Below are 61,768 nucleotides of genomic sequence, written 5' to 3' on the forward strand. Positions count from 1 at the left end.
TCTCCCTTGGCTGACTGAGCCCCGGACAAGCAAAGATCCTGGAGGGACAGAACTAAAAGTGGCTCTGACCCAGTCCCACTTTAACACCCCACCTGACCTCCGTGTAACCTGGTCCTTTCCAGACCTCAGTTTGCCCTCCTGCCAAACAGAGCGAGTCTACCCGCGTAGGCAGAGTCTCTCTTACTTTGTTGGGGAGCAACGCCCAGAGCCGAAAGCTTTGGGTCACGGGTCCTCCTCTGGCCTGGATGGGAGCCTCGAGGCAATGGTCACAGAACCAGCAACACAACTGAACAGACACACCCCACAAACTGAGTTTCTGTGCAGGAATCCGGGGGACCTGACCCCACACACCTACCACTGACGTGACCTCACACAAATGGCTCCTCTCTCCATGACTCAGCTGTCCTCGTGGTAAAGTTTAGGAGGTGAAAAGCACCAGCGATAATCAGGTGCTGGGGAGAATTGGGGTTTCATGAACATTCCTGAGGGGACCAAGGAGAGATCAAGAGGGAGCTGAACAGGTACTGCTCTGGGTCCCCCAAACAGAGGGTCCTCCAAACAGAGCTTTCGTCTGTTATACATGTTGGACTTCAGGTAAAATCTCCAGGCTTTTTTAAGGTCCTACTGATGAAAACACACATACAATTTAAAAGCCACAGGTCAAGAAGGTCTGCTCCCTCTTTCTGACCTCCTTGAATATGTGATTCCCATTGGACCCCAATAGGCTCAACTAAGAGCTCAACCTGATTCCATCCAGTTTCAGTAAAATGATGAGCTTACAGAGTCTGACCACTGATCAGCAACCAAGTATCTGTTGAAAACCTACTCTTGGGGGCGCCTGGGTGGCTCAATGGGTTAAAGGCTCTACCTTCGGCTCAGGTCATGATCTCAGAGTCCTGAGATGGAGTCCCGCATCGGACTTTGTGCTCAGCAGGGAGCCTGCTTCCTCTTCTCTCTCTGCCTGCCTCTCTGCCTACTTGTGATCTCTCTCTCTCTCTTTCTCTCTGTCAAATAAATAAATAAATCTTTGAAAAAAAAGAAAACAAACACCTATTCTGCTTTCCCACCTATGAGAACACCAGACCCAGAAATCTAAGGGATGGTCACATTCACAGGGCATTTGATAAATCAGCATCTGCTTTCTAAATGGGAGAGACATGGCCACTGGTCACAAGTCTGGGGGACAATTCTTCTACTACCATCTTCCTTTACATCTTCCCTCTGGCCAGATGTGGGACCAGGGTCCCAGGCCCTCCTGCACTGCCCTGCCCCTTTCAGGGGATCCAAAGAGGAAACTTCTCAGTTTCCTTTCCATCACAGCTGGCCCCAACCACCCTTCCTTCCTCTGAAGAGCACAGCTGGCGCCAGGGTGGGAGGCTCACAGCAGAGATTTCCAGGCACCTTGGCAGTGATGTGCCAGTGTGAGATTAGGCTTCCATCTGTGTGTCCTCCCAGAGAGGGAGGAAGCCCGGCTCCTGAAGAGGTAGGGCCACAGATAAGCACCTTTGGGAATGGGCATCCTGCCCACCAAATCCTGAAGGGAGCCTTCCAGAGTAGTCCCTTCTTTCCCTAACTGGTAAACTCCTAGTCATGCTTCAAAACCCTTCTGCAGTATCACTCCTTCTTTGTAGGCTTTCTGAGCCTCCCTCTCCCTCAGCTCATGTGCAGCCTCATCCACTTCTTTCTCGGGAAACTCTGAAACTAAATGGCAGTCATTTTTCCTGGAAGAGGGCACATGTCTGGAAATCAAAGGTTAGCACTTCAAATCCCAGCTGTCTTTTCACCAGCTGTGAGGACTTGAACAGGTCACTTTTCCTCTCTGTGCCCCAGTTGCCTCATTTATAAAGTAGAGAACATAGAACTTATCCTCTAGGGTTGTTCTGAGGAATTGAAAGAGCCGAAAATTGTGTCCAACACATAGAGGCACAAAGAAGCGAGCTTCATTCTTGCGCTCATAGAGTGTGAGCTTCTCGAGGGCAGAAACCAGGTTTTCTTTCACTCTCACATTCATTCATGCACCCATTCATTCACTGATTCATTCGGTCATCATCACTGAGCTCCTGGAGAGAGGCAAGCCCCCGAGCCAGTGGCTGGGCGCTACTACTGCAGGTCACAAAAGGGACTCTCTCCAGTGCCCATGCATCTCACAGAGGGGCTTCCTTGCCCTTCAATCTGCAGTACCCACCTTGGCTGACACTCCCTTCACCCTTCCCATGTGCCTGAGTCAAAGGCAGGTCTGCCAAGTTCAGGCTGGAAGTTGCCTGTCCTCAGGGTCATCAGCAGACCCTCTTCTGCAGTGGGTGTCTTCTGCAGGCAGAGCCTTGTCGAACAGTCTGGGAGAGAAGAAATAAAGAGACGCCATCCTCCCACTCTCTGGGAGCTCCTGGTCTGACGGGGAAGACACTCATCTCATCCCTTGGGAGTTTTCAGCCTGATGGAAGAGACAGACATGGTTCTCAACCTTGGAAACTCCCAGTTTGACGGGAGAGTCATCATTTCCTGATTTGGGGGACTTCCAGTCTGAGAACAGATAGCAGAGTCACATTTTCCCTGATACTGGTGGCTCTTAGTTTGCTGGGGGAGACACATTTATCTCGGATTGTGGAACTCCCAGTCTGATGGAGGAGACACATGGCTCTTGATCTTGGACCAGTCTGTCACTGATGGAGGGGGGTGGTTTCCTGTCCCAGGAGGGCACCTCCTCTGATGGGAGAGGCAGTCTGTGCCCATAGATAGCTTGAGAGTCAGATAAAACAACATACATGGTAAAAAGAGATCAATGTACAGTCCCTTTGAAAAGCTAGCTGTGCAGAGTGTCTCTATCTGTTTGTGGACTCAGAAGTGATATTCCTGTCTCTGCAGACACACCATCCTAATCCACAGGGCTGGACACAAATGACACAGAATCATCACCTCACAAGCATCGAGCCAAGCCCCCTCACCGAAGAATCCAAGCCAGAGCTGGCCTGAGGCCCCGGTCGCTGGCATCTTGTGCCAGCCTTGCCAGGGGAGGCTTTCTCACGATCAGGGACATCTGGGCTGGCCCGGCTCCCAGAGGCCACCGACATAAAAAGCGAGGGGCTCAGCGGAAACACCATCTGTACATCATAAAGGCGCTTGGTGGTTCCCAGGGGCTGCCTCCAGCTGTGCCTGGGCTGCCGGGGGAAAGCAAGGAAGGCACCAAGTGACCAGAGGGAGCAGGGGGAAGGTCGTCCAAGAGCAGAGAGCCAAGCTAGAGTTCCTCCACCTAGCCCCCTATGCCCTTTGGAAGTTCACGTCGCCTGGTTTTTCTCCCTGCCACTGCCCTGGACCACAGGTCATGGCCATCCCTGAAGATGACCTATGACCGAGCAGTAGGCAGTGGTGACTGTGCACTCGGATGCTCGAGTGAAATGTCTGGATTCAAATCCTAGATCCACACCGTGGGTGAATCGATGGACCTCACAGAGCCTCCTTTCATGCCTGCACATCGGAGATGACTATAATCACAGCCTTATCCTGAGCTCACCATCAAACTAAAAGAAGTATGCCCCTGTTCCACTTCAATAAAATTTTATTATAAAAGAGGTAATAGGTATCACATTACCTATTAGGTATCACATTACCTATATCAGGCCGCTTTGCCTGATTTTTAAAGAAATACTCGATCACTATGGGCTCTTCTTATTACCTTCCCTCCCAGGCGTTGTCCTGAGGCTTCCAGAGCACGCACCTGTAAAGGCATGGAGCTGTGGAGGAGATTTCATTGGCTGCTCTCCCCAAGGCCCCGCCCCCCACCCACCACAGCCGCAGCTAATTGGACAGGACGTAGGACACGGTCAAGGGAAGCTTATCTATTGGCAGATGAGCAGAGCCTGTCAGGTTCTCGGCGGAGAATTTGAACGGGGGTGGGGGTGGGGGGGGGGTTAAGCTGTCAGGTCGAGTGGATTGATGATCCCATTTGGCCACAAAGAGCGGAGGAAAGAGGCAGAGAGGAGGAGAAAAAGATGGATGACTGAAAACAGTAGAGATGAGAGACACAAAGTTCCTGCAAGACAGAAAGAGATGAGAGACAGGGAGGAGGGCTCCAATGCCAGGTTTTGGGTTCCCACGTGATTTCCTGGTAGGCGAGGCTGTCCGGCCTCTCCTGACTTCGGGGCCCATGAGATGACTCTGGCCAAGAAGCACAAACACGCAAACACATACACACACACACACACACATCACATCCCACCCCACCAACAGGCATGCACTCCTTTCGACTTTCTCTTCACAGTTCCCCGCCCACGCCTGAATGACTTCCAGAATGTTGACTCCCAAAGGAGACTAATGGTGCCGTGTGGCTGGAGGAGAAAAAAATCCAGTTGGACGGAGAGATCTTATGGGGCATTTCATGAAGTGTCTGAACTGTGGCGTGTGATCCTTAAAGCAAAACGTCATTAAAATCGCATCCCCTGTCATCTCTCAGCTCTGTTCTCCTCCCTGTCGCCTCATTCTTGGAGGGATTGCCCCTCAGAGCTGGCAAGACGGTTGCTGGCAGCTCCAAGAGCTGCGTCCTTCCTTAACCACAGCCAGCAGGAGGAGTCCTTGTGTCTTGGTTTGGGCTCCCCCCGAAGCAAAGGCTGAGACAAAGACTTGAGGATGAGTGGTTTACGGGGACACGATCACAGGAAACGCTGGTAGGGAATGGGGGAAGGGAACCAGGGAGAGGAATGAAGCCAGTAAATGGTGTGTTATGGAGCCAGTTATCTCTGTGGGCGGCCGGAGCCTGATCTCACGGGGAAGCTGTGAGAAACAGGGTCAGGCATGCACCCCAAAGGGAAGCTGGGCATTTATCTACCAGCCTCCATCAGCACTGGTTGAGGGCTGCTCCAGGAGGGGGTCTAGGATTCCTTCATCTTGCATCCTAAGCTCTTCGCTTGCCTCACCTTGGTCCCAGCCCTGGTTCCTTAATGTCACTGAATCCCTGACCCTCTGGCTGCTTCACACATGAACACAGAGGTCTCCAGCAGCATGAGAGAGCCCTCAGGCAGAGTCCCAGGGACTGGCAGTGGGAATCTCAGCCAGTGTTCATGGAAATGACAGATGCAAAAAGAATATGATGGGGGCACAGACAGGGACCATTCACACCAGCAAAAATCTCATGGTGTCCCCAAGGTTCTGACTGGATCATGTTTGTCCCTGGACCTATCATTGAGGCCAGAGTCAAGTCCTATGCTAACTGAATTAGTCTGGAGAGGGGAGATGGTGGGGAGGCCACATAAGGGGATAGTGAGGCGGTGTTTCCTCTGTACCTCATCTAAATGAATGAGGGCAAACTGCAGTAGCTCTCAGAAATGAGGTGAATGGACACTGGGCACCAAGAAAAACAAAACACACCAATGCCCACTCCTCATGCCCACGCTGCCAAATGAATTGGAAGGTGAGAGGGTTGCCTTATCCAATGTCCTTCCAGCCAAACCTTTTAGCTGGCTACTCGCCCTGATCGGAGTATAAAGTGTTAATGGAGCACTGACTGGCAGACATTGTGCCAGGCTCAAAGGAGGCACACATGAAAAGGTGTCATTTCCGATCTCTGAGAGTTCATGGGCAAGGGTAGCTGTGGGGGAGGCAATGACATTGATTACTGTTTCAACTGTGATTCCATCAGATCTGTTCATGAGATGTCACTGATTGCAACACACAAATATGTTATGAACCACTAAGAAGAACTAAAAGCCACCAATTAAATTATGTTGTGCCACAGATTGTAATTCATCCCAATTTCAGAACTGTGAAATGTTAAAAAAAAAAAAAAGCCCACCTTAGAATTGATGCATTTTGATTATATTTTTATAGTTCAGTTTGTAAAGGGTTTTTCTTAGACATTATCTCACTGTTCACTACATACCTGTTGAAGGTAATACCACTGCTGTTTTCCATTCCATGAAACTGTACTCTGAGAGGTCAAGTGACTTGCCCAAGGTGACTAAGCTACTAACTGGTCTAAGTGGAAGCCAACCCCAAGTCCTTCTGGTGGCAGGGCCATGACACTATCAAGCCTATTGGCAAACTTCTTTGACTCTTAAGTCTTCTTTTTACAAAATGTGGGACACCCCCCATCTCTCCCTCCCTCCCCCTACCTCAAAGCTGAGGGAACCTAACCAGCACCTTCCCTCTGCTCCCACCAACCCACATGCCCAAGCTTGAGATATTTCCAGCCCCAGGAACTCTCTTCCCTTCCAGGCAAAGTAGTCTTCCTTTGTGACCATGGTCACATGGTACAATTTCCCACTCACTGCCGGCTCCCTTCAAGGGTCTTGTCATGGTGAGCGCTTGTCAAACCTGGGTCCCTGCCAAAGATTTTATTTCTAAGGAGCGAGGCCCCGGCCCCTTAGAACATCTTAAACTAGAACTAGGCAAGCTGTGTGACCTTGGATAAGCCACTTGACTTCTTCAATAAAAGCCTGAATGGCCATGGGCTGAGAACCAGGTTTGGCTTTAGGAGCAAGCCATCAGTGCAGTGACACGAGTGTTCCCACTTGGCCTGATGCTCTGCTATGACCATCTTGAAATTCTTAGTAATTTTAGACAAAGGATACCACGTGTTCTTCTTCTCTGGACCCCATAGGTTATATAGCTTGTCTTGCTGCTCTTCAAAGCAGCTGAGCCAGGAGCCTGCCTGTCACCCCCCTTCCTGAGACCCTTGAGGAACGAGTCCAAGTCACCGCTGTATGCCCTGGGAATAGGCCATGCTCAGTTCCCAGGGCAGAGGCAGTGCTGTGTGCATGTGTGTATGTGAGGTGCACTCTGAGCTGCAGGTAACAGAAATCCCGTTCAAAGTAGCCCTACTCAAAGGCGGAGTTTATTTCCCCACTGGACTGAAAAGTGTAAGACGCTAGTGATCCAGGGACCCCAGTACTGTCACCGGAATACTTGCTCTAGGCCCTGCTTTTTCCACGTTATCTTTATTCTCAGGCCCCAGGAACTCTAGGCTGACACACTACCAGCTTCATGATCCCAGCAGAAACCCTTTCCCAGGGTGCCTGGGTGGAACGGTGGGTTAAGCCTCTGCCTTCAGCTCAGGTCATGATCTCAGGGTCCTAGGATCGAGCCCCACATTGGGTCCTCTGCTTGTCAGGGAGCACCTGCTATCTCCTCTCTCTCTCTGCCTGCCTATCTACCTACTTATGACCTCTCTCTGTCAAATAAATAAATGAAATCTTTAAAAAAAAAAAAAAAAAAAAAGATGGGGCGCCTGGGTGGCTCAGTGGTTTGGGCTGCTGCCTTCCGCTCGGGTCATGATCTCAGGGTCCTGGGATCGAGCCCCGCATCGGCTCTCTGCTCCGCAGGAAGCCTGCTTCCCTCTCTCTCTCTCTCTGCCTGCCTCTCTGTCTACTTGTGATCTCTGTCTGTCAAATAAATAAATAAAATCTTTTTAAAAAAAAATAAAGAATAAAGAAAAGAAAAGAAAAAAAGAAACCCTTTCCCACCCAAGTCAAGCTTCCACCACGAGCCCACCCCTGCACCAATCACTAAGTCAGGGGCTGTGAGATTCTCATTGGCCAGGCCCCAGTCACATGCCTATCCCTGAGCCAATCACAGGCCCGGGCAGCTGTGACCCTTCCATTGGCCGGTTTAGGTCACGTGCCCACTCCCTAACCAGTCACTGGTCCTGGCAGATCTGATACCCTCATTGGCAGGCTTGGGAGGAAGCTCTCCAGAGGGAGGTCAGGATGCTGTTCTCTGAAAAAGAGGGAAGTTGGGGCCCTTGAGGCTTGAACAACTGCTGAACACTGACTCTTCTCTCTGCCTCTGTCCTGACTTGTCTCTTAGCTCTCTGGCAACCTGAGAACCCTGTTGACCAGGAAGGGCAGCCTTGGGAACCTAGCAAAAGGGAAGGTCTGGGAAATATCCACGGACCCGGCAAGCAAAAGGCCAAAACCTGGATGGTGGTTGGGATGGAAGCCTCAGAGGCAGGGGCTGAAGCCGGGTGGTCATTCTGCATAATTACCACCAGAGGGCAGCCTTGCCTAGAGATGATGGTAAACAGGAGGTGGTCAGAAGGCTGCAGGTAGATGACTCCAGCCCCAGCCTGAGCATAGCAGATACCTACTGCTATCCTCACTGCTTCTTCAGCCCCATCTGTCCTCAGCACCTACCAAAGCATCAACTCACCGAATTAGCAGCAATGATGTTGGTACAATCTTTACCCCATTTTAGAGATGAGGAAACCAAAGCTTTGGAGAAGTAATGGGTCCAAAGCCATAGGACTAGAAAGGGTCAAGCTATGCAACTATTCTACTAAACTCTGAGCCTCCTGAGGTTAGGGACTGTGTCTTTTTCTTGTCTGAAGCCCCCACAGACCTCACACAATCACTATTCTGCTTAATGAATATCTCTCGAAGTGAGAGCAGGGGCTCAGCGGCTGTCCAAATGTGCTGCATCTTGGAAGATGATTCTTGAAGCCTTTCCTGGCTCTGTTGTGGTAGAAACTTGGGGGCCACAACACAGCAGCAGGAGAGAGTTTTAGATTTGTAGTAGCTTGACAACTCTGAAGTCTTGTCCTGTAGGTCACTATGCCTCTTCCAGGACTGGCTGGTTGTTTAGTTAGGAGAGAGAGAAAGAGTACATGTACTGTGGATTCATTCAGCAACCCTCATTGGGCCCCTATTGTGGGCTAAACACCATGCTAAGCTTTGAGGGTGCCGGAGGTGAGAGTGACACCACCCTCTATGCCTACTCCCCTCCTGGCAAAAGAAATCAGTCTTGGCCAGAAAGAACACAGAAGTAAGTCTTGCCTACCGTAAGTGAGAACATCACCCATCTAATAAAAAACGTGTATGTATGTGCTAAGGGCCAAGGGCAGAGGATTTGGCAGTAAACAAAAGAGAAAAATAGACGCAGCTCTTGCCTTCATGAAGCTCTCAGTCTAATGAGGAGACTGATGATAAACATGTCATTGCAAATGTGACATTTAAAGGAAAAGGGAAAGGTATAAAATGCTGTGGAAGAAACGAGAAGGAGATTCATTTAAGCAAGGTTTGGGGAGTTAACCTTTCTGGGGTGGTAAAAGGTGAGAAGGAGCCCACCATACGAAGAGTTTGAGAAGAGCATTCCAGAATAAGGGAACAAGCAGCCTTTATGGAGGTCCTGCATGGTAGAAGAGTAGTTTTCTGCTCTTCAAATGACTCAAATTGGGAAAATTATTTCTGGAGTGTAATGAGTCAAAGGGAGTCATGGTGCAGGATGAATCAGAGAGGAGGGCCTGAGTCAGGACCAAAGCTCAGGTTTTATCTGAGTGTCAAGGGAGACCACCGGAAGGCGAAGGGTAGTGAACAGGACAATGGAGCAGTCTAAGCTCATCTACATTCGTAAAGGTCCCTCTGGCTATAGTGGGGAGAGTGGATTGAGAGTGGCGCTGAAGGAAGCTGGAAGACATGTCGGTTCTCATTAAGTCAATGTCAAGGGCACACAGATGAGTGGCTATTTCCTCCTAATGGGGCATCTAGAAAGGCTTTGAGGAGGGGACTTTACCCCAAGGGAAAGCTGAACAGGCAGAGATGAAGAAGGCTGCACCCCCCCCCCCAATCCAAGGTTTTCCCTCCTAAATAAAGGGGAAACTTTTGTTTTTCCTTTTTCTGCCTCAGGAACCAGAAAGAGATGGCCATTCATCAATCAGTACCTTCCAAATTACCTACATGGAGGGTTAAACAATGACAACATAATATCAGCAGTTCCAAGTGTGAATAACTCCATGACATTGTAAAATTTGACATAAATAGATCCGGCTGAGCCTCACAAATTTTCTCCTGGGGCTAACAATGTCAGCAGTTCCAAGTCTGATCCCTACCGGCCTCTGAAAGGCAAGATCACAGCAGAGAAAGAAGCAGAAAGAGCTTCCCCCATGGCATTTACCCCAGCAAATGGGCACATTTGCCTCTCGGATGAGCAGGGTGAGAGTCAACCAGGCCAACCAGAATGTGATTAGTCAGAGTCTCTCTACTAGCTCTTTGTTGGTGGCCAGTCTCACAAGGGGCAAGAGTTCACATTTTGCCAATCCTGTTGTGTTTGTTAAATACTGTGTGTTTTCATTCAACCAGGTATTGCCTGCCGGCCAAGTTCACACAGCAATGTGCCTCTAGGCTCCATCCATCTCAGAACAGTTCCTAGTCCTCCCTGCTGTACACATCCTTCTCTCGTCAGCCCTTATAACTGAAAATCCCCTCAAGACAGGTAGAAAGCAGAGTTTAGAAACTGTTTTTGCTTCTGTTGAACTGCTTTCCCTCCCCAGCATTTATTCTCCAATTCTGTGGTAACAGCATCTTAACATTTCTTAGAGACCTCAGCTAAGGCCACGTGATTTAGGTGACACCAGGCTCCTACTCAGAATCCAGGGCTAGATAAGAATTAGCTTGTCATTGAATTCTACCACTATCATAGCCAACCCCACATCTCACCCTTTCGTGGTGATTGATTCAGAATGGGCACTAGATCTAAATTAGCTTGATCAAATAACCCCATGACTTTCTGTTAGACCACTGGGGAAAGAAAAAGTCTCTTTTCTCTGAAATGGATCTATGAGGATGTGAGCCTGGAGCTGCTGGGGACCATTAGAGCCTGTCTGAAAATAGGACAAGTGCAGAGGAACCAGAGCCAAAAGACAGAGAAAGCCTGAGTCTTGTGACATCATTTGGGTTCCTGGATGTAGCATTACCTGAAGCTCAGCCTTATCAGAGGTGGTTTTCAGGTACTTCCAGACAAAAGTATTCTGACTATACAAGGGTGAGAATCAGACATCCTGAATTCTAGTGCTGTGCTCTTACCCTGTATTGTATTCTAGATGACTTTATCCAACCACACACCCAAACTTGATGAATATGTATGACTTTATATGGTTTACTAAGAGATAGATATTTTAAAACATCTGATCACAAAAGTATTTTATCTAACTGAATCACAGAGCCATGGAAGGGCCCTAGAGATCATATCATTGAGTGGTTTTCAAAGATCTTTAACAACTTCGCATCTCAAAAGAAGTCATAAGCAGAACTACTGTATAAAAGAAACAAAAACAGCATCTTGTTAGTGAAAAATGTATTTTATCTTTTCAGTTAAAAGTTCAACATTTACTTTTTAGGATCAATGAAGTCCCAATTTTTGATGTATTTGTTTCCAAGGTATAAAAATTGGTTATGTAGGAAATCAATAAAGAAAATCAATGAAAACAAAAGTTAGTTCTTTGAAAAGATCAATAAAAGCAATAAACCTCTAGCTAGGCTAAGGAAAAAAGAGCAAGGACATAAATTACTAATGACATGAATGAAAAAGAGGACATCACTACAGATCCTATGGACATTAAAAGGATAATAAAGGAATACTGTGAACCACTCTAACCCTACAAATTTGATACCTAGATTAAATAGACAAATTCCTTGAAAGACACAATTTGCCAAACTCACACAAGAAGAAATAGATGATATGAATAATCCCTTATCTATTAAAGAAAATAAATAAACTAATATCCTTCCAAAAGAGAAAGTATCAGTCCCAGATGGGTTCACTGGTGAAACCTATCAAACATTTAAGAAAAAAAAATTGTAGGGGCACCTGGGTGGCTCAGTGGGTTAAAGCCTCTGCCTTCGGCTCAGGTCATGATCTCAGAGTCCTGGGATCGAGCCCCACATCGGGCTCTCTGCTCAGCGGGGAGCTTGCTTCCTCCTCTCCCTCTCTCTCTGCCTGCCTCTCTGCCTACTTGTGATCTTTGTCTGTCAAATAAATAAAATCTTTAAAAAAAGAAAAAAAATTGTATGAATTCTCTATACTCTATCAGAGAGAGAAGTAAAGGAACTACTTCCTAACTCGTTCTATGAGGCCAGCATTACTCTAATACCAAAACCAAAGACATTACAAGAGAAGAAAACTATAGACCAATATCTCTCATGAACAAAGATTTTTTTAAAATCCTCAACAAAAATATTACCAAAGCAAATACAATAATGTATAAAAGAATTATACTTTACAATTTGGTGGAATTTATTCAAGGTTACAAGGCTAGTTTAACAACCAAAAAATCACAGGGCTCCTGGGTGGTCAGTCAGTTTAAGTGGCTGCCTTCAGCTCAAGTCATGATCTCAGGGCCCTGGTATCGAGCCCCTCATTGGGCTCCCTGTTCTGCGAGAAAACTTCTCTCTCTCCCTCTGCCTGCCACTTCCCATGCTTATTCTCTCTCTCTCTCTCTCTCTCTCAATATCAAATAAATAAACAAATAAGTAAGTAATCTTAATTTAAAAAATCAAAAATCACTTAATGTAGTTCATTGCCTTAGTGGGCTAAAGAGCAAAAATAATATTCAGTAGAAGCAGAAAAGCATTTGACAAAATTCAAAATTCATTCATGATTTAAAAAAAAAAACCAAAAAAGCCCTTTGGGGAAAGTAAGAATAGGGGAATACTTCTTCATCTTGATAAAGAATACACCAAAAAACCTACAACTAGCTAATAGCATCCTTAGTGGTGAGAACCTCAAAGCAGTCCCTCTAAGACCAGGTACAAGGCAAGGATGTTCCTTCTCATCACTCCTTTTTAACATCATGCTGGCAGTTCTAGGCAGCACAGTAAGAACAGAAAAGAAAATACAAACTGGGGGGCACCTGGGTGGCTCAGTTGTTAAGTGTCTGCCTTCAGCTCAGGTTATGATCCCAGGGTCCTGGGATCAAGCCCCAAGTTGGACTCCCTGCTCAGCAGGAAGCCTGTTTCTCCCTCTCCCTCTCCCTCCGCCTGCTCCTACCCCTGCTCGTAGCTCACTCTTTCTGTGTCAAACAAATAAGTAAAATACTTTTCTAAAAAAAGAAAATGCAGATTGAGAAAGAAAAAAATGTCTTTGTTCACAGATTACATGATCATCTGTGTAGAAAATCTGAAAGAATCAACCACAACCAAAAAAAAAAAAAAAAACCCTGAAATAATAAGTGCAAGGTTGCAGGATACAAAGTTAATAAACGAAAGCCAAATATTTTCCTATAAACTATCAATGAACCAGTGGAATTTGAAATTAAAAACAATACCATTTATATTAACATCCAAAAATTGAAATGTTTAGGTATAAATTTAGCAAAGTATGTGTAAGATCTACATGAGAAAAACTACAAAACTCTGATGAAGGGAATTAAAGAACTAAATAAGCGGAGTTGTTCCACAGTCACTGATAGGAAGATAGGAAGACTCAATATTGTCATGATGTCATTTCTTCTGAATTTGATCTACAGATTCAATGCAATCTAAATCAAAATTCCAGAAAGTTATTTTGTGGATATAGACAAACTGATTCTAAAGCTTATATGGAGAGGAAAAAGACCCAGAATAGCCAACACAATACTGAAGGAGAACAAATTTGGAGGACTGACACTATTCTACTCCAAAACTTACAATAAAGCTAGAGTAATTAAGACAGTGTGGTATACGAAAACAGACACATAGATCAGTGGAACAGAATAGAGAGCCCAGAAATAGAACCTCAACTCTACAGTCAACTAATCTTCGACAAAGCAGGAAAGAATGTCCAATGGAAAAAAGACCGTCTCTTCAACAAATGGTGTTGGGAAAATTGGACAGCCACATGCAGAAAAATGAAACTGGACTATTTCCTTATACCACACATGAAAATAAACTCAAAATGGATGGAGGACCTCAGTGTGAGAAAGGAATCCATCAAAATCCTTGGGGAGAACACAAGCAGCAACATCTTCAACCTCAGTCACAGCAACTTCCTAGAAACATCACCAAAGGCAAGGGAAGCAAGGACAAAAATGAACTATTAGGACTTCATCAAGATCAAAAGCTTTTGCACAGCAAAGGAAACAGTTAACAAAACCAAAAGACCACTGACAGAATGGGAGAAGTTATTTGCAAATGACATATCAGATAAAGGGCTAGTATCCAAAATCTATAAAGAACTTGGCAAACTCAACACCCAAAGAACAAATAATCCAATCAAGAAATGGGCAGAAGACATGAACAGGCATCTGGCAAAGAAGACATCCAGATGGCCAAAAGACACATGAAAAAGTATTCCACATCACTCAGCATCAGGGAAATACAAATCAAACCACAATGAGATACCACCTCACACCAATAAGAATGGCTAAAATTAACAAGTCAGGAAATGACAGATGCTGGTGAGGATGTGGAGAAAGAGGAACCCTTCTACACTGTTGGTGGGAATGCAAGCTGGTGCAACCACTCTGGAAAACAGCATGGAGGTGCCTCAAAAAGTTGAAAATAAAGCTACCCTATGACCCATCAATTGCACTACTGGGTATTTACCCTGAAGATAAAAATGTAGTGATCTGAAGGGGCACCTGAACCCAAATGTTTATAGCAGCAATGTACACAATAGCCAAACTATGGAAAGAACCTATATGTTCATCAACAGATGAATGGATAAAGAAGATGTGATATGACGTCAAAAGAAATGAAACCTTGCCATTTGCAATGATGTGGATGGAACTAGAGGGCGTTATACTCAGCAAAATAAGTCAATCAGAGAAAGACAATTATCATATGATCTCCCTGATATGAGGAAGTTGAGATGCAATGGTGGGGGGTTTAGGGGGTAGGAAAAGAATAAATGAAACAAGATGAGATCAGGAGGGAGATAAACCATAAGAGACTCTTAATCTCACAAAACAAACTGAGGGTTGCTGGGGGGAGGGGGGAAGGGAGAGGGTGGTGGGGTTATGGACATTGGGGAAGGTATGTGCTATGGTGAGTGCTGTGTAAACCTGATGATTCACAGACCTGTACCCCTGGGGCTAATAATACATTATATGTTAATAATAATTTTTTTAAAAGGCAGTGTGGTATAAGCAAAAAAAAAAAAAAAAAAAAGTAGACAAATAGATCAATGGAGTAGAATACACAGCCCAGAAATAGACCCACATAAATATAGTTAACAGATCTTTGATAAAGGAATAAAAGCAACATAATGGGGAAAATTTAGTCTTTTCAATTTATGGCGCTGGAACAACAGAACATCTACATGTTAAAAAAAAAAAATCAGAACACAGACCTTAAGCCCTTCTCAAAAATTAACTTAGAGACCTAATTGTAAAATAAAAAAGTATAAAACTCCTGGAAGATAACATGGGAGAAAATCTATGACCTTGGGTATGGCACTGACTTTTCAGATACAATACAAAAGGCAAACAAATTCATGAGAGAAATAATCGATAAGCTGGACCTCATTAAGATTAAAATCTTCAGATCTGGGAATCATAGTAAAGAGAATGAGAAGATGGGAGGAAATATTTGCTAAAGACATATCTGATAAAGGACAGCTATTCAAAATACACCATAAAAAACTCTTAAAATTCAACTATAAGAAAACAATCTGAAATAAACTCTTTTAAAAAAATTTAAATTTTTTAAATTAAAACAAAAGAAGGAAAACAAACAATCTAATTTAAAAATGGGTCAAAGACCTTAGCAGACACTTCACCAAAGAAGACATATGGATGGCAAGTAAATATATGAAAAGATGTCCCATATCATATGCCATCAGGGAAATGCAAACTAAAACAACTGTCAGCTATCACTTCACGCTTATTAGAATGGCCAAACTCCAGAACACTGACACCACCAACAGCTGGTGAGGATACGGAGCAACAGGAACTCTCATTCACAGCTGGTAGGAATGCAAAATAGTTTGGCTACTTTGGAAGACAGTTTGGCAGCTTGTTACAAAATAAACATACTCTTGCCATCCAATCTAGCATTTGTGCTTCTTGGTATTTATCCAAAGGCGTTGAAAGCTTATGTCCACACCCAAACTTGCACACGGATGTTTATAGCAACTTTATCCATGTTTATGCAACCTTGGAAGCAACCAAGATGATCTTCAGTAGGGAAATGGATAAATCTACTGTGATGATCTAAACAATGGAATAGTATCCAACGCTAAAAAGAAATGAGCTACCAGGCCCCGAAAAGATGTGAAAGAATCTTAAATGCATGTTGCTAAGTGAAAGAAGCCCATCTGAAAAGGCTACATCCCATCCAACCATATGACATCTTGGAGAAGGCAAAACTATGGAGACACTAAAAAGACCAGGGGTTGCCAGGGGTTGTAGGGAGGGGGTTGGTTAGGGAGAGCTGAGTAGATGGAGCACAGAAGAATCTTCAGGGCAGTAAAAATACTCTGTATGATAATGTAATAATGGGTACATGTTATTATACTTGTCTAAACCCAGAGAATATACAGGACCCACAGGGAACCCTAATGTCAACTACGAACTGGGTAATTATGATGTGTCACACTCCAGTTGGGGATATCAATAATGGAGAAGGCTGTGTCTATGTCAGGGCAGGGGGTGTAGGGGAAATCTCTGTACCTTCCCCTCATTTTCTGTGAACCTAAAGCTTCCTTTAAAAATTATCTTTTAGGGGCGCCTGAGTGGCTCAGTGGGTTAAAGCCTCTGCCTACGGCTCAGGTCATGATCCCAGGGTCCTATGATCAAGCCCTGCATCGGGCTCTCTGCTCAGCAGGGAACCTGCTGCCTCCTCTCTCTGCCTGCCTCTCTGCCTACTTGTGATCTCTGTCAAATAAATAAATAAAATCTTTTAAAAAATAAAAATAAAAATTATCTTTTAAAAAATGGTTATCTACAATACATATAATATATAATTGCAAATGGGAGGTTTCATTACTGTTTTTTTTAAGAGTTAAAATTTTTTCTTAATAATTGGGATAAGTGAAAAAGTCCCTCGAATCTTCAGATCTTTTCACCCTATTGAGCTGCCTTTATTTTTTAAACATTTTATTTATTTATTTATTTAGAGATTGTGTGACCAGAGGGTGGGCAGAGGGAGAGGAAGGAAAGAGATCCCAAGCAGACTTCCTGCTGAGAGCTGAGCCCGACGTGGGGCTCTATCTCACAACACTGAGATCACCACTTGAGCCAAAAATAAGAGTCAGAGGCTCAACCAACTGAGCCACGCAGGTGTCCCTATTGAGCTTTTTTTTTTTTTTTTTTAAGATTTTATTTATTTATTTGACAGACAGAGATCACAAGCAGGCAGAGGCAGGCAGAGAGAGAGAGGAGGAAGCAGGCTCCCTGCGGAGCAGAGAGCCCGACGCGGGGCTCGATCCCAGGACCCTGGGATCATGACCTGAGCCGAAGGCAGAGGCTTTAACCCACTGAGCCACCCAGGCGCCCCCCTATTGAGCTTTTGAGTCAAAACACCAACACAAGTGTATAATTTGTTTGTCAAAGCTCTCCTTTGGGGTCTAATGGTTCTAAACTAAAGGCTTCCTATTTCTTGTCCAAAAAAAAATAAAGGCTAGGTATAAACCAATGTTCTACAACAGTGCTTTAAGAACTTTAGTGCATATATATGAATTGCCACGGATCGTGTTATAAATGCAGGTTCTGATTCCGTGGTTCTGAGGTGGAGCCCGAGATTCTGCATTTCTCCCACGCTCCCGGGTACCAACAATGCAGCTGATCCATGGACCATTGCGTAGCAAGGTTCTAGAATACACAGTAACAGAGCATCGTGAATGTGCCTCCGAGACAAGGAGATAAGAATCACTACCAAACACTAATCTGAAAAACAGGCTGGAAAATATCTGGAGGAACAGAGTCCAAAATGATACAATAGATGGCGGGATTATAAGCTATTTAAAATTTCTTCCTTATGCCTACCTGTATTGTCAACTTTATCTTTAACATGTTAATACATGTTAAAGAAATAAAATAAATTTAAGAAATAAATAAGCCTCAAGTTAAATCGCTGAATGAAGAAAAACCTAAAATATATGCACACATTTAAAATGAAACATCAGACACTGATGGAACATCAGAAGTAGCTCCCCAGAACCAACTGAGGCTCAAGGAAGCAGCCTCATCCGCTTTCCATGGCTGCGAATAGCGAGCAGAAGGGACGTGCCCAGGTCCCATGGCTGGTTTTTACAGCTCTAGGAACTTAGAGATCTGGGTGGCACCAAGCAAGCCCACAGCCACAGCACATAGTGGCTCTCTGTTCCCAGAGCAGGGTTTCCGGGACTGATGGTGGACCATGTCCCAAGCCTGCACAACCATGTCTGAGCTTGCTGACGGTCTCCCCCAGCATCCCCACCTCAGCGTTCTTACCTTCGTGATTTGACTTGTTTGATCCACCCTTTCCAGCCCTGAATGGCCCCCTGCAGTCTGGTGCCACTTCCCTCCCCACCACCCATGTCCTCAGCCAGAGCATCCTCCTGGCACGCCCCCCTCTCCTGGGCTTTCTCCTGCTCGGGGTTGCTCCTCTATCTCCTTTCCTGCTTCCTCATCCTTGATATCCACTGACCTTGATATTACAAGTCCTCAAAGCTCTATCGTCTCTGGTCCCTCTGTTGTCTCCTCCTGGGTGGTCTGATTCACTCCTGTGGTTCCCAAAGACATCCTTAGACCAAAGTCTATTTTCAGACAGACCTAACCTTCCGTCTGAGCCCCAGACACAGGCACCCAACTTCCTGCTCAGCATCTCCTCCTGGGTCACTCACAGGCATCTTCAGACTCTTCCTCCTAAGTAACCCCCAAATGATCCCAATGCACCAGCCCCTTGCCTGCCCATAATCCAAGCCGCCACCACCCCGCCCCACCACCACCCCCATGAAGTCCAATGTCAACTCCTAACTGCTCTCCCTGCCCTGTCTCCTAAACCCACAATTCCTTCTCTACTCAGAAGCCAAAGCCCTCTGGACAAAATGCAAACCTGGTCATGTGCCCACATCCCCCGCCTTCCACGGCACCCCAACATAAAATCAAACGTCCCCACCATGCCTCCTGAGTTTCTGCCCAGCCCAGCCTTATGTCTGGACGCTGCCCCCAGTGCCCCCTCGTTTCTCTTGTTCCAGAACTGGGCTTCTCCCTTCTTTGAACGCACCCAATGCACCCAACGTTTTCGTGCCTTTGCATAGGCTGGTCCCCGACCCCTTCCGCCTGGCTAGTGGATGCTGCTGACGCCCCCCTCCACTCACCTGTCCCCAGGACATGCCATCTCCAGCAGCTGTCAGTGTTGGTTGCTGAGGGCCCACAGCTGCCATCTTCTTCAGAGGATTGCCCTGCACAGACGACAGTGGCTCTGTGGGGATCAGGAAAACCACTGCGCTGACCTCTCCGCCTGACCCCAGCTACCAAAGCCTGGCCCCTCTCCCCCAGGGAACTGTTCCATGGAGGACTTCCCACTCCACATCCTTCTCCCCACACCAGCTCCTTGTGACTGGGCTAGGCGGAGACCCCGACCTCCCTCTGCTTCTGCCCTGCCCTACCCTGCTCCTTGCCCTTCCTTCCAGCTCTTTACAGTTGCCCCAAACAGACTCCCTTCAACAGATTGCCCCAGCAGCTTCTAGGGCACCCAACCCAAGATACCTCCCTGTAGGACTTCCTCGGGCAGGGGGGCTCTGAACCCCGAGACTGTGTCAGTCTATTCATCACAGCATAACCTATCACCACCCTGTTGTCTTCCCTCCTGACACTCAGAACAACAGCGGTTAAATCCAGCTGACTCTCGAACCACTCTGGAATTAGGGGTGCTGACCCCCCAATGCTTTTGGGTCCCCCCAAAACGTAACACCTAATGGCCTGCCATGGACAGGAAGCCTTAGCAGTAACATAAACATAAATTGCTGAATTAGCACGGATTCCTAAGTGCCTTTACATATGTGTCTTACAACCAAGTAAATCAGAAAAAAAATGTTATGGAGAAAATCATAGGGAAGAGAAAATACTTCTACAGTACTACGCTGTCTGGGAAAAAATCACACACAGTGGGTCTGTGGATGCAAACCCAAGCTGCTCGAGGCTCAACCACGTGTGTGTGTGTGCGATTGCCCGTTAAGTGTATGACTGTGAACATCACGCGGACGAGATCAGGTCGGTTTTGCTCTCACTACGTTTCAACACTCGGCACAAGAATGGGCACTCAAGAAAACAGGAAGAAGGGAAGGCGGGTGGGGGCTGGGGAGAAGGTGCTTGTGTTGCCTCTTCCCTAATTGATCACGGTCTCCGAGTTTTTTTTTTTTCCATCCTGGCAGAGTCGGAGTCCAAATAGCTTTCCCGGTTATCAGCAGTGGGCACCATGGCGTGGACCTCAGGCAGCTCCGAGACCACAAGGGGAGAGGAGGCACAGGCCCCCCACATGCACAGCTGCCATCTGCGGCCTTCCTTTTGTTCCCTCAGAGGCAGACAGCTGGGGCAGCAACACCTGTGACCAGGAGCAACCCTGCAACCCAGCTGCACTGCCGACAGCCTGTCGCAGGGAATCACCTCAGGCCACTGCATCCCCAAAGAGCTGCCCAGTGAACCAGCCTTGACCCCCTGGGGGCCCTCCACACCCACTAACAAGCTGATGCCAGGTCGGCCGCCTGCCCATATCACCCATCTAGGCCACCTGCTGCAGCTGCTGGGGCCTGGGCTGGGGAGATGCCTCCTCTCTCCCTCCCCGCCCATGGAGGGCAGGGTGCCCCCTGGAATATCCAAGAGAACCAGCTCTTTTCCTCACTTCCTTTCTGGTCTTCCCTACTCCAAAAGGCCTTCATTGTGCCAGAAGTCTTTTCACTGTCCTTGACCCTTATGCCAACCACACAGGTGCCCAGGGTTGGTTCTGCCCATTTCCCAGAGAATTCCACACACTCTGAGGAACAGAGCAGAGCCGTGGGGGGGGGGGGGTGTTGGAGGCCCCCAATATTCAAGGCTTTCAGCCTGATGGGATCATGGGCTCAGTTCCCAGTAAACCGACACTTTCACCCATAGGGCCTGTGAAGAGTGTCCTTTGGGTTGGCCAAGGGAGGCCACACTCTACTCCAGCTGTGTCCCAGGGCTCCCTCTCCATAGGGGCACCAAGTTCTAAAGACCAGGCTGTGGTGGGAGACTGGCACATCTTAGAGTAAGGGGGCTGCTGAGGGCCTGGCCTGCCATGGTCTCCCACCTGCTGGGCAACAAGTCCTCTGCAGATAGGCCTGGGCCTGAGAGAGCTGAATAGAGGCCATTTGCTGGGAATGCCCCCCCACCCCCTGCCAAGTGGCCAGCCTTCCTCACTGCCTCTCTCCTTTTCCTCCTCAGACTCCCTGGGAGGCCACCTGTCACCTCCTGTCCTCAGCCAAAAGACCCTCAGAGAAGAAAGTGGGAGGGAATCATCATCATCATAAAACAGTATAATTCTTCATTCATTCATTCATCTGACAAATACTTCTTGAGGGCCTGTGCTGAGCCTGGCTCTGTGGTAGGTACACGGGACACAACTGTGAGTGATGCGGGCCCCACTCCTGTCCTCAGGGAGCTGGGAGTCCCAAGGGGGAGACAGTTGACTAACATACTCACAGACATGTGACCAATATGTAACATGATGTTGGGGCCCACACGTGCCATGAACAGAGCCAGAGCCACACAGGGTGAGGGGTCAGGAGGCACTGCCGTGGGTCACTGGTCCAGATGCTTCTCTGAAGCAGCCCCCTGGGCAATCACGATGCTGTGAGGGCAGGATCCAGGCCAGGAGCTGAGGGGAGAGTGCTCTAGGCACAGAGAAGAGCAGAGGCTGAGGTCCTGGGGCAGAAGCAAGCTTGTGAGGCAGAAGCAAGTGAGGAGGACAGTGTGGCCAGCCTCAGTGATGGGGGAAGGATGTGGGGCTGGAGAGACAGTGGCGGCCAGATCGGTCCTGGAAACCAAGGTAAGGATTTAGCTTTGACTCTGAGTGAAATGAGAAGCGATGAAACACTTTTGAGCAGGGACATGACAAGGGAAGTGGCAGAGGCCCCCAGGTGCAGGAAGGGGTTGGGTGGGACTAAGCAAGGTATAGAGCCACCCTTGTCTTCTCCTGAGACTGTTCTCTTCCTTTCCAGCCAATAAGGATGCATGAGAGAGACAAGACCGCATCACCTTATGGGGAACAGCTAGCTCCTGCCACAAGAGGCATACCCTCACGGCCAAGGTCAGAAGCCCACCCCCCTCCCCACCCCTGCCTAGGAGTCACAAAACCTGCAGCTCCACCACAGCAGCCCTCTTCCACCCCGTGCAGCGGTCACCTGCCATTGCCCGGGTTCTCTTCATCCACTTAGCCTCCCGGCATTCCAGAGATCTGTAAACAGCAAATAGCAACTATTTCCATGTTTTGCCTTATCTTCTGATCCTCTGGGCGCACAAACATCCATTCCTACCTGTTTAGATGAGCATACAAATCCTCTTGGGGAATTTATTTCCATCTGACACTATTCCCAACGGGCAGGAAGAAACTTCGGAGGTTTCTGGCCCTCTTTTCGAAGAGCCATGTGACCTACTGATTAGAATGTAGCATTGGGAGGGAGGCAGACATGGATTCAGATCCCAGGCAGGCGAGCTGCGTGACCTTGGATAAGCCACTTGACTTCTTCAGTCCCCAGTGTCCTCACCTATGGGCCAAAGACAGGAGTGTTCCTCTCACCGGGCCAGGAAAAGGATAAAAAGAGGCAGTCTGTGCAAAACTCCAGGCAAGTACCCTGCACAGGCATTGGTTCCTTTGCTGTTTCTTTAGTCCTTATGGAGATAGGCAGCAGGCTTGGAAAGTTCCCTGTTTGGGATAATACTTGTATAAGCTACCTATCGCTGTGTAACAAATTCCCCTAAAACTTAACGGTTTAAGTGAACACACATTTGATTATCTCATAGTTTCTGTGGGTCAGGAGTGTTGACCATAGCTTACCTGGGTCTTCTGCTTCAGGGTCCCTTGAATGCTGCCATCAAGGGAGAGGCAGGGTTGAGGTCTCATCTGAACACTCCACTGAGGAAGGATTCACTTTGAAGCTCAGGGTGTTGTTGGCACAGTCAATGGCTCAGGGGCTGCTGGGCTGACAGCCTCCATCCTTGCGGGTTGCTGGATGGAGGCTACTCTCAGTTTCTTGCATGTGAGCCTCTCCAGAGGCTTCCTCAAAGCACAGAAGCCAAGAAGGCAATGTAACTGGCTGGCAAGACAGAAGTTACTGTCTTAAGTAACTGAATCACAGAAGGGACATCTCATCACCTTTGCCATGGGCTCATCTCATCACCTTTCCCATGGGCTAGAAGCAAGTCTCTAGGCCCTTCCACACTCAGCTGGAGACCATAAATACCCGAAGCAGGAGTCTCCAGGGGTCACTTTAGATTCTGCCCTACATCGAAAGTTTCCATTCAGCTCTCATTTTCTGGTGACTTTTATGGACCAGGACTGTCCTGGAATCAGGAATTTTTTAAAAAAGTGGATAAGTCAGGGTTTCTATCTCTCAGGAACTTCTGTGAGGTGTTTTCTGTTTCAAGCTCTTACTCATTTTTTCACTGCTAGGAACAATTTGGGACCTGAGTATGATCTCTGCTGAGGGGAATGAGTTCACTAGACCCTTTTCCTTCATCCCAGGCTGGTCAGAGAAAAGAAAGACACACACACGTGTATGCATGCACACACACACACACACACACACACAGTGAGCTAGCTCTGAGGGGCATTTGCAGAGAGTAGTAGTCATTATGCTGGGTGTTATGTCATTATGCTAGGAATGAAGGGAGTGAGACCAGCCCCCTCTCTGGGGAAACACACCAGGGGATAGGAAGTAAAGAGGTAAACTCAAATTACAGCAGAGGCAGGACTCTGGGGTGGGGGTGGGGGACTGGTATCACAATTCCCCTTAAAGAAAAAGATAATACCCAATGACTGAGAAGCTGAACCATTGCCCTATACTTAGTGGGCAATGGTGGCTTGATCTCAGAGCAACTGAAGTTTTCTTCCTCAGCACAACCTCTCTTCCCCTACTCTGACTCCACCTCGCCGATGCCCAAGAGGCCTGTTACAGAAAGGTAACAGACACAAACTTCTAGCCCTCATGAAAAAGCACCTCCCTTTATTCAAGGAACCTTATCTTCCCTGGCTAACCTTGAGGGTCTGATGGGGCCTGGCTGTCACAAACTCTAACTCCTCTTTGCCCTGGGGGCAGACTTGGTACCCAAGTTGAATCAATCTCCCATTCCCCAGCCCATGAAATATGTGACCCAACCCAAGGCAATCAGAGCCCTTCTCTGGCATTTCTTCCTTGGGGAAACTGACAGAGAATAGACTATTGACCCAGTTAATCTGGAAACAGCTACTGGTAACCATGTTTTCATCCATGGGGGGTGGGGGAGAAATGGAGCCTAATGTACACAGAGACAAAACAAAGAGAGACAAAGAGATACCAGATAGCATCAGATCCCTGGTTCCCATCTTCAAGCTTTACTTGAAAATCTTCTTACTTGGAATCTTTTTAGTTTTCCTGAAATAATTCAAACTGACCTGAACTACAAATCTCCCATTTTACCATTGGAATTCAAACTAAAGCTACAAATCTTTCTAGGAGATATGATCCAGAGGTCCAAATTCTTACTAAAGTGTAAATGACTAAGATCCTTTATTGAGAGAAGGCTGTGATTATGGGTTTAGTTTAAAAATACACAGGGCATTATAAGGTTAAAAGTAGAGACAGTCAAGACATCTTGCCCATATTCATATGAAAAAGAGCTTGTGTTTCAAATTCAGAAGACCTGAATGTGAGTCTAGGCTCTACCACCACTGGCAACCTACCTCATTTCTCTGGGCATCCATTTCTCATCTTCAAAATGGGAATAAGCATGTTTCTGTGCTTCCTATGTTATGAAATTGTCATGTGGAAAAATATCAACATTATATTGCTCCTTTGCAGCCAACATCCCTGCATGTGTTATAATAAGTACATCTTAATACTATATTTGGCTAGATACAATATATTTGGCCAATGAGCAGAAATGTGAATAACAGCTCTCCAGCAGGGCTCAGTACCTGAGGGTAAGAGTGAGTGAGAAAGGCTTAGAACAACATCAAGGAGTAGATGCACATCTAAGAGCAATGCTCTTGGTGTGGAATCTTAGTTGGTATAGCTCTAATAGATACATTTTCATCATTTTTTTCAAGTTATTTTCTAACTTGTATTTCAATCTTTTTCATTTAGAAAAAAAATTAACATTGGGGCCCTGGGCACTCAGTCAGTTAAGAACTTATTCTTGATTTCAGCTCAGATCATGATCTCAGGGTCCTGAGTGGGAGTCCCATGTTGGGCTCCGCACTGAGCATGGAGCCTGTTTAAGATTCTCTGTCTTCCTCTCTCTTCACCGCCCCCCCCTGCTCCTGCTCTCTCTAAATAAATAGATAAATAAATAAAAGCTTTTAGGAGCGCCTGGGTGGCTCAGTAGGTTAAAGCCTCTGCCTTCAGCTCAGGTTATGATCCCAGGGTCCTGGGATCAAGCTCCGCATTGAGCTCTCTGCTCAGCGGGGAGCCTGCTTCCCTTCCTCTCTCTCTGCCTGCCTCTCTGCCTACTTGTGATCTCTATCTGTAAAATAAATAAATAAAATCTTTTAAAAAGTTAAATAAATAAAAGCTTTTAATAAGTTAACATGTACATGAAAAAATTTTCAAACAATAAGGAGAAACATAAAACTAAAACTAAAACAGTCCACTTTCACTCTACCAGAACCTTTTCATCCAGACGTCAATGTTTATTTCCATATATGAGTTTTACCAAAAAACACTCGGTTTCACATTTTTTATGTTGTTTTAGTTAGTTTAGTTACAGTTTTAGTCACAGACCCAGCACATAAGGGTTTTTGTTTTATTTTGTTCTTAAGATTAGAATCCTTCTAGTTACCCATGTGCTGGATTTGTGGGATCCGGCATCTAGTACAAGGTTCAATAAATATTGTCAAAGGGAAGACAAAAATAAGAGGGACAGGGGTAGAAGTGTGGAGTCAGGGAAGAGGGAAGGATGATAGAAAAAGAAGAGTGGTAGGAAGAGGGAGGGAAGGGAGAAAGAGAGGGAAAGAGAGAGAAGGGAGGAAAGAGGCAGGGAGGAAAGAGAAAGGAACAGAGAGGACGGGAGGGAGAGATGGAAAGACTGGCGGACAGACAGAAACAGAGTTAGAGAGAGGATGGGAGAGACAGAGACAGAGAGACAATGAGACAGAGACAGAGAGAGGAAGGGAAGGAGAGACGGAGACGGACAATTAGATCGACAGAGACATTAAAAAGGAGAGAAGGAGGGAGGGAAGAAAGAGAGGAAGGGAGGAAGAGAAGGTAGAAGAGGGAAAGAGAAAGGTGAGGAAGAGAGAGGAGAGGAGAGAGGCAGGAGATTCTGAGCAGTGAACCCCGCCCCCAGCCCGGTCTCCGCCCCCCAATTCGGACTCCGCCCCCGACCCGTGGGTTGCAGAGCCACCTCCAGCCGCAAGGGGCCGCCACGGGCAGCCGGCCGCACCCAGCGCGCGCGGCGGGCCCTCTCTCCCGCCTCCGCGCGGGCCGCTCGCAGCCCCGCCGCCGCTCTCGGGCTACGGCCGGGTCTCGCGCGCCGTCTTCTCGTGAGGGGCCTCGCGCCGCCCGGCGCACGCCGTCCCCCTGCCTCGCGGCGCGGGGTCTCGCGGGCCCCGCTCCCGCCCTCCGCTTGCCTGGCCCGGACCGGAAGCGGCGCCGCACGGCCTGGGCCTGGCGCGGGGGGCGGGCACCGGGGCCCGGTCGGATATGGGCAAGAAGCACAAGAAGCACAAGTCGGACAAACACCTCTATGAGGGTGAGGAGTGGGCTGCGGTGCGGGAGCGGAGGGCCCGCGGCGGCCCCGGGCTTGGGAGCGGTGGGGGAGGGAGGAGGGTCCTCGCTCCTTCGAGACCACTCTCGAGCTCCGGAGGCGGGCCGGGGGGCCGCACCTCCCACGGGCAGGCCGGGACCCGCGAAGGGGGCGCGGCCCGCCGGAGGCCGCGCAGACCCCAGGCGGGGGGCCGCATTCGAACCCCAGACCCCTGGTCCCCGGCGGGGCTCTTGCCGGGAGGTGTGAGACGGCGCCCAGAGGCCCGCAGCGTTCGGGACACCCTCGGGGCAAGTGTCCGTCAGTCAACAGGTGCTTCGCGGGGCGCCCACTGCGTGCCCACAGCCGCCGCGGCCGTGGCGCCCCTTCTCCCTCCGCCCACGCTGCCTCTGCATTGAGGACGCTGCCCCGCGCGTCCGGCGGTAATCCAGGCTCTCTCCTTTTGTTTAAGAGTATGTAGAGAAGCCCTTGAAGCTGGTCCTCAAAGTGGGAGGGAACGAGGTCACCGAGCTCTCCACGGGCAGCTCGGGGCACGACTCAAGCCTCTTCGAAGACAAAAATGATCATGATAAACACAAGGACAGAAAGCGGAAAAAGCGAAAGAAAGGAGAGAAGCAGCTTCCAGGGGAAGAAAAGGGGAGAAAACGGAGACGAGTAAAGGTAAATGTTGCGTGGCTTCCGTGTTGCTGGGGGTACCCCTTTTCAAGAGTTCCCGCCGCCCGCTGGCTGCCTTACTTACTTCTCTTTGTGTCTAACGAGACGCTAAAACGCCTGTAAAATCTGCCTTGTTTGGAGGCGGAGCAGGGCAGCACAGAAACACGAATCCCCTGTGAGTTTCAGCAACTCTCCATTTAATTATACTTAGTTACTCTCACAGCCGGTCAGCGAGCAGCTGAGTCCTGAACTTCAGGAGCAGTGTCAGAGAATTTTCTCCACCCAGGGAAGGTAAAAGTCATGCTCAGAAAAGCCTCAGTGTTGGAGCTTTGTCAAAGATCATCAAGTCAGGGGCCCCTGGGTGGCTCAGTGGGTTAAAGCCTCTGCTTTGGGCTCAGGTCATGATCCCGGAGTCCTGGGATCGAGCCCTGGAGCCCTACATGGATGGATCTCCGGCTCTCTGCTCAGCGGGACCCTGCTTCCCTTCCTCTCTGGCTGCCTGCCTCTCTGCCTACTTGTGATAGGTTTGTCAAATAAATAAAATCTTTTTTAAAAAAAATTCAGTTCAGAAGTGAACGGGATCTTTTGGGGTTCAGATTTTGTTCTGAAGTAAATTCTATAATGCCAGATATATAATGAGCAGTTTTGATCTTAAAGCTTGAGTCTGTTGAAGAGAAAATTCGATTAGAGACCTATAAGGGATATGACACACCAGTGATTAAAAATAAGCATTTTCTTAACCATTTGCAGTTAATAGGAAAAAGGAGGGGGGAGTAGGTGCTGTTGGTTCATAAGTGGGGCAAAATAATAATAATTAACTTTCATGGATGATCATACACATATCTGGAATTGTCCTAGACTTCTGCACTTCCCAGATTTAACCTGTCCCTGAGTGACTTACTAAATCCATTACTAGGTCTTGAGAATAGATTTCCATAAATTAGCTTTGTAATTTTTCTTGTTTATATGTACCAGCAATGTTCTATTCCATGTGATTAAACACATGGGAAGTCACTAAATCTTAGAGACTCTTTAGAATTTCGTAAATCTATTATTTTTTGGCCTCAATTTTTAGTTGCCTTGGCTAGGCTGTGTCAGTGTATAGAACTATCTAATGTTTTCTTCCATATGCTATATGCATATGATTTAAGAAATTCAAGCAATATAGAAATGAATAAAAGGAGGGCAATAAATTTTCCTTACCTTAGTCCCTCACATAGTCTCTCTCTCTTTTTTTTTAATTATTTTTTGTTATTTGTAAAGTTGTTCTTGAACATATTTTTAAAAAATTAAGAATACTTCAAGGCTTTTAACACAAAAGCAGTCTCCTACCCCAGCCTAGAGTTTTACTTCCCAAACTTTTCAGAGTTTTTTGGGATATCTGTCTTCTTTTTTAAATGTAGGTTTATGGTATTTCCTGATTTATCGGTTTACATCTTTTACAGATCTGTTATAGAAAATGAGAATTTAAATTAGCGTTCTAATACCACTTCCTGTCCCCAGTTTCTCTTCCTCTGTTCTCCCAGTGTAGGTACACCACAGTTGTTGGTTAAATCAGTATTCACTGTTTAATTATTGTTCACTTATGGCACGTAAAATAAATACAGATCTGGTCTTGGTCCCTCGTTAATTACTTCATTGGTTTGGTTATCATGTACCAATTCTTCCCAAACTTTTTGTTTAAGATTTTATTTATTTGTTTGACAGAGAGAGAGGGATCACAAGTAGGCAGAGAGGCAGGCAGAGAGGGCAGGGGGAGCAGGCTCCCTGCTGAGTAGAGAGCCCAGTGCGCCTGGATCCCAGGACCCTGAGATCATGACCTGAGCCAAAGGCAGAGGCTTAACCCACTAAGCCACACAGGCACCCCTCTTCCCAAACTCTTGACAGATTTATAACACCCATCTGATTTCTGTTTTTCACATGGCCAAACAATTGCCCTCCTCTTGAAACATCCATCTTGTAGCCCTCTGTGACCTGCTCTAGTCTGGATTATTTGTTCTCTAGGCCTTCTGGGACCTTCCTTTGCCTCTTTCCTGGATCCCATGTTATATTTACTCCCTTTTTCTGGTGGAATCTTAATTCTATGAACTTCTAAGAAAGCATTCATAGGAGGTAGGTTTTTCTAAGACCTTATGTGATTGAACATCTTTACCCTAATATAGTCTGCTCCTATAGCTTGATAGTTCCGCTCAGCGTGGAATTCCAGAGTAAAAGTTCTGTCTCCTAGAATTTTGAAAGCATCTTCTTCTCTCCTTGTCCTTGTTTTGTTTTGTTTTTTAAGATTTTATTTATTTATTTGACAGAGATCACAAGTAGGCAGAGAGAGAGGGGGAAGCAGGGCTCAATCCCAGCACCCTAGGTTCATGATCTGAGCCGAAGGGAGAGGCTGTAACCCACTGAGCTACTCACGTTCCCCTCATTATCCTTGTTTAATAGCACCCTGTTCTTGTTTTTCCCTGAGGATACTAATTGATGGATTTGTTGCCTTTTTTTTTTCCTGTTTTCTTTTGCTCCCTGCTTTGTCTCTTATTTCCCCTCAAGTTCTTCAGTTTATTTTCTTGGTCTCCTCTTTTTACATTAACCTCATCTCTTATCTGTTACCTGTTGAGCCTTCCTGGTCTGTCTCTATCTCCATGTGCCACACAACAGCCTGATGAAATACTCTGTGTCTAGACAGTTTGTCAGCTGGAGAGTCACTAAACAGAGACCCGATCATTTTGGTGGATCCCCCAGGTGTCTGTTCTCCAGAGAAAAATCCCTCCTGAAACAAGGTTATTACCTGACTGCTGGTATTTCAGGGGCCAACCAGGGAAGGAGACTGAAGGTCCTCCCAGCCGCTGCTTGTTTTCAGTCCAGCATCTCTCCCCACTCCTGACTGGCATCCGGTCTGGAGACTTTCTGGTTCCTGGTGGCTCCAGGTTTGAGCTTTTCCAGGTTGCTGGGATTTGAACTCTTCTCCTAGGTGGCCACTTCTGCACGGAGGTGGTAGCTTGCTATCTGTGATCTGCTCACTCCTCCACTTGCCTCTCATCTCCCAGGTGTGTGGGCGACTTTGATCCCCTGTAGTCTCTTCTCTACTTTGTTCATCTCATTGAACTGGGAGGTGAGGTCATCCCTTTTAACCACTTCCAATTTTAGTCCTGGCACCATAACGCCAGCTGATATGCTTGTGTTCTTTCTTTCTTTTATCACTTACCTCATTCTTTTTATTAACTACATAGTATTTGGTTATATTGATGTACCTTATTTTATTTTATATTATGTCTAAATGCTATAAATAAAGCTGCAGTGAGTCTCATGGACACAAATCTCTATATAATTTTATAAGGATATCTTCAGGTTAAGTTCCTGGAATTCTCTCCATCTGTTCTAGCCACTCTGGTCTTTCTTGACTGTAGCTCTAAATGTCATTAGCCTTCATTATATTTTGATTCTGTTGTAAATTAAAATGCTTTTGCATCCATAGTCTTACTTGGACTGAACACCCTGCAGAATAGGACAGGTAGATTAGTTTCCATTTTATAAAAGGTAAAATGGAAACTCAAAGAAGTGCAGTGAATTTATGCTAGGTTCCATTTCCCCAGGATTCAGGGCCAGGGACCAGGGGACATTATCTGAGATGTCATTGGTTCTGTAGAAGCTGTTTGGGTCATCTGTTTTTTTGCAGGCTAGACTGGGGATGGGGAGATGTGTTCTTTTGATAGTGTTGTCTAGGTAGGGAGGCTTCAGAAGGACACTTCTCTCTGAGCTATGTTCTGGATCTCCAGGGAGTTCTAGGAACAGCAGTTGTCTCCGGTCTCTTCGTGGAGAGAATCAGCTGTATGACACCCATGGGCCTCGGAGTGGCTAGGGGATGTGTGGTTCTGAGGGAGGAGTGATGTTTCTGTCAGTACCACGCAGCAGGAGGAAGAATGCAGGGAAAAGATAAAGCATGCCCTTTCCCTTTTCTGAAAGGCATATGTAACTTCTGCTTATATTTCATCACACACAACTTACTTAACCACATGGCCATCCTAGCTGCTAGGGAGGCTGGGAAGTGTCTTCTAGTTGGGGAAGGGGATGGAGGATCTGTTACTTTTGGAAGATTTGGGGAGGCACACACACATAAAACGTAAAGCGCTATAATTTTTCAGAAGTGTTTGAGTTAAGCGATACTCTTCTCTTGAGTATGGAAGGCCCTGGTTTTATTAGTTTAAAATGCCCAGATACATTAGTATCTGTATTTCTCTATGTAGAGTGGTAACATTTAATACCAACCAGAGCATTACGAGTACTATATGTGTGTGGGTGTGTATACTTTCGTTTTAATCAGGTCATCATTTAAACACCACCCCTATGAAAGTGTGTTATGTCCTTTTTTTCCCCTGAGCGTTTGAATGCTGAGTGATTGCAAAGGAATTTGTGTGCTGGCATAATTCTTACTATCTATAACATGACCCTTTCCTAAAGGTCCAGCTTTACATTTTCAAGTTATTTATTTCCACATCATATAACAAAATAACAGCTGATGAAAAATGCTCACATCATTTGGCCTAGTAATATAGGCACAAGAGGGCAGTGAAGTAAAACTGAGGGGCAGTAAGTAAAATTCTGTGTTGGCCATTACACTGATAGTGTCGTGATTTTTAAAAACTACAAAAGTGTTTACAAAACCATTTTAAGTGAAATAACAACCATTCACACATAACACACATACCTGATTACTAAAAAAAACTGTATGAATACTGTACACAGAACACATACATATTACAGGCTGGGCCCTGCGTTTACTGTGTAATATATGTTATCTCCCCTTACTCTTGACCATAATCTATGAAGCTGGCATTACCATCTCTTCTTTTAAAATGGTGGTAAAATACATTTAGAATAGGCTTTACCATCTTAACTATCTTTAAGCGTTCTGTTCAGTACTGTTGAGTATACTTACATTGTTACACATCCAATTTCCAGAACTTTTTTATACCTATTCAACAACTCTCCATATCCCCCACCCTCCACCATTCTGCTTTCTCTATGAGTGTGACTACTCTGGGTGTCTCATAGAAGTGAAATCACACAGTATTTGTCTTTTTGTGACTGGCTCGTTTTACTTCGTATACTCTCCTGGAGGTTCATCCATGTTGTGGCAGGTGTTAGAATTTCCCTCCTTTTTAAGGCTGAATGATACTGGGTTGTATGAATATACCATGTTTTGTTTATCCGTTCATCATCAGTAGACACCTGGTTTGCTTCTACCTCTTGGCTATGGTAAATATTGCTGCTGTTAACATGGTCATATAAGTATCTCTCCAGCAATCTGTTCTTTCAGATACATATCCAAAAGTAAAAGATCATACCGTCCGTCTGCTCTTCCACAGGTGAGAAGACTAAGGCTCAGAGAGGTTAGTAAGTTGCTCATAGTCACACAGTGTCAGAACAAGAACTCAAATCCTGCACTCAGGAGGTCATTAACATGAAAAGAGTTGTTAGAGTGGACAACGCCCTCCACTCCCTTTGTAGGAGTGGGAGGTTAAAATTTGTGTCCTAACAGAGGCAGAGAGTTCTAGCTCCAAGAGGCTCTGGAGAGGTACTGGGGCTGGTTGGGGAGAATCACAGAAGACTTTGCTCAGGTGGCCGCGTTTGAGCTGGTCTTTAGAAGTTAGAACATCGTGATGTTACACTGCATGGTTCAGGCAACATGGGATCAACTATACTCTGAGCTATATTTGTAACATAGGTTCTTTTCATCTTGTACAATTAAATGTGAAGGATCCTGTGTGTACGGCCGTAAGTATGGCCCTTTATTGGCTACTGTAGAGATTTTCAAAGGTAATCTGACGACCCAGTTTTCACCTGCGCACTGATTTTAGAAGCAATGCCTGAAGAGAACACCACGGCGCTGCAGAGAGAAGCGGAGGTTAGGACGCTGCATACCAGCGAGGGCTGAGAACAGTAGCAGGGAGCTGGGCCAGTATGAGGGTGTATATAAGGGATTGAAAGGCGTTTTCTTTTTAAGCACAGAATAAAGGAAGAGGGGTAAGGGATGAGACCTGAACCACGGGTGAGGTGTCAGAGGAAGAAATTTGAACTTGAATATGTTGACCCTAAGCAGTCAGAGACTTTCTGAGTGGAAGAATGATAAAAGTTGAGTGCCTTAGTAATGTTAATCTGTTAGCAGCTTCTAGCAGCTATTGAAGAGCAGAGGCTGGGTGTAAGGAGAACTACCTAGAAGGTTTTCTAATGAAAGAGCTCAGATGAGAGCTCTGAATTCCTTTATTGAAAGTCAGACCCGTGTTCCTGAAAAACATAATCGTAATCCAAATTCTGTCTTAACAGTTTTGCAAGTCAGCTTCAGGTTTCAATGCCAAAGATGTTAGACTAGTCCCTTTGCTAGAGATCTTGGCAGGATAAAATGAGAGATTTTTTAAAAATTTTAAATCATAAGCATTAACATATAGAGAATATTTATAAAGCTGAGGTTAAAACTTTTAATGAGAATTTGAAGCCATCATATAATAAATTCCAATAAGCACCTATTTTATTAAAGCACTAAACTAGATTCCAAGGGGGATACTACTGAAAACCAACATTTGAGTGTTTATTGTATGCCATCATGTTTACTGTCTTCTTAAAAATAACAGATGTGGGATAGGCCCTATTAGTATCTCATTGTATTGCTGAGCTGGGGCATAGAGGATGAGATAGCTCGTAACGGAGAGAAGAAATGAATGACTGTAATTAAACAGAATGAAAATTCGGTCAAAACAATTCGTTGATTTGTTTGGTGTGACATCTGCCACACCCAGGATCTCATGGCAGAAAATCCTCCCACTCTGGTTTCCTCCTGAAGCTATCCTCTTTTTGTTGTGTTTGTGTTTGTGTGTTTAACCTTTTTTCTTTTTCTTTTTCTTTTTCTTTTTTTTTTTTTTTTTTTTTTTGGTAATCTCTGCACCCAGCATGGAGCTTGAACTCAAAACCCTGAGGTCAGGAATCACATGCTCTACCAAATGAGCCAGCCAGGTGCCCCTAAAGTTTATTTATGGTTTTTTGTGTGTGTGTGTGTGGTAATCTCTGTACCAATGTGGGGCTTGAAGCCATGATCTTGAGATCAAGAGTCACACTTCCAAATGAGCCAGCTGTGCCACTACAGAAGGAAGGACTCTAAAAGCATAAGAGTAGTGTTGCTTCTCTGATGGCAAGGCTATTTATTCATTTATTTATTCAGCGGACATTTACTGGAAAGACGTGTGCCAGACTTTGTACTAGATTCAAATGAGGAAGATTAATAAGATACAGTTCCTGCCATATAGGAGGAGCTCAGAGTTGGACTGGGAAAGCAACTGGGATAGATAAACTTCATGGCCTGGTGTAAATTCTAGCAGAGGTATAAATAAAGTGTTCTGGGAGTCCTGAGGAAAGTGTTTCCATTTTGTCTTGGGAAGCTGGGGGAAGACAAAGGAGACCTAACGACTAAATTGTGCAGCAGATGCTCTTTTCAATCTGTTGATGCTCTTTTGCTGGAATGAGGCATCACTGCAAAGTAGTAAGACTGATTTTTCAATTACATTCTAAAATCACCTGTTACAGGGAAGTTCTGAAATTAAGTCCAGTGTGTTTGTAGTTAACAGAAAGCCATGGTTTGTCTACTGCCTGGACCTTCTTGCACAGAGGATACTTCCTCTGTCTGGAATGCTCTTTCCAACCCCCACTCCCCTGCCGGCTGGCTAAATTCTGTCCTTCAGATCTCAGCTCAAATGTTACTTCCTTATAGAAGCCTTCCCACACTTGTCCAGTCTAAATTAGATTCACCCGACAGTTACTCTCCCCATGAAATCTGTTTGGGTTTTTTTAATGAGTTGTTTAATGTGTGTCTCTGTTGTTAATGTTCTCGGCTGCCTAAGGGCAGGGCTGTGTGTGTTTTATCCACCAGTGTGTATCCACACAGTAGAACCTCATTTATTTGCTGAATACATGAATGAATGAGTGAACACTGTGAGTGAGTACTTCACTGGAATTCCACATACACTGTCTTATTTCATCCTCGAAACAATCTTCTGAGGTACTATTGTGTGTGTATATATATATATATATATATATATATATTTTTTTTTTTACGATTTCATTTATTTAAGAGAAAGAGGGAGCACAAGCCAGGGGAGGGGCAGAGGGAGAAGCCAACTTTGCACAGTGCAGGGAGCCAGAAGCAAGGCTAGGCTCAATCCTAGGACCCTGAGCTTATAACCTGAGCCAAAGGCAGACCACGTAACCGATGGAGCCACTCAGGTGCCCCTTTTGTGTATGTTAGAGATAAGAAAATTAGTCCCCCAAAATTACATAGTTTATCTACAATCTGATAGCTAATAAGTGGCAAACCCATTTATAAACTGTAACTAAACCCTCTTCCTTGGCTACCTGAGTTAAATGGCTCTAGTATTTTTGTTTCGTTCTGTACATGTAACTGGCAGAATGCACTAACTATTGAGCATAACTGTGTTAACGTTTGGTTTTACATCTCTGTAACCTTTAGTAAGGGACATTCGCAGGAAGATTCTATACTATATTCTGAATCATGAAGAAAATAAGGTTGAAATCAGAATTTTAAGTGGAGAGGGAATTGTAGAGCTCAAAGCGTTTTATAAATGAAACTAAGAGTGAGTGAGTGGGGTAACCTGTTCAAGATCCCATTCTGGTAAACTAGATGCCAGGTCTCCTAATTCCCAATCTGCCAGTAACACATTACAGTATCTCCATTTAGTTTAGGGTAGTTTCCCGTATAGGTTTTTATATGCTCTTTCTCTTTTGGACCCTAGCCCAGAAGACTATATTCTCTTGTCATTGAAAATAAGGTGGTTACTGTAGACCATGCTGACAAGATAAAGTTATCAGGTAGTACCTTCCTTTGGTACTTTTTTCAACTTTTCTCTTACTTGACCTCATTTCACCATCTCATTGACATTCTAGGATAAATAAAATCAGCAGTTAAATCTCTATCTTATGGATGATGAAGAGGCCTCATGATAAAAGGAATTGCCTAAGAAAGTCACAGAGTGTGTTAAGGATGAAGCCAGGGCTAGAACTTGAGCCCATAGACCATCAGCAACCATGGCCGGTGCCACCTGGTTTTATAAATAGAGTTTTATTGGAACACAGCCACACTCATTCATTATATATTGTCTGTGGCTGCTTTCACGCCAACGGCAAAGGTTAGTAGTTGTGACAGACCTTATGGACCACAAAACTAAATTATATACTATCTGACCATTTACCAGAAAAGTTTGCCAACCCCTGCTCTAGATTCCTATCACTATGGTCCTAGTTCTTTCCACCTAGGAGAGTGCTTTGCCTTCCAGGCTGTCCTCACTCCACAATGTACGTTTACTAGGAAGGAATCTGAATCTCTAGGGGGTCTTTTTCCATTGAACAGGTGGAAACCTTCCAGCCTACAAAAGATTCATGCCAGGTTTTCTGGGCAAAAGATACAAACTTTCCAACGTCAAGATTTGCTCCTCCAGAGTCTGTCACAAAGCCATAAAAAACAGACACCAGTCAGCTTGATAGTAACTGAAGTCAAGGGCATGATGAGTGCAATTTATAGAATTTTCCTCTGGAGCTTTTTTTTTTTTTTTTTTTTAAAGATTTTATTTATTTATCTGACAGAGAGAGATCACAAGTAGGCAGAGAGGCAGGCAGAGAGAGAGGAGGAAGCAGGCTCCCTGCTGAGCAGAGAGCCCGATGCGGGACTCGATCCCAGGACCCTAAGATCACGACCCAAGCCGAAGGCAACGGCCTAACCCACTGAGCCACCCAGGCGCCCCTCCTCTGGAGCTTTTAAGACAGTTATACATTCTGTATTAGATGCTTTGGACCCTTAGAAGGGAAGCCCTGTGTCCGTGATACTCAGTGTGATTTTTATAGCAGCAACACCCTAATGGCCTGAAAATGTGTTGGTAATACTCATAGGCTCTACCTTAGACCTACTGGATGGGCATTTCTGGAGACAGGGCCAAGATATTAAGGTTTCAGCAAACTCTTTAGGTGATTCTGATGTGCACTGAAGCTTGAAAACCTAACTGTAACTCAGAATTTACACTTCTAGCAATTTCCCAGCTGATGGTGCTGGTCATGGAGCACACTTTGAGAACCACTGCCCTAGATACTAGGACAAAAATGAGGACATAAGCCAAGAAAGTAGTTTTGGAGTTGATAGGATCCTGTGGAGAATCTTGATTCTCAGAGGCATAAAATGACATTTTTGGACAATTTTACCAGAAATTTAATTTTTAAAAAATGATAAAACTGCTACCTGGATACCAGCCACCCAGCTTTAGCAGATTTCAGCATTGTACCTTTTGCTTGATGTTTTTGGTTTTGGGGTTTTGGTTTTTGTTTTAAGAAATTAGAGTATAAAAATAATGAATACTGTTTTTCTGAAAATAAATTAATTTAAAAAAAAAAAGAAATTAAGAGTATAGATCCAGTTGAAGCCTTTTGTGTATTCTAGAATCTCATTCTTCTCTCCCTTGCACTAGAGTGAACCACTTTCATGAGTTTCATGTGCATCGCTTGCATACTTGTTTTTGTAATTTTACTACTTCTACATAGATCTGTGAATAATATACATATATGCGTTTTCAAACTACAAAACTAGTAACACTTATTCTCAACTTTTGTCTCTAGAAATTATATTTTTCTTTTTTTTTTTTTTTTTAAAGATTTTATTCATTCATTTGACAGAGATCACAAGTAGGCAGAGAGGCAGGCAGAGAGAGGGGGAAGCAGGCTCACTGCTGAACAGAGAGCCTGATGCGGGACTTGATCCCAGGACCCTGAGATCATGACCTGGGCCAAAGGCAGATGCTTAACCCACTGAGCCACCCAGGTGCCCCTAGAAATTATATTTCTTAACATACATTTTGATACAGTGTAACTTTAGCCTATTAATTTTGCCTGCTGTCTAAATATTCATAATATATTAACCATTTTCCTTTTGGTAGATACTGGATTGTTCATAATTTTTTACTATTTCAGAGTATGGCAGTAAGTATTCTTATACCTATCCTTCATGTATACTGTGTGAAAGGAAGTTTCTTTAGGGTATATGCCCAAGAATAGAATAGCTGAGTAGTAGGGGAAAGGCATCATCAGCTTTACTAGATATTGTTCATTGTTCTAGTGATTATACGTATTTACTCACTCATCTATAAGGTAGGAGAGCCCAATTTCTCTACATTTTCATCAAGATTTGAAATTTTCAGGCATTTTAATTTTTGTCAATCAGAGATATGAAATACATTCTAGTTTTTAAATTTATAATTCCCAGAGTTCTCGGGAGCTTGAGCTTGTTTTCATACTTTTTTATTTCAGGTTTCTTGTGGGAATTACCTGTGATATCCTTTACCCGTTTTCTACCCATTTTCCTTTTTACCTGAATTTTACCTGAATAAATGCTCTTTGTAATTTTTGCTAATACTTTATATGAGATTTTTGTGTTAGAAGTACTTTATCTCAGTTAATAGCTAGTGTTTTGGCTTTGCTTCTTGGTAAGAAAATCTTTCCCTACTCTTGGGTCATGAAGATTCCTTATATTTATCTGAAGTTTTAAAGCTTTGCTTTGTACATTTAAGTCCTTAGTCTACTTGAAATTTCCTTTTGTGTATGACATGAAGGAGAGATTTAATTTTATTTTCTTTTTCATGTAGATATCCAGTTATCCCAGCACTACCCTTTTGTTACTGATTTTTGATGCCACCCCTGATATAACAAGACTTTTCTATGTGCACAAGTCTGTTTCTGGACTCTGTATGTTAGTCTGTTTGTCTGTCAGATCACATTGTCTTAATTATTATCACTTTATACAAATACTATCTGACACATCTTATTGTGATTTTTTTTCAAAATTGTGTAGATTATTCCTGATGACTCACTCTTAAGATAAATTCTATGATTGGCTTGTCAAATTTCATGAAAAATTCTGTCTTAAATTTTCACTGACATTACATTTTACTTACAGATGACTTGGGAGAGAATTGATTATCTTTCAGTTCATGAACATGGTATATCTCCTTTATTCTGGTTTTCTACAATGAATTTTCAATAATGTTTAATAATTTTTCCCAAAGGGTATTGGGCATCTTTTATTAGATTTATTGCTGGGTATGTTATCTTTTGTGTATAGTAATTATTTTTCTAATTGGTTATTTCTGGTATATAGAAGCGCTATCTCCCACCCCCGCCCTTGCCCTTGAACTGTGATTCTCTCCTTTTCCAGTAGATGGCAGTAAAATACATTAAGATTTCATTCTTAAGACTCTTTTCTGAGGGATTTTTTTTTTTTTTTTTTTTTGCTTTTGGGTTTTGTTGTTTGTTTTTGGTTTTTTCAATGAAATGAGTATTATTTGTTTTTATGGTATTAATTCTGAAGTAACTCTAAATTATTTCCCTTTGTTTAATTTAGGAGGATAAAAAGAAGCGAGATCGGGACCGCATGGAGAATGATGCAGAAAAAGACCTCCAGTGCCAGGCCCCTGTAAGATTAGACTTGCCTCCTGAGAAGCCTCTTGCAAGCTCCTTAGCCAAACAAGAAGGTTGGAATAACTCTGAATTAACTTCTGTGAATGAGGAGGCGGAAATTATTTTAAGGGTTGTAGCCAGGGAAAGTGGGTTTTTAGTTTTTAAGTTAAATTTTTAAAGCTGTTTAATTGAATTTTTTGAAGTGTTCTTTTTTCTGTCACTGCATATGAGCTTTAAATTAGCTTCAATTTTGAGTTGAAATTTTCATAGTTCAGTATATTTGTAAGAGAAATGGAATTGCTGTGTGAGATAGTTAATGATGGATATGAGGTACCTCAGAGAAAATAAGCTAAACAATACTCTCTAGAATCTTCTTTTTGAAAATACTCTTTCACTTTCTTCTTTGCTTTAGAAGTAGAACAGACACCCCTTCAAGAAGCTTTGAATCAACTGATGAGACAATTACAGAGGTAAATGTTTTTTCCAACATTTTTATAACTTGGAAATTAAAATGGGAAATATAGGATCCAAACCACTTCTCTATTTTTTATTATTTAAAGCCACATTTTGTGGCCTCAATCCAAATGTACTTGATTTTAAAGTGGATGATAAATATTTTGCCTGGCAGTAGAAAGTACTTTAAGAAGCTGACTTTAAAATGTTCTCCTTTGGTTTGTTTTAACTGGCAACTTGAAGAGTGTTACATAATACTCTTAATGGCAAATTTCTCTTTTAAGTAACTTCTGATGTTGAAACTTTAAACCAGGAATAAACAATACAGATATTTTCACTTCGCTAATAGATGAAAATACCTTCTATATATTTGTTCAGTGCTTATAGTGCTGTGAATATTCAGTAATTATTAAGTCTGGAAGAAGAAACAAACTAAAGAGAATTTGTGACCCTTTCTTACATGCAAAATTTTGCTCTAAAAATTACAGTATCTAGATTAAACCAATGTTAAGTTCATAAAAGGGGGAAAAAAACTCCATCTTCATTAAAATACATATTTTTGATACCTGTCTCTACTCGGAATTTGAATTTTAAGTTCAAAGACCTATTATTTGCAGAGGATTCATGGGTGGAGGGCATGCATTCTCTTAGTGAACTTTGTTCTCACTGGGTTGTCCTCTGTCAACCCCAGAACACATTACATATCATTTTGTAAGTTAAAGCCTCTTGTGCTCTCGGTATTCACCACCTCTCCAGCTTTGAAATTAAGACGAGAAGGTAGTGGCCTCTCTCCCTTTTTGGTGTTAACAGGATAAATGAGAAAATTACATCTCCAGTCTTTACACTTAAGTAAGTCATTCATTACTTGTCCCCCAAATTTGAACAGGTAAACAGTAGGTGTTCTGACTCTACTAGACTGTATGATTTTGAAGTGTTTTGGCTCCCTTTGAAGTTTTATTTTTTTAACATAAGACCAGGATGTAGCTTAATGCTGTCAACTTAAAAGAAATCCACTTAACAGGGTCTCTCTTAGGGGTGCCTGGGTGGCTCAGTTGGTTAAGCATCTACCTTCACCTCAGGTCATGATAATCATGTCCTGGGGTTGAGTCCCACATTGGGCTCCCTGCTCAGTGGGAGCCTGCTTCCCCCTCTGCCTCTCCCCATTGGTGACATCTCTCTCTCTCTTTCAAATAAATAAATAAAATCTTTAAAGCAAAGGTCTCTCTTAGGCCAAGGATATTGACATTTCTCCAAACATTTTGGGAATTAGAACTCAGAGCCACATTTTTTGAATGCTCATTAGTGATTCCTCATCCTTCAGCTCAGCCCAAATGCTGGCAAATGGTGTAGTTAGTTAGGGTTATGTTAAAATGTCTGATTCAAGGGTGGGTATAGATAATTTGCTCTGAAGAAGTCCTCCAGAGATGATCACTGTTGTTATGCATAGTAACTACTGTAGACAGACTGGGTATTTTTGCTTATTCTTTATTTTCTAGTCTCACCGCCTAGGCATCCTGCTAAGGAAAAACAAACAGCTGAGTTTAGATTCCAGCTCTATCTTCTATCAGATTTATGACCTAGAACAAAAAAATTGACCTCTGAGCCCCAGTTCCCTCATCTCTAAGTGAGGCTGCCACCACCTTGATGGTTTTTGTAAGGATTTGATAAAAAATACATCAGGCACCTTCCACTGGGCCTGCATATGGTAAATACATTCTGAAAGTTGCTCTTTTTACTACTTTTTAAACGATTTTTATTGTTATGATTATGTAGAGTAAGAAAACTTGGCTTTGCCAAATTTCCAGAAGAGAAAATCAATCTAATGACCTAATCATATACGGTGGTCTTCAACCCTGTCAGTACTAGGATTACCAAGCCCAGATAGTGCAGTACCAGTACTCAGTACCAGTGCCTGGACAGACCCTCCTTCCCGGGAGATTCTGATGTAGTGGGTCTAGGGTGAGCCACCCCCCAAACCTGGATTTTTTTTTTAAAGCTCCTCTCTTGATTCTCATGCACAGCCAGAATTGAGAGCCTACAATAGAAAGCACTGGTTCTTAAGTTTGGGGGTCATATGAAGACCTTTTTAATGGCAGTTTTTTGAGTACTCCCCTACACACACAAAAGTCAGAGCCACTGATTAAGAAAATACAGATATTCAAAAAGAAAATACAGATACTCATGTGAATTGTGTGGCCCACCAGGAGTCCACAGCTTACAGTTATAAATCAGTATGGAAGATTGTAGGTGTGCCTTTATAGTTATTCTTTCCATCTTTTCCCCTATGGTTGAAAAAAATACATAGTGCTTATCTCCCAAAAACCTTGACATTGGTCAGTTAGTCTTAGATCTTTTGTTTCATTTTTCCCTATGTAGGAGGTGCTACAGATTTATTAGCATGCATATTTTAAAAGATTCTTTGTCTTAAGGGTACAGCTAGTATGTAAAACATCTTAACCTTGTTATTATGAGTCTTTAAAACCATTCCTTCAGGGGCACCTGGTGGCTCAGTTAGGCATCTGCCTTAGGCTCAGGTGATCATCTCCGGGTCCTAGGATTAAGCCCCCACATAGGGTTCCCTACTCAGTGGGGAGCCTGCTTCTCCCTCTCCCACTCTCCCTACTGTGCTCACTCTCCCTCTCTGTCAAATTTTAAAATGTCTTTTATTTTTTTTTTTTTTTTTTTTTTAATAAAGATTTTATTTATTTATTTGACAGACAGAGATCACAAGTAGGCAGAGAGGCAGGCAGAGAGAGAGAGGAGGAAGCAGGCTCCCCGCTGAGCAGAGAGCCCGATGTGGGGCTCGATCCCAGGACGCTGAGATCATGACCTGAGCCGAAGGCAGCGGCTTAACCCACTGAGCCACCCAGGCGCCCCTTAAAATGTCTTTTAAAAAATAAAATCATTCCATGGGGCACCTGGGTGGCTCAGTGGGTTAAGCCTCTGCCTTTGGCTCGGGCCATGGTCTCAGGGTCCTGGGATTGAGCCCCACGTCGGGATCTCTGCTCATCAGGGAAACTGTTCCTCCTCTCTCTCTGACTGCCTCTCTGCCGACTTGTAATCTCTGTCAAGTAAATTAAAAAAATAAAATAAAATCATTCCTTCAATTTGCAGTGAAGAGCATGTTAGCATAGTACAGATTCTTTCTGCACTGAAATGTTTCCCCTGACTTTTGTGCCCAGACCAGTAGGTTTGTTTGCAGTAGAAATAAAACTACCTTTTTCTTATCTTCACAGGAAAGACCCAAGTGCTTTCTTTTCATTTCCTGTGACTGATTTTATTGCTCCCGGCTACTCCATGATCATTAAGCACCCAATGGATTTTAGTACCATGAAAGAAAAGATTAAGAACAATGATTACCAGTCCATAGAAGAACTAAAGGTAACCATAGTTACTTATGTTGTGATTAGAAAACCTACCAGAGTAACGTAACTATTCAGTTGAGAGTCAAACTCTTGGATACTGTATATATATGGTCTTGGTAGAAGTCTGCATATCTGGTAATAGGAGGCTTTCTCATTGACTTCTTATTTTGCAGAGAATTAAATTTATTTTAATATCCAAAATGTTTGTATTTTTCTATCTCAGAAAACATTTTTGAGCTTGGTGATAGAAAACCAGACAAACTAAGCCGTCTGCTGTCTTTTTATTATTTGGGGGCATTTTAGAAAAATTTTGAATTTCATATATTCTACAATATATATTCTCAAACTTTAAAATGAAAAAATGTCAAATTTTCCATTTCCGACCAATATGGGTAAAATTGATACTTAAATGAAAGTTGTGACAAAGTAGTTTCCTTTTCTGTTTCTAGACAGCTAAAGTGTAGCATGCCTCTCAAACAGAGGAGAAGTTGGCTTGTCCAGAAATAGTAAACAAAAGTTTAATTACACTTCTCTTTGATGAAAGTCAGTTGCTTCCCAAACTCAATTTGGCTATATTTGTTGAGCATATTTTCTTCAAAAGAGAGGAAGGGAATTTTTAAAAAAGTGAAGAACACGTAAGGGATGAGAGGGTGATGTGTGTGCCTGATGTTATAGTGCAAGTTTTTCCATCTTTAAGTAGCTGCGGTGTATGTTGATTTCAACAGCATACTTTTCATTTTGACCTTCAAAGAAAGGAACCTTGTGTTCTAAAAAATTTTATCTGTATCAAACCGCCCAAACTTAACTGGTTTAGATAATACCTATTTTACCTTTATTTTTTTGAAATGAACTTTGTAGTATTCATCTGACCTAAGTACTAGATTCTAAATGGTTAGATTATCTTTTTACCTTTTTTTAATCCACATATCAATCAGTTGAGATTTATGAATAAAACTAGTATTTAATTCTATCTTTCCTATCCATTCGAATGCAATAATATTCCACTTACTCTGGAAACCTGAGTTAACATTCTCTTGTATTCACAGAAAAGGAAGCTTTCCAAACTTCTCATCTGGTGAAAGTTAGGCTAGAAGGGTTTATTTCAGCATATTTCTGACCTTCTTACTGCTTAGTGGAAAAAAAATTTCACAGGGTTGGGTTTTTTTTTTTTCTTTCTTTCAGTAAATAGTTTTCCTCTGATCTTTTTTTTACGATGACAGGAGAAAGGAGAAATGTGCACCCTACGTGTTTTTGCACAAATGATTATTAAGATTTGTTGTAACTGAAACAAACTAATACTCTCACTTTTCGGAGTTTTCTACATTACTGCATTTTTTGGAGGGGGGGAAATCAATAGCCTGATGTAATATTAATTATTTAATTCAGCTCATTAAGCTGTTCAGTTTTTTTTAATTACCTGAAAAGTATGCACAAAGGTTATTTAACTTTTTGAATGAGCAAGTGCCATTTCCCCAGAGCCCAATAAAGCCTAGCACATGACAGTTAGGTTTCGTGGAATCTACACATTTCCTTAACAGATGAGATCAGTGGAATAATCCAGTACTCTCTTGCTGGTTAGAGGCCCAGTGGTCCCTTTTATAAGTAATAATTATCTGATGTCCTTCCTCAATTGCCTCCCATTTCCCAAAATATATATTTAGTAATTCTGAATGGAATGGAAGCCTTTCAGAAAACCAATAGCCGGGGTCCTTAACCTGGGGTCGTCTGGATGGAAGCCACAGATGGGCCTTTAAGGGGGAACCTGCTAAAATTACATGGAAAATTTTGTGTTCAATTTGGTGTGTATATATATTATGCTTGAGGAGTGGATGAATGGCTTTCATCACATTCTGGAAGATGCAGGACCTAGCAAATTCTTATTAACTACAGATTTGGCCAGGGACAAGGATCCACAGGTACTTCCATCTACTTTAATACCAGACTTCTTGTGATCCTTGAGTCTGTCTTCTCATATGCTTTCAGATAATACTAAGTCTACCTGTTTTGTTCTATTTAAGTGTCCCAAGCTGTCATCACTAGTTATTAAATAGTGGGGTTTGAATATTTGTTTTGGATATGGAGGAAGAGTTTGTTTAGGGGGAATTTTTTGTTGTTGGGTTTTTACCATTTTAACTCTGACCTTGGCATAATCACTGCCACATTTATACAGTGTAAAAAATTACTTAACCATGAAACTATGCAGTGGCATTGAGCTCTCCAGCACATGTAGGTACTTTGAAATTTAACCCAAAAGTACAGTTTTGATAATTTGGCTACTCCAATTACATGTTCCAACTCTTTGAGATTGTATGGTTTATTTCACATTGGCATGATTTTGCAGCATTCAGTAAATTATGTTTAGCTTATGATAGCTAACACTTAAAATTAGTGTAAATATTTTAACATTTTTGCTCAGTTAATTCGAATTTCCTTAAAAATATTGTGATAATTTAGCCCTGTCACAGTTTTCATCAAAATTTGAAATTACCTAATTCATAAATGGAAATTTAAGATGTTTGTTTTAAAACCAGGAGTAATATTTTTTAATTACATGAACTCAGTTAAGATTATTCTAGGGGCGGGTGGGTGGCTCAGTCTGTTACCACTGGTCCAACTCTTGATTTGGGCTCAGGTCATGGTCTCAGGGTCATGAGATCAAGCCCCACGTCAGACTCTGTGCTGGGTAAGGAGCCTGCTTAGGATTCTCTCTCCTTCTCCCTTTGTCCATTCCCCCATCCCCCTCCCCCACCACCTACTCTGGATCACGTTTTCTCTCTCTCAAAAAAAAAAATTTTTTTTTTAATTATTCTATTAAATAGAAGTATTTTCTTCCAATTCTTTGTGTGTGTGTTAAGGTTATAGTGAAGAAATCCATTAAATTTCATTGTAGGATCTAAACATTTATGTAGTTCATTTAAAAAGTCAAGAATTTGGAAAGGAATTTAAATTAACTTAGTATTTGTTAGTTTTAAAACTTACTAAATTGCTTTAATGTAATTTAATAAACAGTGAAAAGAAAGGACGGGGTTTTTTGTTGGTTGTATCTGCCTTAATTTTTCAAGGACCTGTATGATTTCAAACAGGGACAAGAAGGTGCTTTGTTTTGTTTTAAATGCATTTTTCTCCTTAATATTCTCTCTGCAGGATAACTTCAAACTAATGTGTACTAATGCTATGATTTACAACAAACCTGAGACCATTTATTATAAAGCTGCAAAGAAGCTGTTGCACTCAGGGATGAAAATTCTTAGCCAGGTAAAGGAAGTTCTTTGTCATAAATAGTAACTGTTATAAAATCTGTATGCCTTTGTTTTTTGGTTAGAGCAATAGAGATCCAGTACAATATTAGTTTTATAGGCAGATTATATTAAAGGAGGAAATATTCAATGAAGAAAGTTTTCATACAGAGAAAATTGAAGCAGGAAATTCTCATTTGGAATTGATACAAATAAATATTGGCATTCACTACTAATATTTATTGAGAGGCTGTTGAATTGGTTAGTAATCAGATAGATTTATATTTGCTGAAAGAAACATCACCTGGAATTCCAGGATAAGATTGATTAGATGAATTATGAGGACTTTTAGAGGGGAAAACTCTCTACTTCCCTTTAAAGGATGGAATTTGATGTTGAAGCGTAGGAACTCCTCCCACTACAAAGAGAATTCCAATGAGCAGTAACCTGCTTGTTGCACCTCCCCACAAGAGCACTCTCCCTGGAAGGACCAGAGCTGGTACCATAGCAAGGCGGCAGAGGTGGGAGAGACACTTCATCATCAAGCTTCATGAGACAGCATAAACACGATAGTTTATTCAAAAGAGAGGTTAGTGGCAGAAAAGAATAGGTGCCATCTCAGAACAACCACTGATGAAAGGCATGGTTGGGAGGGGGATTGAGGGCCTCGCTGTGCATCTGCTGGGAGAAAAGGAGAGCTCACAAAATAAGTCGTGTCTTTTGAGGTTTTACTCATGGCTCTGAGTAGGATGGGAAATGAACTGAGATGATCCTGGAGCCTTACCGCAGAAGGAAGTTGGAGTTCTAGTTTTAGCTCTTGCTCTTAGTTGTGGACCTCGGGCAAGACATGAACCACACTGGGCCTTGGTGTTCTCACATGTGTAGAAGAAGGTTTAAAGTGCAGTCTCCCAAGATAATTGCGAGCATTAGGGTGCCAGCTCTCAGAGCTAGGGTAGGCAGGAGACTACAAGAAAGGAGAGCAAGAGAGGAAAGGGATTTTGCGAAGAAGAGACGAGTGGGGGTATAAGTCAGGAAGCATGAGGAAGAAATCAGAAGGAAGAGCTTGGGCCCAGACTCAGATGAGTTAGAGGAGAGTAGGAATGAGTCATGTGTAGATGCACACAGTTTCCCACTTGTTACAGTGACCATCTGTATCACAGTTTTACATTTGAAGAATTGTCTTGGTGTGCAGATGTCTGAGTATGGGCTTGGCTCTCAATGATTCTCAGATTCATTTAACTGGGAAGGAAAAACATTTCCATTGGTGATGATTCTCGTACTCCTAATATTCAGGCGGCATCAGGTCCTGCCCTTTCCTACAGACTTAAGAAACTGTAATGTAAACCAGTTACCCGTCTTTGGCAAAAATCTACAAAGGGGACTATAAAATGTTTATCCCACTCCTTGCAGGAAGACTTAATCCAGCCCCAAGCCATATTCCAGGTTTAAAAATCTGCAAATGCTTGTTATTACATTTGAAATGAAAGTGCATCCTGCAGATGTAGTCTTTAGTCACTCCAAAATGTGCACATTAAATTTTTGTGAGAAGTTGAAGTTGCAGTATCCCAAGTAAATTTATCAACTTTGATTTACCATTATATTCTTTTCTTCACATAATATAGTTAATATAACATGCAAAAGATTCCAGTATCTCTTGAATTTTATTGGGGGTGGGATGGCTGGAAGCACAGAAAATAAACTTTCTTCTCCACTTTCCCTTTTCTCTCTCTGTTGTCTTCCCTTTTTTTTCAGATCTCTTCCTGTTGAGGAGCCCTACCCATCCTGTGTTATAGCTTCCTGTTGACTGTTCTCTCCACCCTAAATGGGAGGGATCCTTACAACAGTGATTTTTAAATGTTTAAATTTAGATCTTCTGAGTTAACTCTTCTAATAGCGGTACTCCCAAGGGAGGCCAGCACACCCTTCCCATGAATGGTGTCTTTTTAAAAGATCACTGGTTTTGAATGTTCAGTGTAAAGATTATAGAGCAGTCATTTATCATTTTTTTCATATACACACAAGTAGCGACTATTAGTAGACATTTTTATGAAGAGTGGACATAGTCGAATAACTTTTTTGCTCGCCAAGATAAATACTAGAATGCTGCATTATACTACAAAGAATAATGCAGACTACTCTTTGTAGCACAGTAGCTTTAGAATCAAAGTTCAAGTCCTGGCTGTGCACTGGAGATGCTGAGTGACCTTGCTTGGCCTCAGTAATCCTTACCTCGTGGAGCCAGGCGGCCTTGCAGGATGCATGTATAAGCACGCGAGTGTTAGCTGTGGCAGAGTCAGTCCTTTCAGTCATTTGATGTTGTAAAATTGAGGAAAATAAATAGTATGCTGATTCAAAGACAATCTTCATTATTTAAAAAAAAAAAAAAGACTTTCAAAGTAAAATCAAACTCCGCTTTTTCCAGTGATTTATATTGAAATTTAGAAGATTTCTCTAATTCTCTTAATTTTGTGTGTGTTATATTTTTTTTAAATTCCAAACTGTTCTTAAGGTAGGTTCTACTTTATAAAATTCTAAAGTGGAAATAAAAAGATAACTGAGAACTTCGTGACCTAAGCCCATTCATTTAACACCATTTATTGGGTACTAGCAGTGTACCAGTCTCTGATTTAGGTCCTCGAGATAGAGCTGGGTGAGGAATTACCTGAGTGACATGCACAAGGGAAAACACAAAAAGTTCCAGAGATAATCATACTCACTAAAATTTTAAATATTATTTAAAATAAGACATGTTTTTAAAAATCAAATTGGCACATTCTTTTAAATACTATTCAGTTTGATAAGGATTCAGAGAGACTTTAAAATAAACATTGATATATGCATTGATAAAACTTCTCTGGCAGTAAATATCAAAACCTGATGACCTACTGTTTTCACTTCTAGGATTTTTTTTTAATATAGTTAACATCCAGTATCACTTTTGGGAATTCATCCTAAAGAGATATTCTTGGAGAGATTTATTTACAGTGATGTTTATGAGAACTATTTGTAATAGTGGGAACTTGGAAATAATTTAAATGTCCAATAGTGGAATGTTAATTAGACCATGGTACACAGGATTAAATACGATACACTTGTTAAAAAGTCTTTAAAGAGTATTTACTGATGTGGGAGGAAAATTATTATAATTCATTAATGAAAAAAATGCATGTTACCAAATATACATAATTTGTTAGTATGTATAATGCTTAGAGGAATAGAGGCTTAGTGATAAATTAACAAGGTTTATATTTTCTCCTCTACCCAAATCTTTGTCTACAATGAAATATATTACTTGGATAGTTTTAAGATTACCTTAAAATAAAAGTTCAATAAAAACAGCAGGTCCTCATTCTGGAAGCTCTCACAGAGAGCTCATGAGACCCCAGAGGCCTGACCTTCATTACTGGTTCTATGACCCTAGGTGAGGTATTTAGCATTTCTGGGCTATGTTGTTCTTATTTGAATGACCTCTGTCCTTTCCAGTTCTTAGTTTCTATTATTCTGCAAAAGTCTTCCCTGGCGTTGCCATGCAGCCCGTATTTTATCCAGGGACAGTGCTCAGAGTTAAAAGGCAGAATAGTTGCTAGAAACAAATGTGCCTCCAGAAACCTCAAGCCCTCAGCCACAAAGAAAATTTCACAGCATACCAGTGCAGTGGAAAATTAAGTACATGTTTCACTAAATAGAAACAAGACTGCTTTGGTAAGAACATTATGCTTTCTGGGAAAGAAACTATGCTAGCAACCTTTTATTCTCCTGGAAGCATGTTTTCACACAGAGAGAAATGCCAGTGGCCTCGGGTGATCCTAGGATACTGGAGTATAAGGGTACTCACATGTTCATATCCTCTAGCTTTTTGAAATACCTGGTAACTGTTAAATTCCAAAAAAGAACCCATTCTGTTATATATAAAACTTAAACATAATGTTAAACTAAATTCTCCTTTTTGAAGTTAGTACTGCAAAGAATACTTAGTACTTATTCATGCTTTCTCTTCTACAAATGTTTTGATGATGTAGTCAAGTTAAAAAGCATACTCTTAACGTTGGAAATTAAATTATCTGGATTGAAGAAATAGACTGTATTGTCCTGGTTCCCAAACATCCTCTCTTGGTATAATAACGTTTAATTGCTTTTCTTTCCTAGTTAATGACAGAGTAAGTGCAAACTCACATTGTGAGAAAGAACTGCATCACTTTAAAAATAAATGACAAATATGCAATGAGAATATTCTTGAATATTTTTAGGAGAGAATTCAGAGCCTGAAGCAGAGCATAGAATTCATGGCAGACTTGCAGAAAAGTCGAAAGCAGAAAGATAGAACAGACACCTCGCAGAGTGGGGAGGACAGCGGCTGCTGGCCCAGAGAAAGGGAAGACTCTGGAGATACTGAAGCACAAGCCTTCAAGAGTCCCAATAAGGAAAACAAAAAGTAAAGAATCTTTGGAATATTTAAGTTAAGCTATCTTTTTCAGACCATTAAGAGGGGAAAATACTGTTTCAGTGCCTGCCTTGGGAATACCAAGTCATGGTTGGTTTTTGGCATGAAAGTCCATTTTGGTGATAACTCCCATCTTCTCATACAAAGCACCTATATGGAATTGTTTAAACATAGTTTAGAAAACAGTGCTGAATGTGTATTCTTATGAAGGTAGTTTTAAAACCAGTAAATTATCTTTAGGGACTTTGTGAATTTATTGAAATAGAACTCTCTGTTGAAGAAAAACATCTGCATTTGTTACCTCATTCCATAAAGGGGTTGAGACCGTAAATTCAGCCTACGCATAGTCGAAGCTGCTTCCTGAACGGATGGGCCATTGGTGAGGTGTGTGCGTGGCCTCCACCAGACGGCACCTGGTAGGAGCGGTAACTCAGCACTGGTCCCCCCAGGCAGTTCCGGCCGTGGCCGACGCACTTGTGTCCACCTGCTCCCACCACTGACTGACCCGCAGCCCTGAGGCCCCGCATCTCACTCTCCACTCCAGAAGAGGGTTCTAGTGAGCAGGCTGGGATTTCTGTTGGCGTAAGGCAAAGAAAGTAAATTTGTGACGTACTCTTACTCTGTTTCTAAGATTTGTGTAATTTAAAATGTATTTCATTTTAAACTTAGAAACTGGACTTTAAGAAGAAAATGATGTGTCCCTTTTGAGGTAGAATCCATTTGTGTGACTGCATTGAGAAAAACGCCTAAGACCTAGCACCAGACTCAACACAGGAGAGAACTGAGTGTCAGGTCCGCCTTGCTGCACGCGAGTTACAGGCGCTCCCGGGCCGCCAGAGCAACAGAGCTTTAATGGGCCACTGTAGTGCCAATGGCTCCGATTGAGTTGTGCTCCCGTTTGGAACTCATCTTAATGTTTTCATCTTATTATTATTTTTTTTTTACTTAGTATTAATGTGTGTTTACAGGAAAGACAAAGATACACTTGAAGATAAATGTAAGAGCAATACTACAGAAAGAGAGCAGGAGCAGATAGACCGCATCGTTAAGGAATCTGGAGGAAAGCTGACCAGGCGGCTTGTTAACAGCCAGGTGACTGGGCTTTGTCTTTCTTCTCACCACCTACTGTGTGGTCCTCGGGGCTTGCAGTCAGATTGCTTGTGCGCTTTCAACCCATACCTGCTGTAGAGCAGTTCAGTACAACACACAGAGAAGTCCGTTTTAATAATTTATTTGTGAAGTACATGATTAATCTTTTCCTCTGTTAACTGGATTTTAGTGCGGTTAACATGTTCTAAACTTGGAAAATGAACATTTATACTCTGGCCTCTTGAAATCATTGTTTAGCACATTGGTTTAAAATGAAGTGGATTAATATGTGACTTTCAGCAGTCACTCCCCTCCCATGGTCTCCAGTATCCTCCTTCTTTAATAGAGTAGGCAGAACGGAGGGGCCTAAAGGCCTCCCCCCCACAGCTCTTGACCATCCTGAGTTCTCCCTAACCTTCATTTCTGCAGTGCATTAGCCCTTGTGTGTATGGCGCCAAGTGGGAAAGTCAGTATCTAAGTATAACAGTAACAACTCTTAATACTAGTTTGATTAAATTTAAGGCTTTCTAGTATGAGATATATATATATGCACATGTACTTGCATGCGTATGAGGTATACATAGAATGGTTTATGACATGTGAATACTCGGGTCATTGCAGTGTGAGTTTGAAAGGAGAAAACCAGACGGAACGACGACACTAGGGCTTCTCCATCCTGTGGATCCCATTGTAGGAGGTAAGTTCACAGATCAGAATGTGCATGAACTTGCTGTTTGGCAACAAGCAGTAGCCCGGGTGATATTTTAAAACAACAGGCCCAATACTGAGCAGTCCACCTGTGTCAGCTTCCCCAGAGAACTTGGCCAGACACCGTGCATTTTGTGCTGATAGCTAGCCCAAATTTACCTCAACTTAAAGCAGGTGCTATATAGATCCAGGGTTCTCTAGAATACAAAGTCCCTGGAATAGCAGACCCACCAATAAAGCCAAAAAATGACATAATTTCTAGCTCTGGCTCTAAGTGACCATGGTATTGTACACTCACTTATTTCAGGAGGTATCTCAAAACTCTTATCATAACATCATAAATCTGACTGGCTTTTTAAATTTCAGTGAATAGAGCACACATGCATGCCCTGCAGTACCATACTAGTCGCAGGAGAACAGGTCTACTAATGCCGTGTGTCGCTGTGGCTGGTCACAAGTTGGTAAAGGTCGGGAAGCATGGCTTTAGAACCCCAGTCATATTTTTATTTTCTCAGGTGGTATTTTAATGGCGATAGTATAGGGAATAGTTTGAGACGTGACATAAGAAGAACTTTTTGTCATTCATCTGAGGAGGAGGAGCATATGTCAGGATAAGCAAACCTGAGAATGTTACTTTATAAACACCCATTTCATGCTGCCATCATGAGAGAGTTCACTGGCCATACAGAAACGAGTGATGACACTTCAGTGAACAGTCTCCAGTACTTACCGTTGTGCTGCGGGCACGGCCTGGGAGCTGGAGGTGGAGCAGGGTGTAAAGTAGGGAGCAGAACAGGAGAGAGGAGGCCCATCCCCTTTCGTCTGGGGTGGGGAGTCGAGGAACGAAAGTGAATCATCGTGTGAGGAGCCGCATCCCATCCGCCGTGAGGAAGGCAGCTGTGACAGCACGCAGCAGAAGCAGCCCTGGTGTCGGGGCCAGAGAAGGCTTCCTTATTCTTTAGCAAGGTGATGTTTAGATTGGTCCCATAAACACGAGGGTGAGGGGATGGGGGTAAGAGACCTTGACGCATCTCCGGATGCATTTGCGGAGTGCACCAGGGAGCCCACTGATGTCTTCGAGCATCGCAGTCTGCTCTTAAACACTGGCAGAGTTCCTTGGCTTAGAAGAGGAACTGGTGTTGTCCAGGGTAAGAGAAAAGAAAAAAAAACTCACTTTTTGCTTTTTATGCGAACTTTGCGTAGTAGAAGTTTCTATGGTCTTGCATCAAAGGAAATGCTGCCAGACTGAGAACACTGCTCTTTCTGGTATAGCCGTGGTAAAGATTGGTGGTAAGGAGATGCAGCTAACGATTTAGGTGACACCTTAAGATCTGCCCCTTCTTTGTGTCCCACGGTCTGTCTGCCCTTGCTCTGCTATCTTGCCTTTCCCACTCCTGGAGGCAGGGTCTGTGAGGCCCAGGCTGAGCTCCGCACATGGCAGCAGCCCCCAAAGGGTCCATGTCCTGCTGTTGGGTGGAAACTTGGCCCCATTCACTTCTCAGGTTCATCTTCCTCGCAGACTGCAGACTGCTTGCTGCGAGGGAAAGCAGACCCAATTTAGGTGCACCACATCGCTCCCAGGCGCTTTCATTCTGTCACCGTGGTCACCTGTGGCCACAGCCTCTATTCTGGACGGTGGTGGGGGGAAGTAGCCTGCCTCGTAGGTACTAGTTTTTCCTGAATATATCATGAGTTCTTGTCTTTAATCAGGTATTTTTCCTTAGTCTTTTACTAACCTTTTCTACTGGTTTACTTCCATCAAAGTTAAGTTTCAACTTTTAAATCCTTAATTATTTTTTTAAGTGAAATGCAATGTGATTATAAAGAATTACAAGAAAACAGTAGAGTATGATGAAAAGGATCAGCTGCAGGTGCTGGCTGCGCTCCTTCCTTGCTGAGATTTCTGTAGGTAAATGCTGGGTGTAGAAAGGGCCACCTAGGCTCCTGGACAGAGTCACAGAGACAGCACGAAGCAGTGTGCGTGCACACAGCCTGCGGAGCCCCACTCGGCTCCTGACCGTGTGCACCTCCTACACTGTTCTTCCGTTTCAGAACCAGGCTACTGCCCCGTGAGACTGGGAATGACAACTGGCAGGCTTCAGTCTGGAGTGAATACTTTGCAGGGGTTCAAGGAAGACAAAAGGAACAAAGTCACTCCAGGTAAGCCTTCTGTCATCACCCAAGCAGTTAGGGGAGGGAAAAAGCATAATTTTCATTTCTTTAGTTCTCTTGGTGGTATATTTGCAACATGAATCAGCTGTTTTATTAACTCTGGAAGAAGCTTTAAAATCAGCTATTAGTATTTAAAATGAGTTTTGTTCTGGCTTTCTTCTGTCTCCCCTTTGTGGGGAAAAAGTCACTTGATTTATGACTCCCCAAGGATCTGGGAGGGGGAAATACTTACCTTGGATTTTTTATACTTGTCAGTGAAGTAGTAAAATTAGAAGGGAATAACCTTTAGTAAAACAAAAATTAGATTGACACACAAGTAAAAGAATAGTACAGTACTATTTGATTTCTGTTGACAGTGTTATACTTGAATTACGGGCCCTACAGTTCTTATGCTCCACATTATGACTCCACATTTGCAAATATTAGCAAGGATGATTCGGATCTAATCTATTCAGCCTATGGGGAAGACTCTGACCTTCCCAGTGATTTCAGGTGAGTGACCGATTGGCCGATGTCCTCAATGCCACCTTCTCCTGAAACACCGACAGACCTGTGAATATCCAGGGGGTGTGGTCTGAACCGGAGGGGTAACCCGGGGACTCCTGAGACACGTGTAAGTCCTGTGGGGAATAAGGTCACCTCAGGGAGGAAGCGAAGGGCAGGAGCATTTCATTTCACTGTGTTCTTGATGCTCTTTAGTTCGCTCGAGGCGATAAAGGTGTCACTGGTAAATCTGTAAAGAGGGTGACGGACCCAGATGGCAATTCTCACACCTGGCACATAAAGTGAGGCGTGTCTGATGGAAACAGTTGACTGGGATAGAAGGATTCAGCCAGTGGACGATGTATATGGAAGTGACATTCCAGCTCTCTGTTTCAGCATCCATGAGTTTTTGGCCACATGCCAGGATTATCCTTATGTGATGGCAGACAGTTTACTGGATGTTTTAACGAAAGGAGGCCATTCTAGAACCCTGCAAGAGTTGGAGATGGTAAGAAAGCTGCTCAAGAAATGGGTAATTTATTGTTGGCTCTGAGCATTAGTTACTCAGTGTTATGAAACCATGGGAGTCACCAGGATGACAGCTGAGCTGCATTCCCCTGAAAAGCCAGGCCAGCCTGGGTGGGGACCACGGGTGGAGGACAATGAACGGAAATAGTAAGTCGGCTACCAGGGTCTTTGAGGGCCAGGAGACCATCATTATCTCCCGATCTTGGGAATGTAGGAATCAGAATGGAGTTAACGACTCAGAATTCAGCTGGTGCTCCGTATGCTAACAAAAAAGGAAAGTCTTGCTCTCTGGCTTGAAACTGAGTTGACTAAAATAATAATGTCCTTTCCTTTATTATTCGGTAACAACACAACGGTGGGGTCACAAGGAAAAAAGTAAGAAGTTTCCTCTTTGCTCCCTGCCGTTAACACTTGTAAACTGTCTCCAGTTTAGTTGGCCATAGTTCATCATCTGGAATAATCACACCCTTAGCTCAAAGATTAGAACCAGAAAATGTCCCTCCTGATAAGTAGAAGAGAGTCAAGCTCCACAATGTCCTTGTCACCGCAGTTAGAAGAACCCTGTGTGTCTCTCCAGGGGTCCTCAGCTCCTGAGGGCTTTGGCTGCTGTTGGCTTGTCCTCTGCCCCCACGTGGCTGCTGGGCCCTGGGTGACTCGGCAGTGCTGGGTCAGCACCTCGGGTTCAGCGAGAATTGCTGTACAGCCTTCATGCAGGAACGACTTTCCTCACGTGACCTAAAAAAAAATGCCACTTCACAGCTGTTCAGAAATATTTTTCCTCTAACCCTTCCATGAATCTGAATTAATTGGTAGTCTTCAGCTACAATTGAATAGCTTTCCTTTGGTTGGGTAGGGCAGTAGATTTCAGATCTAAAGTTTCTCTGTCCGTTGATCCAGCATATCTTTGCAGACTGTGTCTTAGAAAATTTTAAAAAGTTATATATAAGGATACATTATTTATAATTTTAAAAAATTGGGAATTGGTGAAAAAAATCATAATATAGCCTTTCAAAAAGATCAATTCGTTATTGATTTTCACGCATGATACATTTGTCTGTTGTTTATGTGTGTGTGATTTCTGACAGGTAGGAGGATTATGGGCAGCTTTCACATTCTCCATAGCATTTGAATATTTTACAGTAATCCTCTCTTATCCGAGAATGTTGCTCTCTTAATGCAAAATAGTTCCTAGAGTGCCTCTATTTTCTGCTTGTGCTAGACTCACCTGTTGTTGAAAATCGACTCCCATTTATTAGGTACTTCTGTGCTATTTACCAGATACCATCATATATGTTTATAGCTTTTTGTTCAGGCACAGAAAGATCAATCTTGAAGTACCAGTAATAGGTACTCTTGACACAAGTACTCTCAAAATGCCTACTTACTGTATCTGACTTGTCTATTTAAATTCCAGTAATCCATATTCTTATTCCTTATCTTGAAACTCTTAACATTTTATTTTCCTTGATATTTACCTCTTTAATAGATCTTTGAATAAAAAGTTGTTTGTCTTTAAACTTCTAGTCATCACCTGAAGACGACAGCCAGACTGGGAACCTTGACTCCGAAAAAGAAATGGAGGTGATTGTTTTTCATTCTTCATAAAAAATATTTAATGGGAGGGTAAGCCAAAAGGCCCAAATGATAAAGCTTTATTTTAAAAGAACATTATTTGTTGTGTATCTTCATAAATAACAGCACTCTCTCCGCCTGTGGGGAGCAGGCCTGTGGTGGGGGGCCGTGGGGGGGCGGCCCCGCCCACCACACTGCATAAATGTATGCCCTATAGGAATGCAGATTGCAGACACCCGCTGCTCTGCATAGCTGCAGAGGTCCTCCCAGAGAGCATACTGGGCCCGCTGGTCCTAGAAAGATGAAGACATTCTCCCAGCAGGCAGTGGGAAGTGAGCCGAAACTGCACGTGTAGTGACAGAAGCAGACACAAGGGGACAAGGCCCGTGTGCAGAGAGCAGAGTTGGCATGTGAGCATGGGGTGCCTGGGCAGAGGAGGGGTGGTGCGGAGGCCTGCACAGGTGAGGCCCTGACAATGGAGAAGCTGAGATTTTGCCTCAGAAGACGGGAGGCTCTGAGGAATGTGGAGGGGGAGAGCGTTTAGAGGAGGAGACTTGGGAAGGGCTCTGGGGCTTGTCTGAGTAAAATTCTGACAAGCGTCGCAACGCAAGGGAAGGGACTAAAGATAACACAGTAGAGGCAAGTGCAGTAGAAGCCAAGTCCACCACCTCAGGCTCAGGCTGTACTGCGGGAGAGCAAGCATATACACTGGGGCCAAAACGTTGCCTGTGAGCCTCGGAAACGTGCGGCATCGTCCCAGTCCACCAGGAGCTCCAGCGACATAGACAGGACCAAGGCCCTTGTTCCTTCCATCTTTAGAGAGGCTGCCGGATGGAACAAACAATGGGTGTTGTGTAAGACACGTCATTTCATTTTCGGGAAGTAACACCTTTGTGGATTGGGGAATGGCACTCTACTAGTGTTCTGGGAAGATGGTTTTGTAGGTATCAGAATTGTAACTCCAAAGTAAATAGGTGCAATAACGTGGCCTGGACACACAAACCATCTTACAGAGGTCTCATTCTAGCACCACTGGGGCTTAACAAGCCCAGGTAATAACTTTTTTTTTTTCCTTTTTTAAAGCAGATTACAGAAATAGAGCCAGTGGGGCGTTTAGACTCCAGCAGTCGGGACCGGCTCACAGCACTGAAAGCAGTAACAAATTTTGGTGTTCCTGTTGAAGTTTTTGACTCTGAGGGTGAGTGTCCCTTCACGACCCAGGCAGTCACGATTTAGTGTCCCATTACTCCAGATTGATACCACCACTCACTACAGGAAGATCTTGACTGGCCATGCTTCCATGAAGGGTAAAGCATGTCTCTAGTGTTGATTTCTTTAGAGGGGGATTACTCCTTTGAGGAGAGAAAACTAGCCAATAAGTAGCAAAACCCCAGAGCATAGGACACACTTAACCACCCAAGGTCAAACACAGGTGGGTCCGTGTTTTCTTTAGTGTGTTACTCTTCGCACCACACAGAAGCTGAAATGTTCCAGAGGAAACTTGATGAGACGACCAGATTGCTCCGAGAGCTCCAGGAAGCCCAGAACGAGCGTCTGAGCACCAGACCCCCTCCCAACATGATCTGTCTCCTGGGTCCATCGTACAGGGAAATGCATCTCGGTATGTTATGCCTCCGGTAAGAGGAGAATGGGATCCTTAAAGGGAAAACCTTCTGCGAAGTGACCCCACTGTCAGCAGCGCTGAAGCGAACTGTGGCTGGTTTCTTTATTGCATTTACATAGTTGGCCCTTGAACAACACAGGGATTGGGGTGCCAGCTGACCTCCCTCCTCCCCCGCCCCGCAGGTCGAAAATCCATGTGTAATTTTTGACTCCCCGCAAACTTGAACAGCCTTCTGTTGACGGGAAGCCTTACCTACAAACAGTCAATTAACATATATTTAGTATGTCGAATGTATTACATACTGTTTCTTACAGTACAGTAAAGAAAAGTTAAAATAATAACGGAGAGAATAGGTTTACGGTCCTGTACTTGTCCAAAAAAAAAAAAGATCTGTGTATTTGTGGACCAGCTCACCTCCAGCCTTGCAGTTCCAGGGTCGGCTTTGCATTGCTCTTTTGTTTTTTGTTCATTATATAAAGGAACCAGGTTTTAACACCTAGAACTATTTCTCTTTTCTTTTCCCCAGCTGAACAGGTGACCAACAATCTGAAAGAACTTGCACAGCAAGTCACTCCAGGCGACATTGTCAGCACGTATGGAGTTCGAAAAGCAATGGGGATTTCCATCCCCTCCCCCATCGTGGAAAACAACTTTGTAGATTTAACAGAAGGTACGTGCCCTGTGTTTCTGGGAGGACGGAGGGCTGTTGTGAGTAAAGGAACACAGTCCTCTCCCCTCGAGGAACACTGGAAAAATTACCTCTGCGTGTCGACATTATGTAAAGTGTTTTTATTCTTTAGACAAGATGTAAGGGAAACAAAGATGTGACACATTTTCAAAAAAAAAAAAAAAAATCTACAGTGATACCCCTAGTAGTACATCTATCTAGTCTTTAACCTTGAATGAGGTAAAGAAGAGCTGTCAGCACTTAACTCCTCTGGATGATACCTTTACCTTTTAATTAAAAGGGGAAAAGTGCTGAATGAGGCCGTAACTTTTCCTTTCAGATTTTGAAGAACTGAAAAAGACTGGTATTGCCGAGTGTGGACCTGATGGGATTTGAAGCTCACTGGTATTTCATTATATATTATGTACATATTCTTTTTCATTCTTAACTTGGAAGTGCTTTTCAGAAGATATTAAATATTTGTAAATTGTGTTTTTAATTAAACTTTGGAACAATTAATTTTAATGTTCCAGAGATTGGACTTGTATTAGGTAATAAAGCTGAGCCTGGGACTATGAGCCCTGTTGGTGCTGTCAGCTGAGTTGCCCCTTGACCTTTCCCCAGGGCTGGGTCTGAGAGGGAAGTGATAGAGGAACTGAAGAAATAAAACAGCCTTTTCAGGACCCTTCGTTAAAAGCAGCAAGTCCGGGGCGCCTGGGTGGCTCAGTGGGTTAAAGCCTCTGCCTTGGGCTCAGGTCATGATCTCAGGTTCCTGGGATCGAGCCCCTCATCGGGCTCTCTGCTCAGTAGGGAGCCTGCTTCCCATTCTCTTTCTGCCTACTTGTCGATCTGTCAAATAAATAAATAAAATCTTTAAAAAAAAAAAAAAAAGGCAGCAAGTCCCCCCAAATAACTGAACTCCCTTATTTTTCCGCATTTGTCAAAACTCATTAAAGAAATTACAACCAAATAGTCCCTGACTTACCAGATTTCACCTAGATGATTTATCCAAAGAAGGGCCTCATGAGAAAGGAATAGGATGGACTCAGACCTGTTGCCATCCCGAGTGGGCCTGGGCACAGTTGGGTCAGAATAGTGACAGTGCCGCTTTCCTTAGGGCATACAGACAGGACCAGAGCTCAGATGCTTCTTTAAAATCCCTATCCAGTGAGATTTTCCATCGTTACACTGTGAGAACAAATATTAGTAGATTCTATTTAAGTGCATATCCCTGGCATAACTGATGGGAATGCTGTCCTCCTGGAGGATGAGGTGATGAGGTACCTCTCCTATCCACTCTTCCTGTCCCCAGCCCCCCAAAAATCACACCAGGAGCTTCATAGCACTAACCTGTCAGTGGTGCTGTTTGGTTTAGTTTTTCCATTTTTGAGAGGGTCACTTAGAAACATAATAAAAGAAGCTAAATAAGAAAGGAAATCACAGAACTTAAAGCAAAGTTTACATTTCTGTTTACTGTGTCTCCCAGGCCACCTGTGCCTCAGCATGTCCCTTGAACTGAGAGTCCTCTACTTTTATCTGAAATACAAAGGTCGGCTGTTTGAGCAGATAATGGAGTGGGAGACTGGGAGACCTGTGGTCCTCTTCCCTAACCAGGCACCGCACGGCGGCCTGCTTCAGGGAACCCGACGTGGGCTGTACGGAGCCCCTGTAGGACTCCCCTGCCCACTGGCTGGAGCGGTTTTTATTTT

At 43.6% G+C, this 61,768-nt stretch overlaps 1 protein-coding gene and 1 long non-coding RNA gene across 5 annotated transcripts; one reads left to right on the plus strand and one right to left on the minus strand.

Moving 5' to 3' along the window:
* The first annotated feature begins 26,289 nt into the window (after positions 1-26,289).
* On the plus strand, positions 26,290-60,637 carry BRD7 (bromodomain containing 7). 4 transcript variants are annotated; one of them, XM_059153386.1, is made up of 17 exons: positions 26,290-26,566; positions 27,030-27,238; positions 39,666-39,795; positions 40,134-40,191; positions 43,411-43,555; positions 46,684-46,794; positions 51,023-51,207; positions 52,185-52,308; positions 52,927-53,002; positions 55,066-55,173; positions 55,542-55,677; positions 56,065-56,176; positions 57,721-57,777; positions 58,852-58,966; positions 59,222-59,389; positions 59,919-60,062; positions 60,400-60,637. In XM_059153386.1, exons 1-17 carry the CDS (start codon positions 26,518-26,520, stop codon positions 60,453-60,455), a joined length of 1,983 nt encoding a protein of 660 aa, XP_059009369.1. In that variant the 5' UTR covers positions 26,290-26,517; the 3' UTR covers positions 60,456-60,637. The 4 variants fall into 4 exon arrangements, with proteins under 4 accessions (XP_059009369.1, XP_059009370.1, XP_059009371.1 ...); XM_059153387.1 differs by having other exon boundaries at positions 26,291-26,566; positions 58,855-58,966; XM_059153388.1 differs by having other exon boundaries at positions 26,294-26,566; positions 59,246-59,389.
* LOC131818736 (uncharacterized) lies at positions 56,497-58,661 on the minus strand. The gene is made up of 2 exons (XR_009348924.1): positions 57,672-58,661; positions 56,497-56,931 (listed from the first exon to the last, which is right to left on the minus strand). It is a non-coding gene; the product is annotated as an uncharacterized LOC131818736 (long non-coding RNA).
* Positions 60,638-61,768: the final 1,131 nt, after the last annotated feature.

Source organism: Mustela lutreola, chromosome 16 (genome assembly GCF_030435805.1).
Source record: "Mustela lutreola isolate mMusLut2 chromosome 16, mMusLut2.pri, whole genome shotgun sequence".
NCBI classification, from domain to species: domain Eukaryota; kingdom Metazoa; phylum Chordata; class Mammalia; order Carnivora; family Mustelidae; genus Mustela; species Mustela lutreola.

Excerpts from the sequence above, each read along its gene's own strand:
- BRD7 (XM_059153386.1), top strand. The coding sequence starts at position 26,518 with ATGGGCAAGAAGCACAAGAAGCACAAGTCGGACAAACACCTCTATGAG. Across the intron at positions 40,192-43,410 it reads CTGATGAGACAATTACAGAG|GAAAGACCCAAGTGCTTTCT; the intron begins GTAAATGTTTTT and ends TTATCTTCACAG. Across the intron at positions 51,208-52,184 it reads CCCAATAAGGAAAACAAAAA|GAAAGACAAAGATACACTTG; the intron begins GTAAAGAATCTT and ends GTGTGTTTACAG.